General features: G+C 46.0%; 1 protein-coding gene and 2 long non-coding RNA genes across 12 annotated transcripts; 1 reads left to right on the top strand and 2 right to left on the bottom strand.

Moving 5' to 3' along the window:
* Positions 1–32,034: 32,034 nt before the first annotated feature.
* LOC120761004 (uncharacterized) lies at positions 32,035–34,856 on the bottom strand. Its single transcript, XR_005703532.1, has 3 exons — positions 34,736–34,856; positions 34,337–34,460; positions 32,035–32,605 (listed from the first exon to the last, which is right to left on the bottom strand). It is a non-coding gene; the product is annotated as an uncharacterized LOC120761004 (long non-coding RNA).
* On the top strand, positions 34,308–37,621 carry LOC120761003 (neurofilament medium polypeptide-like). 10 transcript variants are annotated; one of them, XM_058422926.1, is made up of 3 exons: positions 34,308–34,583; positions 34,906–35,013; positions 35,670–37,621. In XM_058422926.1, exon 3 carries the CDS (start codon positions 35,756–35,758, stop codon positions 36,950–36,952), a length of 1,197 nt encoding a protein of 398 aa, XP_058278909.1. In that variant the 5' UTR covers positions 34,308–34,583; positions 34,906–35,013; positions 35,670–35,755; the 3' UTR covers positions 36,953–37,621. The 10 variants fall into 10 exon arrangements, with proteins under 10 accessions (XP_058278909.1, XP_058278907.1, XP_058278913.1 ...); XM_058422930.1 differs by lacking the exons at positions 34,308–34,583; positions 34,906–35,013 and adding an exon at positions 35,024–35,180 and having other exon boundaries at positions 35,670–36,074; positions 36,231–37,621; XM_058422929.1 differs by lacking the exons at positions 34,308–34,583; positions 34,906–35,013 and adding an exon at positions 35,024–35,180 and having other exon boundaries at positions 35,670–36,197; positions 36,276–37,621.
* Positions 37,622–54,628: 17,007 nt separating this feature from the next.
* On the bottom strand, positions 54,629–56,247 carry LOC120761084 (uncharacterized). The gene is made up of 2 exons (XR_005703552.1): positions 56,082–56,247; positions 54,629–54,877 (listed from the first exon to the last, which is right to left on the bottom strand). It is a non-coding gene; the product is annotated as an uncharacterized LOC120761084 (long non-coding RNA).
* Between the last annotated feature and the right edge of the window lie 14,370 nt (positions 56,248–70,617).

Below are 70,617 nucleotides of genomic sequence, written 5' to 3'. Positions count from 1 at the left end.
CCCCTTGGGTGCAGCCCTGGCCAGGCTCTTGTCCTGCCCAAGGTGGATCCTGGAGGCCTTTGAATAAATCTCTGCTTTATTCTCCAGCTCTGCCCAGTCCCTGCTCCAGCTCAGCCCTCCCAAGGGATCAAGTTCGTATCTCACATCCAGGCTGCTCTCAGCCCCTTCCTGGAGAGTCACCATTGGTTTAATCCCTGCCAACAACACCCAGCTGCCTCCCTTTTGGGCTGGAAATGCCATTTATAGCTCAATTTTACATCAAACCAACCCTGAACCCAACTCAAACCCGTTCCCAAACCGTGCCTACAACTCGTGTTTTCCACTTGCATCCCTTCCCAAAGGAGGGGAGCCAGGAGCTGTCTCATTTTTGGAGGGAATTTAGCAGCTCCCAAGGCACTGGCAGCATGGATTTGGGCTGGAAAAGGACTGGCCAGACCTGCAGGAGCTCAGTTCAAAAAATTCACCAGGATATCTCGGTGTCTGCAGCCCTTCTATCTGCAATTAATTTGGGAATGGATAATTAAATGCCCTCAGCAGTGCGCAGAGTGAGAAGGGATCTGGACAAGGCCTCGGGATCAGCTGAGAGAAATCAAATTATTTTAATTCACAAATCTTCATGTTCCCGAGGTGCAGCCACAGCTCTGTCAGGATTTTTTTGCACCCTGTGGTGTTTTTCATGTCCACACTTCAGGCTGGAGCCCACGGGGCAGGTTCCCAGTGAAACCAGAGCAGGGAAATTATAAAGTTATTATTTGTAACTGGATTTCTAATGTGGGGCTGGTGAAAACCTGACAGGACACCCAGGGAAAACAGGATGACTCTGCAGATTCCTGGAGAGGAGCCTGCCTGGAATAAATCCTGAATATCCTTGCAGGAGAAGAAATCCCGTGCTGATTGAGGACTCAGGGTTTGCCCATAATATTGGGTTCAATTTGCAATCTGCAAACAATCTCAGCTCCTAACGAGGCATTTCAGATCTTTTACTTCTTGGAGGGTTTGACCTGACTCACACAAAGCTCTGAAATCCAATTTTTAATCAGCAGTTTCTCTCACAGGCCGCTGACGAGGCTGGGAATCTCATCAGCACAGGATTTCTTGTGAGATTTCCAACTCCTGATGGCAGAAAATCCCACAAGAAAGGAGCAGCTCTAGCCCAGCCAAACCCAGATGTTTCAGAGCCATGCGAAACCAAACAGTGAAACACAGGGATGGTTTTTTGTTTTTTTTTTGGGGGGGTTGGGGTGGATTCTTTTTAACATGACCAGATCTCTTTGTGGTCCCTCTGCTTCAGCCACCACAACCCGATGAGGAATTGCCATTTCTCAGCAGCCCGGGCTTGATTTCTCCTTCGCAGAACGAGATTCCTTTGTGCTGAACAGATCCCGGCTTGCCAAAATCGGGGCTGGGGGATGGCAGGGAGAAACCCCAAATGCAAACAGAGCTCAGCTCACCCTGCTATTAGTGGTTGAAAGGGGGGAGCAGCTGCAATATCGGAGTCTGATGTGGTCCCACTTGCTGCTGAAGAGGGTTAATTCTATTTTTTTTTTTTTTTTTTTTTTTTTTTTTAAAAAAAAGCGAAGTGTAAAAAGCAGCTTGGCGCTTTCTCTCCTGGCCGAGAAATCCCGAAGATCTTTAGTGCCCTCTGCAGCCTCTCTGGATCCGTTCTCGTCCCCAAGGCTCCTCTCATCCCGTGTTCCCGTTCTTCTCCCTGCCCCTGCAGCGCGCAGCCCTTGGAGCGAGCTTTCAGCGCTGCGTTAATCACCGGCCCTAATGGGCAACCCCAGCTCTTCCCCCGTTAATATATTTGCGTGTTCTTCACGGAAAGGAACGCTCCAAAGTGCAGCCTGTGCAGCTGGAGAGCCCCCAGCTCGCTCCACCGCCGAGCGTGGTTTGCATCTCCCCCCCAAAAAAACGCGACACAAGGCGCAGCTTTGGATTTTGCTGCCGGTGCCCTCGCACCTCATCTCTTCTGCCTGGAGCCAGCAGCCCCCGGTCGTGTGGAGAGCTCAGGGAAAAGTCCTGAAAACCCCAAGTGGCCCCGCAGCCTCAGGGGTTTGCCCTGAGGGGTGGCACGGAGCAGGGTCGCGGTGGTTTGGGTGGGAATCGGCTCCTTCCAGCCCCCAAATTGGGGTAAGGGGCACTCGGGGTGGTTCAGAAAGCAAAAATGAAACCAGGGAGCAGCTCCCATGGCCAAAGGGCTGAAAGCTTTTTGCAGATTGCAAGGCTGATAGAGCTCTTGGATCAGGGAAAATCGGGATACAGCCGTGGTGGGAGGTGGGATTATGGTGAGCCTGCCAAGGCTGAAACAGCATTTCAGCCATCTTCTCCTGAGCTTGTCATAGCTAAAACATCATTTCATCCACTTTCTCCTGACCTGCCGTAGTTAAAACATCATTCCAGCCATCTTCTCACAAGATTTCCAGAGCTAAAATATAATTTCACCAAGAATTTAACCCACATTCTCCTGACTTGCCATACCTAAAATACCATTTCAGCCACATTCTCATGAGCTTTCCACATCTAAAAAATCATTTCATCCACATTCTCCTGAGCTGCCATAGCTAAAACATCATTTCAGCCATCTTCTCCTGAGATTTCCAGATCTAAAACATCATTTCATCCAGTATTTCCTCCCTCTTCTCCTTAGCTTTCCAGAGCTAAAATATCATTTCAGCCACATTTTCCTGAGCTTTCCACAGCTAAAAAACATCATTTCATCCCTCTCCTCCTGAGATTTCCAGAGCTAAAATATCATTTCATCCATTTCTTCCTAAGCTGCCACAGCTAAAACATCATTTCAGCCACCTTCTCTTGAGCTTTCCAGAGCTAAAACACCGTTTCATCCCACATTTCATCCCGCTTCTCCTGAGTTTTCCAGAGTTAAAACATCATTTCAGTCACATTCTCCTGAGATTTCCACAGCTAAAATATAATCTCATCCCTCTTCTCCTGAGCTTTCCAGAGGTAATTCATGCCCATTCTCCTGACTTGCCACAGCTAAAATATAATTTCTTTCCCACCCCGAGGAACTCCTGGATTAAAGGGGAATTTTCCAATTGGTGACAGGAGAACAACTTCCTTTGACTTCTCCCAAAAATGTCCCGTGGAGGAGAAGTGCAGAGGCAGGAGCTGAGCCACCTCAGCAGAAACTCCACGAGCTGAGGGATTGCTAAACCCCTAAATAATAGCAAATATTTTATTTACAGCTGGTAAATGACCCCCAGGTGTCGGGGAGCAGCCCCTTCCTCGGCAGATGGATGAAAATGCCAGAAACAATCCCCGGGAACTCCCAGATATTTCAGCAAACCCTGGTGCTCCAAATGGCAAAACCTCTTTCGTTCCATTACGTTTCACCCTCTGTTCTCACTTTTACAGTTTCCTGGAAAACCAAATTATTTATTCATTGGAGGAGGCAGAGGCAAAAAAAAAAATATAAAAATTTTCAATTGAAAATATTATTTTCCCTGTGGTGTTTTCATTTCAAAGCCCAGTTTGATTTTGTGTGCGTGGATATGAAATAAAGCCTTGAAATGAAAACCCGTGTTTCATTTTGAAATGTCAGCCTGGGCAACATTTTCAATGCAGAGATGGGAGTTTATTCCTGCGTTTAAAAATATTCAAATAAGATTTCCCGGCTTCGTTTTAAGCACTTCAATTTTTCATCACCTCGTTTCCCTCATTGCTGACTCTTCCCTCCTCCTCTCCCCTCTGCTCAATTCTTTTCGATGCAGAAAAAGGCACAAAACTGGAAAAAAATGTGGTAAAGAAGAATTCCCATCCCTGTTTTATTTTTTTTTTTCCAGACAGCATCGTATTAAAATACTGTTTTTTCCATTTATAAAAGAGCGACAAGTGGGAAAAAGGGAATAATTTAACTTTTTTCAGGTTTTCTCACTTTTTCACTTTCTGCTCTCCAGAGTGATGAACTTTGCATTGAAAAAAAATACAAGGGGTGAGGGGAGCATTCCAAAAATCAGGATATTTCCAGTTGGGATCTGAGCATAACTAGTCCCTACTCCCAGGTTTACTCCAGGTTTACTCTAGGGTATTTCCAGTTGGGATCTGAACATTCCCAGTCCCTATTCCCAAGTTTACTCCAGGATATTTCCAGGATATTTCCAACTGGGATCCTGAACATAACCAATCCCTATTCCCAGGTTTACTCCAGGGTATTTCTAGTTGGAAACCTGAACATAACCAATCTCTCTTCCCAAATTTACTCCAGGTTTACTCCAGGATATTTCCAGTTTAGAGCTGGAATATGACAAGTCCCTATTCCCAACTTAACTCCAGGAGATTCCTGGGATATTTCCGGGATATTTCCAATTGGGATCCTGTACATAACCAGCCCCCTATTTCCAGGGTTACTCCAGGTTTACTCCAGGATATTTCCAGTTTAGAGATGGAATATGACAAGTCCCTATTCTCAACTTTACTCCAGGATATTTCTGGGATATTTCCAATTGGGATCCTGAACATAACCAGCCCCCTATCCCCAGGTTTACTCCAGGTTTGCTCCAGGATATTTCCCGTTTGGAGCTGGAATATAACTAGTCCTTACTCCCAGGTCTACTCCAGGGTATTTCCAGTTGGGAACCTGAACATAATCAATCCCTACTGCCAGGTTTACACCAGGTTTACTCCAGGATATTTCCAGTTGGGAGCCTCAACATAACCAGTCCCTACTCCCAGGTTTCCACCCGTCACACACAAATTGTGATGGAGGACACAAGTGTGGAGGGACTGGTGACAATAAACCAAGATTGAGCCGGAGCCTTGTCTTCACTTCCCGATGGAAAAGGAAAATCCCCTGGAGGACAAGGGAAATCCAGCTGGGAATCGTTTCAGGGGCCTTGGGGCCGTATCAGGTACCAAGGAAAGGGTGAGAGAGACCACAGACCCCTGGCAGGCACATCTGGGAGGGGGCAGAGCCGCTTTGTCACCGAGGAGTGAAGGGCAGGGTCCCTGCTTCTGTTATTTCACGTGCTCCCTGAAAGCCAGCGGTGAATCCAGCGTGGTTCGGGAGGAGAGGAATGCCGGACTCCAGATTGGTTTTCTCCCCCATAAACTCGGCCCTTCCACGCTCCTGTGCTTTCTTCAGCCCCTGCTCACAGGAATAAAGAGCCCTTTGCTCCTGGTGGGGATGATTTTCCAGCCAGTTCCAAGAAAATAAACAGATTTCCTATTTTGCATAATTGATCTGCTGGGTCAGGAGCTGGTTTGGCACCACGGGAGCAGCTGGCTCGGGCTTCGCTTTGGGGTTTGCACAGGAATTAAAGCCGGCTCCAAGCTGTGCCCCATCCCTGGAAGTGCCCAAGGCCAGGCTGGAGGGGGCTCGGAGCAGCCTGGGACAGTGGAAGGTGGGAACTGGATGGGATTAAGGCCCCTCCCATCCCAAACATTCCATGGTTCCATGGCTTTGTGAGCACAGAACTCCCTCGCTCCTCGAGATCCATCACTGCTTGAAGGGAGCAACATTCCCAAAGCCCATCCAAGCCATCCCTCTGTGCTGCAGAAAGTCAGGAAAGCCTCCAGAGCTCAGCAAAGCCTTTCCAGAGCAGAGGAGAAATGGGGAATCCTGGGACAGGCTCAGGGAATTTTCTGTGGAAAAACAGGGAAAGAAAATGAAAGGAGCAACTCCAGGCACTGAACTGGACGAAGTGGGGAGTGCTTCTGTTTTCACAATCCTTAGTCCACTGCGCAGGCTGGGCAGTGACTCCAGGATCCCTTTTTTTTTTGGGGAATTTCCCCATCCCAGGGCTCTGTCTGTCCCTCTGCCTGGGCCTTTTTGTTGCCGCTGACTGGGTTTAACCAACCTTGACACTCAAAGGCCACAAATTAATCTTCCAAGGACAAGATGGGCAAGATTACTAAATTATGGCCTCTTCATTATTTTTAGGTACCTGCTCAGGACAGATGAATTGCCTCCAAGTCAGGGCAGAAAATCCTCCGGGGAGCAAGCAAAGAATAGTGTGCAAATACCGACTGAAAACACAAATGTGCACCAAAGGAAAAAGGGAAAAACACACATCCCATCCCTTTTTTTTTTTTTTTTTTTTTTTTTTTTGCCCCCACTCACTCTGCTTCCTTTATGTGCAGTGCTCGAGGGCTGCTGGTGGAAGATGGAGACATTTATTAATTCTCCTTGCAGGAAGGTAAACAGTGATCTCCATCCTCGGGGGTTCGGAGTCTGCTCTCAGCTGTCCCCGAGGAATCTTCCTGCCCTGCCTAATGGGCTCTGACCAGAGCAGATCCATTTAGGGGGGACCCGTGTCGTTTTCTAAAGCCTCATTTAGGCTCACGCACAAAAAAAACAGGGCCCTGTCAGGATGAAGAGATTTCAACTCCTTCAAGCTCCTTTCGCTTTATTTCTCATGGCTGATTTAAAATGCAGGGCTGGATTTAAGAAAGGAGAGGAGAGGGAGAGGAAGGAAGGGAAGGAAATAGCACAGGAGCTGATTTGCCAGAGCTGCACGAAATGATGGATTTTAAAAGTCCATTTCAAAGAGAGCGGGGGAACTTTTTTAGAACAAGTGCCTGCCATAAAAGAGGGAGAAGGGAAAAAGACATTATCTGGTCTGGTAGTTTTCAGGAAGTTGTGGTCCCAATTCCCCAAAAATAAAATTCCTCTATGATCATCACTTTGCTTATTGCTTCTGTTAGAGCAGCACCCTGAAAACATCAGCAGAATTCGGGATCCTGTTGTAAAACCAGATTGCCCACACCTGGTGATTGACTAAATCTGCAACAGCGTGTGAACACAAAATATTCCCTCCAGAAGAGGCTCAGGAGCACAGAGCTTGTTTTTAATCTCGGTTTCAGCTGAAAAATGCAAACGTGATCATTATTTGTGAACCCAGGCGTGCCAGAAAGGTTTGGTTTGGTTTTATGGAAAAGTCCGGCTGTGAGAAGAGCGAAGTTTTGGTTTTGTTAAGGTCTGGCCTCTCTCATTCCCAGCTCCACATCAGAATAGAGATAATGGCAGAACAAAACTGGCCTGGAATCATTTGACAGAAGCAGGGAGAGCCCGTGACCCATCCTGGTGAACACGGAAGGGAATTCCCAGCTTGGAAACTTCCCTGGATAAAACTTTCCAGCCCAATCCGGTCCTGTTGGAAGCCACCACCAGCCAGAGCAGGCTGCAGTGGAAGCTCATAAAATAAGAAGAGATTAAAGAGCATCTCAAGAGCAGAATGAGCTCTCCTCCCTCCTTATTCATGGAGGAGTTTCCTGTTTAGTATCCATGGATTTATTCCCGAGTTCCCTGTCCAGGACACCTCCCAGCTGCCAGCCTGGGCAGGAAAATCAGCCCATCTTTCTAGTAAAAGGCTGATTTTCTGGTAATGCCATTAAAGAGGGTATTTTGGAACAATAAGTAATCTGTTCTCTGGGATTTTTGCACACTGGAATTCCTTTTCCCTTCCCTGATTTTTTTTTTTTTTTTTCCTTCTCATAAGGAAGAAAACGGAATTGCTGTAGATAATCTGAATCTTACCTGGCTAATTTATGGTGGATAAAATGATTGGTGTGGAGCCCATCTCAGGGAGTTTTGTCTTTTTCTGGGACAGAACTTTAAGAGGGAAAATTTAGTGCAGCTCTGAAGCCAGCAGAGCAAAGACGTGGTCCTATAAATTTAAGGACACTGAAATATTCCGTAATATTTCAAACCCTTTTGGAGCCTCCAGCAGAAAGGGAAGGGGCTGATTTGGGGGCCTCTCTGAAATGATGGAATGACCCCAGTTTGGGCTCATCGGAGATCAGGATTAGAAATTATTTCCTTAAGCAGAGGAAGGGAACCACTGCTGTAGGATCTGCCTGGGATGGGACATCAGGGTCCTGTTTGTCCCCACATCAGCCCCAAGTGATGTGGAAATGAGGTGTCCCAACTCCTCTCTCCCACCCCAAAGCGAGTGAGCAGAATCCCATAATTCCAGCCGCCTCTCCTGGGCAAAATAAAACTTTTCACCCAAATTTCAGGAGCCTGGAGGTTACTCCAGCTGGGAGTTTTTTCAAAGGAGCGGGTGCAATCTGAATTTGGGCAGCAAAGAGAGGTAAAAATGAGCTGCACAACCCGTGGCAGCGTCAGATGCACCTCCGAATGCGCCTGAGTTCTGAATTAATAATTCCGAATTACCAGGTAAAGAGTTCCTGTGAATAAAAAAGATAAAAAAAAAAGGAAAAAAGGTGTTGAACTGTCTCTAATTTAGCATCCAAGCAGCAGCTGCTGACAGCCAGGCAGGCCGGGCCCGTTGCAGAGGGTGTTTTTCATGGCTGCAATCTCCTGTCACAGCTTTTGCAGGAGTGGAATTAAAAATCTTCCCTGCTTTGTGGTGAGGACAGACAGATGCTTTCCTGCTTTAATTCCTGAGTGGCCAGAACATGCTGGTTGACATTTCAGCTTGATGTTTTAATTGGCTGATTTGAATAAAACTCAGACAGGTTGTGTTGCTCCGTTTGATTTCGTGTCTCCCGGCCCGGCAGCCAACAAAAAGAAGACAGCGGGACAAGGAGGGGCGCTGACTTTTCACCTCTCTGATCCTCTCCCTGTTTTGTTGAGCTCTTAATATATTTAAATTCATGCCTCGTTAAATTAGCCCTGTGTCCTGCGGGGGCTGAAATCGCACGAAGCAATCCCAAAAGAGGGTGCCCAACCTTGCTGCTAATTGTCCAGGAAGATGTTTGCTTTCAGGATTTTAATTTCATTTTTTGACGGATTTGATTTCATTTTTTGATGACTTTGATTTCATTTTTTTGATGGTTCTGATTTCATTTTTTGATGGATTTTATTTCACTTTTTGGTGGTTTTGATTTCGTTTTTGATTGTTTTGATGTAATTTTTTGATGAATCTCTTCCTTCCTCACGTGCAGCTCCAAAACCCGGGATGTGGCGCCCAGCGCTTCACAGGGGTTGTGCTACAACCTTGGACCACAGGAGGTGGTTCCTGGGTGTTTTCCAAGCTGGGAGGATCGGGCTGGACCCATCCTTGCCATTCCCAGCATCCCAAGGAGAAGGGGAAGGCTCCCCTGGGAGCTGTGTACCTTCCTGTGCCTGCAGCAGCAGCACTTCCCAAAGGCTCAGGGGCTGCTCAGAAATCCAAGGAGAACCCGAGGAGAAAGGGAAGCTCCCAGTGCTGTGACCTCCCTAAGCTGGAGATCTGTGGGAATCACAAGAATTTAGGGATTACCAGTGGGAACCAGCCAGGACTGGGGCAATCCTCTCCCCTGGGCAGAAATATGAAGGCTCAGAGGGCTGGATGGAGGGAGAGGGGAGCACAAGGAAAAGAAAGGCTCGGCACAAAGGCTGTGACCAAGCTGGGCCTTCTTATTTCGGATGTGTTCAGGACACGCCTAAAAACTCTCCAAAAACTGAGCCCCTCACTGCTTATTCTGGTGAATAAATTCTGACAAAACCACACCAGCACCAGCTATTTCCCACCCACCCTCACTTTTGTCCTAAAGAAAGCCGTGGCTGCGCTAATTAGCTTTGGGTTTTTACCTCCCTGTGCACAAACGGGCACCATAAAATGGGGCGCAGGTTCTGCCTCAGAGCAGATAAGCTGAAGATCAGAGTCTGCAAACCTTCCTGCAGGGTGTGGCTGTGGGGCTGAGCCCTGCAGAGGACAGCAGGGAGCTCAGGAGGCTGCTGGGTGCTCCAGGATTCCCAGAGTGGGAATGAGCCGGCTCATCCCAGCTCGGTGCTTGAGGTGCAAATCCCAGCCCGGAGCTGCCACAGCCCATTAGCAGAGCTGGGCATCCATCTCTGTCAGGGGCAGGTCAGGGCTCAGTGAGCCTGGAATCCGAATTCCTGCACCCTGGGATGCTCTGGGTGGGATGGAGGTCACAGCCAGGGCAGCCCTGAGAACCCCCAGCTTTGGGTCCTGCCTCCCAAAGAGAGATTTCAGCCTCACCTGGCACAGCCACGGAGCCTCCAGGGTTTTGTGGCTCTGCTGGAGCTCCCAAACTCTCCTGCTGCCCCTCTCCCAGAGCTTCACATTCCCATTTCCACCCCACATCGTGTTTAGTCTGCCTGAAAATCCCCAGGAATAATCCAGCAATAATAAACCCAGAAATACCTCTGCTACGCTCAGCAGATTTTTTTTTTTTTTTTTTGATCCATAGGTGGCTTTGCTGGGGAAAAAAAAAAAAACCAAAAAAACCAGTGGATCACGGTAAAACTCTGAGGAGAATCAATATCCATGGATCAAATCCTGATCTGCTGCCATTTGTCAGGTTCCCATCAGAATTATTCAGTGATTACTCAGCCTAAACTCAGAATCTGGGCTGTAACTCTGCAAAAAGGAGAAAAAACTCCTGTGATGCTCGGATATTTCCTGTGGAATAGAGGCAAATCCGTAAGAAATGAGTCCTTCCTTCCCATCAATCATCTGTCAAATGGAATTACTTGAGAGTTCTGAGACTGAGCTCCTGGAATACTGAAAGAAATGTTTGGAAATTCTAAATGGAAGAGCAGCTGAAATGAAAACGCACCCAGCAGCCAGGAGAAATTCTGGCTGAGGGAATTTGTCAGTCCTGGCTATTAATTCTTATTTTCATCCTGGGAATTTTCATCTTGGCCGGGGTTGGAGCTGATGTCCCTGCTGGAATGTGGCCCCCCTTGGAGGGAGAAGTGGCCCAGGGAGGGAATTGCTTCTCTCTGGGATCGTTTGGGAGGAATCTGACCTCAATCAGCTCTTAGAAAATTAATTGCTGCTCCTCACCTTCAGCTGAGTCCTTCCAGCTCTTCCCAGGATCCATCCCCGGGGGTGGAATTCTGCTGGTCCAAGGGCACGAGCCAGCTCTTGGTGCTGTCCCACCACCCTGGGCCCAAAACACAACTAAAATCACATTTTTCGTTTTATCTTTGGCTCAAAAGAGCAAGAAACAGAACCCACGATAATAAAAACTCCCTTTGATAAACTTCCCAATAAATTTTATTTTGGGGGGGTGGATCTTATCTAGAAACGCCTTCCTCGGCTCCCATTCAATTAAAAATTCACCCAGGCAGGTACAAATCCTGTTGATTTTGGGAAGAAAATCTCCATGTGTGCCCAGGGCCAGAACTGGAGCCCGTGTGCTGCTATTTAGCAAGAGAGAGAGACTTATTTTCTCCACGTAGCAGAAAGGAAATTGTGCTTTACTGTATTGTTTACCCTTCCCAGTACTTTAATTTTCCCTTTGTTTAATATTTCAGCAGAAGCCATTTATCTTCCTGGATGATCAAATAAACTGGGTGGTAAAAGAACGGATATTTAATTCATTGGGAGGGGGGAAACGGTGTTAAAGGTGGACCAAAGGGAAATGGAGCAATGTGCGATTTGCTACCTCACACTTGCCTTGGCGCCCGAGGGGGGTGACAAAAAAGGGGAATTTTTTCATCCCAAAGAAAGATTTGGGTTATTCTTTCCCAGCCCTGCAGTGCAGGGGGTGCAGCTCTGAAAGCTGAGGCTGGGCTGCTGAAAAAATGAGCCAAAAAACCGAGATTGGGGGTATCAGGATGGGAATTTCGGAGTGTCAGGTTGGGAATTTCAGGAGATATCAAGATTTGGAGATCAGGGCCATCAGGATGGGAATTTTGGGGGTTATCAAGATTTGGAGATCAGGGATATCAGGATGGGAATTTTGGGGTTATCAGGATTTGGAGATCAGAGGTATCAGTGTGGAAATTTCAGGAGATATCAGGATTTGGAGATCAGGGCTATCAAGATGGGAATTTCAGGAGCTATCAGGATTTGGAGATAATGGGGTATCAGAATGGGAATTTAGGGGTTATCAGGATTTGGAGATCAGGATGGGAATTTCAGGGGTTGCCAGGATTTGGACATCAGGGATATCAAGATGGGAATTTCAGGGGTTATCAGGATTTGGAGATCAGGGGAATCAGGATGGGAATTTCAGGTGTCATCAGGATTTGGAGATAATGGGGTATCAGGATGGGAATTTAGGGGTTACCAGGATTTGGGAAGCACGAGGAGCTCATTAGGAGAGAAGGGGCGAAGTTCAAGTGCTGGGAGCTTCCAGCATCAAGATAAAAGGTGCTGCCTGAAAAAGGGAGATTTTCCTTCAACCCTGCATGATCTTGATTCCAGTTTTTCTGTGGCTTCAGAGGGAATTTCTGGCTGAACCTGGCCCCCACTGTGGCTCTGTGGCTGACGAGCTTCTCTATCTGTTTAAAGCAGGAGCAGCTCTGACAGGACTTGAAAAACTGCCTGGAAATGGGAAATTTTAGAGGATTTTTCCCATTTAAGCTCTATTTTTTTGGCAGGCAGAAAGGCAGGATTCACTTTTCTCCCCACCAAACAGCTCATGGGGTGAAAATACATTTTTCTACTTTTTTTTTTCCCTACTCAGCCTTTTTCTGAGAGTTCCTTAAACAGAAGGTGCTGATGTTCCCTGCGGCAGCACAAATTTTTGTCAGGGTGTTCATCATCCTCCCTTTCATCATTTCCCCTTGGTTTTTTCAGAGGAAAAAAATGGAAATTTAATACTTAAGTGGCACCTCTTTGATTACAAACCCACATGAAAACCAAAACTTTATCCCTTTCAAATCTGCTCCTCCTCCCAGTTTCGATGGAGAGGCTTTGCCTGGCAGACACCGAATTTGTGCGGCACCATCACCAGGAAAACAGATAAATTCTAAAGATTAAAGCCCTGATTCTGTCCCCGTCTCTTCCCGCAGCAAATTGCTAAAATAAAACTCATCAAGGAATCTGCTGTGGGTATCAAAGCTCCCTTTAAAACACTTTTTCTTATGCTCTGATCTGAATTTTTTTTTTTTTTGAGTTTGAGGAAAGATTAAGCAAATTAAGAACAGGAAAGTGTAACAACATGAGGCCTTTGAGGACCAGCCTTAATTTTTCCAGCATATCTCACCTAACCACAGGAATATTTTTTCCTGTGAAGAGGCATTTAAATATTTATTTGAAAATGGTGAAGTGCCTTCCTATAAAGACACAAATCATTGTTTGGGTTGGCAGGCCCGAGAGCGAATAAAATACCTAAATGTGGCTCAGATATTGCCATTTATTATTTTTTTATGAGAAAAAAATGTACCCTGAAAGAAGCCCTCGAAATACTTGATTATTTTTGGGAGCACGCTGTGGGTAAGAAACCACTGTTGCTGTATCAAATTTTGGAGAATAAGAGATAAACTTGACCAGAATTCATGGATCTGTGTCAGTTTAATGCTGGATATAAAAGGTTTTAATTCCTTTTTACATTTTAGAGACTCACATCCTGGTGTTTCTTATGTTACAATCTCAGTGGTTGAAGATTTGAGGGTTTCATTCAACCACTGTTTTACTTTCAGTTTAGAAAATCTGATTTTTTTCTGTGAAATCTCTGGAGTTTAATAAGGAAGTTGAGCTCCCATCATCATCTTGATGAAGGTTTTATGGTCAGGATCTGCTCTGAAATAAATGACGCCCACCCAGGCTCATTATGCCACGAGCCTTTAATTAAGAGTTTTTTTCATTGAATAGTAGAGATGTCTTTGGGGGGAAAAAAAAAAAAAAAAAAGGAAAAATTGTTACGAGCACATTAGAGGCCACAGTTTGATAATTTTAATGCCTGGTGTGGAAATAAAATGTGATCTCCACAGTGGCCGCAAGGACTGAGGCAAGGAAAAGAAGGGGAAAGAAGGGAAAAGAAGGGAAAAGAAGGGGAAAGAAGGGGAAAGAAGGGGAAAGAAAGAAAAAGAAAGAAAAAGAATGAAAAAGAATGAAAAAGAAGGAAAAAGAAGGAGAAAGAAGGAGAAAGAAGGAAAAAGAAGGAAAAAGAAGGAAATAGGTTCCTGGCCATGATTAATGAGGGAGAATTTGTTGACTTGAGCTGGTTCTGCTCCAAGGGGAGGGGACAAACTGAGGAATTTCTAACCCAAAGCTTTAAAGCAGGACATTCAAACAGACATTGGCTTCAAATATACAACACACACACACACAAATAATTTTAAAAAAATAAAAATGAAAAAGAAGTTAATTTGTTTTCATCTGCTGGTTCCTGTCGGAGAGGTGAAGTTTGTTTTTCCCTCTTGCACCAGCTCAGGGAGGAGATACGCCCCATATGCCACCAGCTCTGCTGCCAGATGTTTGCCAGAGGTTTCTCCCTCCCCATTCCCATTCCCATCCCCATTCCCATTCCCATTCCCATTCCCATCCCCATCCCCATTCCCATTCCCATTCCATTCCCATTCCCATCCCCATTCCCATTCCCATTCCCATTCCCATTCCCATTCCCATCCCCATCCCCATCCCCATTCCCATTCCTATCCCCATCCCCATTCCCATCCCCATTCCCATTCCCATTCCCATTCCCATTCCCATTCCCATTCCCATTCCCATCCCCATTCCCATCCCCATCCCCATCCCCATCCCCATCCCCATCCCCATCCCCATCCCCATCCCCATCCCCATCCCCATCCCCATCCCCATTCCCATTCCCATCCCCATTCCCATTCCCATTCCGTTTATTTGAAAGGCCTTTCCAGCCTGGTGCTGCATTAACAGGCCTTAAAAATTAAAGATTCCTGCTGCAGCAGGGAGAGACCCGTGGCATCCTCACAGAGGCAAGGTTTGGGAACCAGGGGTGACTTTGGCTTCTGGAACAGCTCCGGATTTCCCTGGATTTTTGGAGGAATCCACATTTAACAGAGGAGCAGAGGCCCACACGAAAGAGATAGAAATTATCTCTGTTTTTGGAGGTGTGTGTTGGTCAGGCCAGAGGGGACACGGCAGTGATGCCTCAGGATTTTGGGTTTTATGTTTCTCATCTGTTTGTAACCCTGCAGTTCTTTGGTGTGTAACTCCAAACTCCACACGCAGTGGGAGCTGCTGCTTCCCCGTTTTGGTCACACACAGCAATTCCTCTCCAGCCCTGGGGATCAAGGACACCTCACTGCCTCAGGCCCTGAGATGGAAGCAAAAGTGAGCTGGGGGAGCAAACTGGGGGTAAATGACTTCATTGCCTGAAGCTGTAATTGGGAGATTTACCCCCAATCTGCAAATGGACCAAAGTTATCAAAGTGTGAAACCCGTGACCATTGTCCATTTTGGGTGGGATTCATCTGCCCTAAATGTACCGGCAGGCCCTTCAATAAATAGAACGGCTTTTTATTCCCTTGATTCTGTCTGGCTTCCATTTCTAGGTAGCCCCGAAAAGGAACCAGCAGAAATGGAACAATTGAGGTGTTGGTGCTTCCCCTGGACAAAAAATTCAACCCCTGGGCTGCCCCAGGAAAGGGATTTGTGGCTCTGAGCCCAGCAAATCCTGAGGGATGATGTGTCCCCTGTGAGTCCTGGAGTGCTTCGGGTGGCAGGGTGTGGAGGGATCCAAAGCTGAGCTGCCATTTCTTTTAATGCAGCTAAAAAACAATCTGTGAGTCCCCACATGAAGCTGCTTTGAGGATGAGGAGTTCCTCTAACACAACAATCCGTTCTGAGGGTGAAAAACAGATGCACCCGTAATAACAAGGGATTTGTCCCATGAGAATCGGTAAAGAAAATATGCAAACAATCCGAGAATTTATAGATTTGATGGACGAGTGGAATGCTTTTTACTGACCAATAGGATAATTGGCAAGAAAGCTGTTAACCAATTAAAGCTGGGCACGAGGTTCGCAAAAACTGTATAAAAGAGAGCATAATAAAGAGATATAGTAATATAACATAACATAATAACATAACATAACAACATAACATAACATAATATAACATAATATAATATAACGTAACATAATATAATAATATTCTATTCTATTCTATTCTATTCTATTCTATTCTATTCTATTCTATTCTATTCTATTCCATTCCATTCCATTCCATTCCATTCTATTCTATTCTTATAAATATAAATATAATACATATTTATTTCTTTAATAAATATTATTTTTCATTATCTCAGCCATGATAAAGAGGGCCTTCTGAAGATTTTACCACGTCACTCCGTGTGCCATGGCCGCCTCCACGACGACAGGAAGGGCGCTCAGAGCCCACCCAGTGCCACGGGCAGGGACACATCCCAGCATTCCAGCTCCAGCACGAGCTCTGGGATGTCCCGAGGGGCTGTGGTCACCCAGGGGCCCCAGGGGACCCAGCTCTGCTCAGGACAATGGTGCAAAGCCCGGCCTGGCCCTGGGCAGGCCTGGCTCTGTCACTCCCTATTAGTCCCTCTGTACAATTGCTCCACTGCCCCTTGATTGCTTTGTGTTTTCTCATAATTCCCAGTCTTAATTCCACCAATAGCCAGAAAACTTCCTATCATGCCAGTCGCAGAGACAATTATATAAGAACCCTTTTTTTTCCCCTCCTTTTTTTTAATTTTTTTTTTTTTTTTTTTTTTTTTGTTCTCCCCCCTCTTTTTATTCCAGTTTAGAGAAAACAAAGAGCCCCATTCATCCAATTTGCAGCTGAGTCTCTCAGGTTATGTAAATTGTTAAATCATCCATGCTCTTTCTTTTTAGCCATATTGCAAGCAGGGAATTTCCATACCCAGTTGAAACCCCACAATTGATCTATCCCGACAAACACGGCCATCAGGAGTTTCATCTCTTTTTTTTTTTTTTTTTTTTTTTCCCTTTGGCTTCCTTTCTCCTGGTTAACCAACATGTTATACTCCCATGGAGAATAATAAAAAGAAATCGGGAGTCTTTTATGGAAATTTAAGTGGAATAAAACCTTGTGATATAATTAGGAGATGCCTGTGGACTTCACTCGAGCTTTATTGGTTTCCATCAAGGCAGGATTTAGTGCAGAAGCCCAGCCAAGCCTCCATTTGCACTCTCTTGATTTTTATTTCTTTTTTTTTTTCATTCTTACTGTTTTCACATGACGGTTTCAGTGAACCAGAAGCTCCTTGGGAGCGCAGCTTCCTCAGCCCAGCTATGGATTTAGGGTTGTTGTAGGATTTCTCTGCAGTGGGAAATGACAGCCGCCTTAGAGCTACTCCGAGGCGCCCGTTTATAGGAGAATTTTGGTTTGCTTCGTGCTCATCTCGCTTTCCCTGCCCCTTCCTGGGGCTCAGTCTGAAAAAGGAAAAGGACATTATAAAACCTGGCTGAGGCTTGGCCTCTTGGGGACACTTAGGTGAGGTTTTGGCCAGAGGGTGTCACAATTCGCACAGGATGGAGGAATTCTGCTGCCTTTGCAGGAAATGGAGTCCCCTGCGTGGCTGTCGCTGCTGAAGGGACATCCCTTCCATCCCAAGGGCTTGGACAAGGAGCTCTGCTCAGAGATCTCCCTCCAGGAAAGGGTGTCCACCTCTTTTGGGTAGCAAAAGGATATTTGATGCCCTCAGAGCCTGGTGTTTCTTAGGTTACAATCACAGAGGTTGAGGTTTGGGGGTTTCGTTCAATCACTTTTATACTTTCAATGTAGAAAATCTGATTTTCTGTGTGATATCCCCGTAATAAATTAGTAAACAACTCCAGCCCAAAGTGATCCTTGGTAGATCAAGGTCTGCGGATTCCTTTCAAAATGATCTTTGCCAGGATTTGTTTATTTGTGTATTATGCAAAATAAACATCACTTACAGCCCTCAGTTCTGCTGGTGTTACCAAGGAATTTCTTCCGGTTAAGAAAACTTTGCCCACCCAGACACCTGCAGTGGCCTTAAGGTGAAGGAGGGGAGTTTTAGATGGCATTTTGGGGAAAATCCCATCTAAAACCCTTTGAGGGTGGGGAAACCCTGGCACAGAATTCCTGGAGAAGCTGTGGCTTCTCCTGGATCCCTGGAAATATCCAGGGCCAGGTTGGAGCAGCCTGGGATAGTGGAAGGTGTCCCTTTCTTAATAATAATAATAATAATAATAATAATAATAAAAATCTTTAAGGTCTTTCCTTAATATTTAAGGATCATCTTTAAGGATCATCTTTAAGGTCTTTCCAACCCAACCCATCCCATGATTCCCCACAGCCCTGAAAAATCCCGTAACAGAGTAACAAACCGAGACGCGGAGCTGGGTGGAAACGCGGCGAGTTCGCGAACACCCGGACTAAAACCCGGCCTAGCAAAGCTCCGCTCAGAGCCCACAGGAGCTTCACCTTCGCAGGCCAGGGGGATGGAGGCTGGACGTGTCCGAGCCAGGCTCTGACACTGGGTGGGCTCCCAGGGTCTGGGATCCATTAGAGCCCAACATTCTCCCGAACCCAGGGATTAATTCTCCTGCAGGAACCCGAGCAAAGCAGGAGCAGCACAAAGTTAATCAAGCACTGATCCTCACAATCCACTTAATCACAGCCAGCTGCTACTTAAAGCCTCAGAAGAGCAACATCCCCAGGGCAGCCCTTCTGGAGGAGGGGAAAACCCCTCCAGAGCACCCTGGATGGGAGAAGGGCATTAAAAAGTTAATAAAATAAAAGTTAATTCCCTCAATCAAGGAGGGAGGGAATAGTTCTGGGAAGTTCTAAAGCTTCCAATATTAATTTCTTCCCGCCTCCCCAGCTGCTGATCCCTGGAAGGCATTTGATTTGTACTAAAATATTTGCTCGTAGCCCAGGTTTCCTCCTGCAGTGTACACAGGCTGTGCGGTGCCTGAGACTTGGCTGTGGGATTTTTCCCCCTTTCATTCCAAGTGTCTCTAAAAATCTTAAAAACCCCAACCACGCCACTCCAGTTTGAGGTGGCTGGGGTGATCTTGTCCTCATTTTATATTTCTTTCTTTCCTTTTTTTTTTTAAATTTTTTTTTTTAAATTTTATTTTTTGGAGGGCTGTATGGTCTCTTGGCCATGTCATCCCCTCAGCAGAAATATCGGGCCTCTCTTAACAAATGTGTCATTCCCCATTTGAGCTTTATTGGGCCGGAACGTTTGGAGGGGTTCTGACAGGATTTGTGGTGTTTCAGCTTCCACAGAGGAAATCCCTAAGTACATCACGGAGGCCTCTTTGCACAACACTTCATGGGATGGAGGAAAACGCTTTTCTTCCTGAATTCTGGCTGGGAAAGCCGAGATCCTGACGGATTAAGTGACTTGGTAAAATCACCTGGGGGGGCTGTGGCAGAGCTCAAGTTTAAGTCAGGTTTAAATCCAAGGTGAATCTGCATTCCCAGCACTGGAGTCACTGCGTGGATGAGGGGCTGTGGGGTTCAGGATCTGTGAGGATCTGCTGGGAGAACATTTAATTAACAACAAAGCCGTGTCGAGGCATCAACTTGGTCCCCCAGGAATTTAGGAATGCTCTGAAACCAGCGTTCAGAAACGATCAGATCGTGGCTGGCGTGGTTGGGATGGAGTGGAAATCTGAAGGCTCTGAGAGTGGAAAAGCTGATTGAAATGGGCGTCCCTTTGTGCCCACCAGCATCCCTGAGAGCTCCCCAGCAGGACTGGGCTGGATTCCCATGGGGGTGAGGATCCTGGTCCAGCCTGGAGCAGATTCCCCACTTAATTCTGATATTATGAAGCAAAACTCCTCTCAGCCCATCGCTTCAACTCCAGGCTGCCACAAGCAGCTGTTTTTTAAAGGAAAGAAAGTTGTCATCAGCAGCAGCTCCCTCTCCTGCTGCATTCCTGCTTTTCCATGAATCTGCAAACATTTTTAAAATGCGCAGCACCGCTCAGCAGTTTCCCATTGCTGCTCTTCCCTTTGCCACGGCAAACACATTCCACAATCCTTCCCCTAATATTTGGTTTTCTGCAAAGTTTTCCACCAGAGAAATGTTCCTGCCTACTAAAAAAGCAGCATTTTGGACATACCACAGCCTTGCACTTTTTCTTCCCTTAGAACAGAAAATATCAACCTTTTAAATAAATATTGATGTTTTTTATACTCGCACACCCACACCTGCATCCTGATGCATTCTCAGGGCGCCACGATATGGAAAAACACCCTGGAATCATCAGAATTCTGCTAAAAAATTCATGGTTCTTTTGAAGGCACCTCGTGAAAAATCATTTTGAAGGAATCCATTTTAAAGGAATTTGCCACATTTCGGGAGTTTTGCGTGGCAAAAAAATTCCCTCTCTCCTGCTGACAAAGCACCCGAACTAGAGCAGGCTTTTGGGGTGGGGGGGGGGAAGCGTTCTACCAAATTTTACAAATTCCTCTAAGGTTTGGGGGCGGAATTTTCCACGTGGCTGCAGGAAAAATCTGATTAAAGCAAAGATTTTTTTTTTTTTCTTTTTTTTTTTTAAATTTTCATTTCCAGCTTCATGTTTCCAGGTTTTCTGATAACTGCTCCCTAATTAATGAGCAAGGCGGTGCCAGGCCTGCCTCTCCAGCTGTGCTCTGCGGGGCAGATGTGGCTGAGCATCCCCCCCCCAAACCCCTTCCCGCAGGGACTCGTTTGCAGGGAAATGTCCTGGGTGAGTGACAGCCCGGTGAAAAGCCCGGCTGGGCTGCTGGGGACAGCTCCTGTCATCAGTCACCAGCCACCGGCGTGGCCCCGCTCATTCAAAACCAAATGGGAGAGAACGCTTTCAAGGAGCTGGATTTATTTTTCATCCATCACCAGCGAGTTGATTTAGGCGGAGGGACATTAAGGAGATGGAGCGATGCTCAGGAGAGGCTGGCAGCATTAACGGATGCGGCCCCACTCAGAACTCCCCTTGAAGGCCGTTTAAAAAGTGATTTATTATCACCAGGCACCTGAAAACGTCTGCAAGGCTCGGCCTTGCCGCAGCCAGACCCAGGGAAGGCATTAAACACGTGCTCAGACGAACTCATCGAGGCGGCGCTGCCCAACCCTCCGAGCTGGGGACTCGCTGAGGGCTCGCCCAGAGTATTTTAAACTCAGCTGTGTTTTTCTGCGGCCAAAACCGCTGCAGGCTTGACGTTATCCATCTCCTGGGTGAGTATCCATGAAATTAGGAAACCGCTTCAGCCCAAAGTGATCCTCCATAAGATCAAGGTTTGCAGGATCCTGTCAAAATAATCTTGGAGAGTATTTCCTGCGTTAAACAGGAGCTCCTGGACCCCTGGAATGTCCAAGGTCATGTTGGGCACAGCTTGGAGCAGCCTGGGATAGTGGAAGGGGTGGGACAGGATGAGCTTTGAGGTCCCTTCCGCCCCAAACCATCCCACAAGTCTGGGGTAATTACGTATAAAACCAGTAATTGTTAAACTGAGCTTATCCCAGCGTGCAAACTTGGGGAATTTTGGAGGCCTTTGCGGACAGTTGTGTTCAGATGGGATCTGAGGAAATGACCCTCAGGGATGGGATTTGGTGGGAAGTGACAGACAGGGAAGGGACTGGGGAGAAATTAAAGTCAGGGATGGGATCTGGGGGGAAATGACTCTCAGGGATGGGACTGGTGGGAAGTGACAGACAGGGATGGGATTTAGTGGGAAATGTCACTCAGGGATGGGATCTGGGGGGAAGTGACAGTTAGGGGTGGGATCTGGGGGGAAACGAGAGTCAGGGATGGGATTTAGGGAGAAATTACACTCAGGGATGGAATTTAGTGGGAAATGACACTCAGAGATGGGATCTGGGGGGGAAATGTCACTCAGGGACAGGGTCTGGGGTGAAGTGACACTCAGGGATGGGATTTGATAGGAAATGACAGTCAGGGGTGGGATTTGTGGAAAATGGGACTCAGGGAACTCATCTGACCACTGGGAATTCTCCTGGCCAAGTTTCCCCTCTGCCTGGGCATGGGGGAGAAGCAGCACAAGGAATTTGCCCGTTACATGGTGAACACGAACTCTGCCGAGCCCCTGTTCCTGAGCGTGCCTGGTGCTCAGCGAAGGAGCAGGAGACACGGATTTGGGCCCCTGGAATTCCCACCCCACAGCCCTGAGCACTCGGCCAGGGCCAGAGGGCAACCCCATCCCTGGCAGAGAGAGAGAGCTCCCCGAGATCACATGGAAAAGTTTAACACTACCCCTGCAAGCTTTAGGTGCACGAAGGCTGGGGGGAAAAAAAAAAAAACACAACAAAAAAAAAAAAAAAAACCCAAACCAAACCTGCAGAACATCCTTAAAATGTAAAACATCTTGGTCTTTTAATAATCCCGTGCGGTATGTTTTCACTTTAGCAATAATTGTATTTTTCTTTTTGCGTATTTTATTTAACAACATTTCAGGGCCCGGCTAATCTGTTCCATCTGGAGAGGGAGTGAACAATGTGCTGAGCGCAGGAAACAACTGCCTTTATCAGGCAGGGCTGGTTTGCAGCAGCAATCCAACACCCGGGGGAATTCCCGGCAGGAATTGTGATCCCCCTACCGTGGGCACCTCTGCGCTGCCATCAGCAGGTGGCAGGAAAAGGGGCAGGAGGAATTTGTTGCTGAATTAGGTCGGTGGATTTTAGCGTTGAGTTTTGTCAGTGGATTTTAGTGTTGAATTTTGTCAGTGAGTTTTAGCATCGAATTTTGCCAGCGGATTTTATTGCTGAACGATGCCGGTGTATTTAACAGTAATTGAGGGGAGATAAATCAAAGTCCTACAAGGGGAAAATAACTGAGCCGGTGTGAAGCTGGTGGAGGTGAATTTATGGGGTTTATTACAGCTCTCAAAGCAAACAAAGCATCCTGGCTGGATTTAGAGGTGTGACAGCTGGCACCGAGCAGTTGTGCTGCAGCATCTTCCTCCGCCCCTCCAGGCTGGGATGCCGAACACGTCAGGGGAGAATCCCCTGAACTCTGGCACGTTGGGATCACCCGGAGCAAAACTCCATGGCAACATCCCTCTGCCATGGAAAAGGAAAGGTGTCCAAGCATCCAGTGCCACGGGAGCCAGGGAAAAGGGGCAGCACAGGATGGATTTGTGGCAGGACAAGCTGAGCTGTCCTGGAGGCAGAGCCCACCCCAAAGGTGCTGGGGCTGCTCCTCACAGAGCCCCCAAACCACCCCACGATCACCTCAAAACTGCTCCCTACTCCCGAGGGGCACAGCCCAGGGGTGGCTGCCAGAAGGTTCCTCCACATTCCCCAGGAAAGGTGGGAACACCTGCTGGATTCCCTGCTGGAACCCCTGCTGGAACCCCTGCTGGAATCCCTGCTGAATTCCCTGCTGGATTCCCTGCTGGAATCCTTGCTGAATTCCCTGCTGGATTCCCTGCTGGAATGCAGCCCTTCCGCAGGGGATCATCCCCCGCTGCTCCCTGAGCGGTGACACCGGGCTCAGCACAAAAACCTGCGGAGAAACTCGGGAGAGAGGGAAAAGCAGGGAATCTGTGGCTGCCCCTGAGCTGAGGTTTGCTCCTGCCCCATGGGGGAACTCTCGGGCTGACAGTGACGCAGAAATGAAGCTGGACTGGTGAACACCTTCGGTGAGCCTGGGGGGTGGAAAAGGAGCAGGGAATTCCAACATCTCCAGGAGAAAAGGGGTAACTCTTACAGTAGCTACTCGATTTTGAGCCATCCAGCTGCTGGAATCCATGGAGCAGGGAGGATTATTCCTGCAAGTCCCGGGAGGAGAAGATGTGGGAGATGCTGGGGAGGCAATTGTTGGGGATTATCTAATCTATGATGTCATTTGGCAGTGTATCCCTGGGATATCTCATCACATAAACGCTGCTCTTCCGATTCCCCACCACATCCAGAGCACGGTGTTCGATTTCCTGTTCTTTATCATTCCTGCATTACCGCAGAAATCCCACACTCCCCATCAGGAACAGCTTGAATTAAAAAATCCAGGGGAAGGAAAGGAAAACAACCGCACTCGGAGGCCGCATCTCCAGGCACGGAGGAGTTCCTGCTCCCTGCTGACACCCACGGAGCCGCACGCATTTATTGCAAGTGAGGACACGCTGCAGCGCTTGTTTCTGCACCAAAATCCTCTCTGATATTCCTGGGGGCACCATCCGGAGCGGTGGCCAGAGGACGTGCAAGAAACTCGGATGGGGGCACAGGAAAGAGGGGGAATATTCCATGGGGGGCTGTGATTCCCCAGAGGATGGGCTGTTGTTGTTTTGTCAGGCAGATCAGGAGGGATGCCAATTCCTAATTTATACATAGCTTTAAGACAAAAAAAACCAGAAAACAAACAAACAAACAAACCAACCAAACCAACAAACAAAAAAACCCAAAAAACAAAAAACCCACACAAAACAAAACAAAACACACACCAAAAAAATAAAAGTGGGAATGGGTAAAACAAAACACACACCAAAAAAAAAAAAGTGGGAATGGGTAAAATCAGGAGGAAAAACTTGGCTTTCTTGGAGCATCTCAGCAAGCGGACGAGGAATCTATCACTGGGTGACAAAACCCACTCTCCCCTCCCAAGCCAGCCCCCCAGGAGTAGAAATTGATTTCATATCACATTTCACACTTCATTTCTCCTGCCTCCCCCGCGGCCCAGGCACACAAAGGCAGCAGCTCCATTGAGCGCCGCGCTCCTCGTGGCTTTGTGCGGGGCAGCAGCCCAGTGTGGGAACCCCGAGGATTGAGATTGCTCAGCGAAGCTTGCCCGGGGGCTGCAGCCCCAGTAAATCACGCCTGACAGACCATTGTTGCCAGGGGGGCTTTTGTTGGGCTCGGTTTTTCGGCAGCGGTGTTGGTTTTTCCCTGCCATGGCTTTGTAGTCCCGAGGCTGGGCCGGGAGAGCGGCTGGAGGGGGTCCTGGCGCTGGGCCACTGCACCACAAAGTGCTTTCAATGGACACATTCCCGGTTTTGTTTTGGGTTTTTGGGTTTGTTTTTTTTTTTTTTGCAATCTCCCCTGATTATCCAGTGGCTCTAAATATACTAATGAGCTTGGCATCTCCCTTGGGTTCATGGGTTTCCAGCTCACCTGGGATTTTGCCCTGTTGGAGCATCCCAAAGCTCCTCCATCCCTGTTCCTTCCCCTCCGTTCGTGGCCACATCGTTTAGGGCTAAGTTTGCACCTCATCCTTCGCCCTTTGGAAAACCTGGGCTTGGCTTTTCCTGCTGGCTGATCCATCACCTCAGGAAGGCGAGGAGTGACCCTGGAGGAGCCACACTCTAGGAAACCACTGGATATCTGGGAAGAGAGAGACTGGAATGACGCTTGGTGTGTGCGAGGTCTTCCTGAAGTTCTGCAGTGACTACAGAGAACAACCAATATTCCCAAAATACAGTGCAGCAGGAGCAGCTTGTGGTGTCTTCAGGGACCTGGGACGCGTTTGTAGCCTGCAGATCTCACAGGTGGCTCCCACCCGTTATTCACACTGACATTATCCACACACACAAATTGTGGAATTTCAAATATCAGGCAGTGTTAAACAGCAGAACCATCAGTTACACGAGCTGCTGATAAAATCGTAATTAATGCCACTTTGGCTCCTTTCTAGGAGCTGTCACTGGTGATGTGACATGGGTGACACCACCTCCTTGAGCTTGGAGAGTTCCAGGTCTGGGCTTTCCTGTCCTCTGCACAGCCTCCATCTGCATCCCAGGCAGGAGGAATCCTCCTCGCCTGCCCCCTTGGCCCGGATCTCTGTGTTTCAGCCGTGTGTCCTTCCTCCAGGACGGATGCCAAAGTCCCAGGTGTGCAAGAGGGGAGAGGAGCACCAGGACACGGAGGAGCCTGGGCTTGGATTTCTCAGCAAGCACTTGACATCCCCACGGTGCTGTTTATTTCCCCGCAGTCCCACCTGTGCACTGGAGGATTTCCAGCCAAGCCCAGCCGGGAGTGAGGCCAAGGGATGAGGAGATCCATGGAGGGTTTTACGCCTTTCAAGAGCTGCCCTGAAAGTGCAGCTTGGGATAAACCTTTTCCTTTTCCTTTTCCTTTTCCTTTTCCTTTTCCTTTTCCTTTTCCTTTTCCTTTTCCTTTTCCTTTTTCTTTCCCTTTCCCTTTCCCTTTCCCTTTCCCTTTCCCTTTTCCCTTTCCCTTTTCCCTTTCCCCCTCTTCTTCTCCCAGAGACTTTCACGAACAGTTTGGAGTTGATGTGGAGTACAAGGGATGTTTCAGTTCAGGGAAGCTGAAAAAGCCCAGGAGATGAACGTCCTTCCAAGGAAGGCCAAATTTGACTTTAGGATGTAGAAAAAGGGAAAATTCCTGGAGTAATTCAGGAACAGAGAGAAGTGACATGTTGGAATAAGTCACAGATAAAAAGAAAAGAAGCCCAAAACATTTCCAGTTTCTCCTTTCTTAAGAAAAAACGGGGTTTTCAATTGGCTGAAAGAGTTTTTGGCTATCTGTGTGTTAAATTTGCTTTTTTTTCCCCTTTGCTTTTCCTCCTTTCATTTACAAAACTAAAAACCACAAAAAAATACATGGCAAGCGAGAGAAAAACCGCTCACAATCTGTTCCTTCTGTAACGAGAGATGCAGCTCGGTGACATTGATAATTTCTTGGGAGGGGAAAAAAAAAAAAAAGACAAAATAAAATAAATAAAGTACTCTGAGCAGCTTTGGCAGGAGCCGGCGGAGCCCACGCTCGGATTCGTGCTGTGGGAACGAGAGCCTTGGCCAGGCTGGGTCTGTCTGCAGCCATCAGTGTCCTCCCTGTCAAAACAAATGTGTTTATCTCCTTTGAAACACTCTGCTGAAGAAATTTTCTCCAGAAGGCTGAAATCCTGCAAGTTTCATCACTGACTCTTGTGCTGGAAGGGAAAGATGGGAGAAGAGACATTAAAAATAAACCCCCAGCCCAGGCTTTTGTTGAGCTGGGCCTTGGGAGGCAGGAGCAAACCAAAGCATTTGGTAGCAATTAATATGCCCTGTCCATTTGCAGTTTTAATTCCTGTGCAGATGCAGAGTGTTGTTATTCTAATAACTTCCTGTGGTGCTCCCTTTTTCTGGAAACCTCAACGCCAATTAAAATGTGATGCATCACCCAGGGCTCCCGAAACAAAGGGGAACGTCCAGCTCCCTGCTACAGCCATGAAAAATCCCAGTCACTCAAAAGAAGACCCGGGAGAAAAGGAGGAAAAATCAAACAAAACAACAACAACAACAAAAAGCATTCAAGTCTTCCCACTTCTGGGCGAAAGGACGGAAGAAAATGTTCTTTCCCGGGAATCTTGTCGCAGGAAGAGACTGAGGGATTTGGGCAGTATCAGGAGGGAGCAGCCAGACCCTGCAAAAAGGTGGATTAATAAATGGATCCACGACAAAGTCAGGATATTCCCCCTCGGGGGCTGGCTGGGAGGGGCAGATGCAGCTCAGCTCTGGCCAGGAGCTGCAGCGGGGCCGGGGCAGGAGCCGGGGAATTCCTGCCTGGCTTTGTGCGCGGTCGGAATCGGGCTGCCCTCCCCGGCCCTGCCGCCGTCCCTGCAGGAACGCCAAGGTGGGCGCTCCCCGGAGCCTCGGCAGCTGATTCAGAACCCGCCCGGCTTTTTCTTCCTGCCCTGAAGGATGGAGCTGCCTCTGGAATGCAAATGAGCCCCTAAGAGCGGGCTGAGCGCTCCTGTTGGGACAAAGGGCAGGACTGGACTATCAAGGATGGGTTTGGCACGGCTCCGGTTTCCAGGCAGCATCCCAACACGTCCCCCAGCAGCAGCAGGCAGGATTTAGTCAATGGGCCCTGCCCTGCCCAGGGAATGGCTTTTCCTGGGAATTGTTGCGACTTTTGTTTGCCATAGGTGCTCCAGAAATGACTGGGAGTGTCACCCAGCGGTTGACAACGTGGTGTTCATCCAAAGGCTGAGCCTGACGATCTCAGAGGTCTTTCCCAGCCTAAATTATCCTGGGATTCTCTGATTTCTGCTGTCCTGGGACCAATGAGGCAGCTGAGGGACGCTCGGTACCTTGAGAGACGCTTGATGTTCTCCAGGTGCTCCCCGGCTGCTGCATCCGTGTTGGAATTACAGAGTGTGGAGTTCCCAGAGCTCAGCTTTAAGGTATATCAGCTGGAAAAATATTTTGCTGATTTTCCAGGAGGATTCTCAGCAGTTCCAGGGATCAGGGTGGGGAGAGCTCTCTCGGGCACTTGCAAAGGCTCTGTGTTCCCAGCTGCCCATTTCCATCGTATTTATTGGCATGGGGAGACGCTGGGACCGTGGGAGGAGTGGATTTAGGGCCCATTGAATTTCTGGAGTACAAAATCAGTTAATTAATGAAATAAATTAAACACAAACTGCTCAGCCCTGAAGAAACCGCATCCTCGCTCACACCCAAGCTTGGTACGTTAATCCCGAGGCTTTAAATCGGAGCTGAGACAAAACGAGCGTCGTGTCCCCTTCGTGCTCCGCTGGGAACAAGCTCTGCCCCTCAGAGACAGCCCAGAAATAAAGACAGGCTGGAGCTTTGCCTTTTCCAGCACCAAAATCAAACCCACAACCCAATTTTCAACGGAGCAGCCAGATGTGTGCTCTGGAGGTGGGTCAGGAGGGCAGGGACTGCAGAGAAGGAAGGAAGGTTGCTTGTTTATTTATTTCTCCCCTCTCCAAGGCTGTTTTCTGCAGGCAGGAGCCCTTGCCAAGTCTATTTACAAAGTTCAGCCCCGGGATCGTGAGAATTGCAGCTCGAGGCAGCTCTGGCTCGGGGGCTCAGCGCTCACCCCACCACAGATGGTCCTTCCTCCTCCTCCTCCTCCTGGGCCTTTTCTCCTGCCCTGGGGGAGGCAGAGATGAGGGAGAACACGATCTGGAGAAAATATGGGCAGGGAAAAGTAAGGACTTGGTGTCTTCATTGCTACCTGCTTTTGTTGTCACAATATATTTCTTATTTATTTCATGTGTGACTGTCACCGAGACACACAGAGCAGTCACACGCAGACAAGAGATTTTCACAGAGGTTCTTCCGATTCCAGCTCCCAGCTAAAAGAGCAGAGAGAAGAGAGCCCTTTGTTTATTTCTTACTTTTTATCCATTTGTGGGTCTAGCAGAAGATTGGCTTTTTGGGGTTTCCACCCCTCAGCCTCAGTGGCCAGACCAATTGTCAGTTACAATTGTTTTCAGGTTAGAAATATGCAAACAAAGGACAGAGAATGAAAAACAAAGGATTTGTTTATGTTACATCTGTGGGAAAGGTAGAAAAGTGCTCTTAACATTGTACAATAACTAAAAAGGTCTGACTCCATTCAAGAAAATCAAAAGGCTCAGAAAAACCAGGGTAACATGTGACTGCTCATGTCATTTCCAGAGCTGAAGAGCAAATCCTTTCTGAGGGCCACGAGCACCAATCTAGATGAAGATCTGGCCTGGAAAACCCCCCAGGATACTCATTCCCACATTTCACTGGCATCCTCCTGGCACCAAATTTTAGTTCACAGAGCAGAGCTGGAAGCAGCGTAGAATGATGCAGCTCTGAGGAGCTCACAAGAAACACAGAACTTAATCCCATCCCCGAACCTGTCCAATTCCTGCTCCTAACCTGGTTAATCAGGAGTGTGAGGAGCCTCAGCTACATCCCAGGAAAGCCTTGGAAGTTAAAGGTTTTCTGTTGCTGTAGTCCACGGGACCAAGCTCGAGGAAGAGCAGGATGAACGTTTTCCTTCTCCTTTGCGATGTAAATTTATATTTTTATTGGGAAAGTTAACCTAGGAGCAGCAGTGGCGTCACATCATCATCCCAATGTGTTTGGATATTCCTTTCACACCTGGTCTGAGTTTTTTCCCATGAGGGAGGTCCTGGGCTGCTTATCAAGGGTACAGGCTTTGATTTATCTGATAAAGGAAATCTTACATGCATCCAAAGTTTTCACGGTCTCAGGGATGATTTAAGTGCCTAAATATGCCCATGACTAATTGGCAGAAGAATTATTTCATGTTCATTCTTGTGTTTATTTTCAATATTTAATACCATTGCATGAATATATTTATAATATTTTTACATTCTGGTTCTTGATGGTAAAAAAAAAAATTAAAATGAATGGGTGTGGTCACCTTCAAGAACTCTGCAGCAGACTGAAAAAGGAATTTAAATCCGTGTTTGTCCATCCACAACATGTTCTCTACAGAAACATCAGGTCAGGTTCTCCCATGTCTGAGTGAGATTTATTGTGCCATTACCAGTCCTGGATGGATCGTGTAACTTCAGGACACGGAAGGGTAACCACTGGAAATTGGGAAAAATTCTGGCAGTTTGTGCAATGTTTTTTCTCTCTTGCTATCCTCCAGTGTTATTCCTTTTATTCTTTCCTTCATGCTTTCCTAAGGAAGTGCTTTATGAACCCAAAATTTTAAAGGAAATCTCTGTTCTTGCCCCAGTTTCTGTGATCTGAACACGATCAGGCTGTGATCACAAACGCTGATCTGTCCTTTGCACAGGGCAGGGAGAGGACAGACACTTCCTCTGGGTGGGGCTTCTAACTAATAACTTCTTTTAGAAAGATGTTCTTTGGGGAATCTCTTCAGATTGGGGAATCACCCCAAATCCATCAGGTGAGATTTAGGGAATTTCTCCAGATTGGGGGATCACCCCAAATCCATCAGGTGAGATTTAGGGAATCCCTCCAGATTGGGGGAATCACCCAAATCCATCAGGTGAGATTTAGGGAATCCCTCCAGATTAGGGGAATCACCCAAATCCAGCAGGTGAGATTTAGGGAATCCCTCCAGACTGGGGGAATCACTCAAGTCCATCAGGTGAGATTTAGGGAATCCCTCCAGATTGGGGGATCACCCCAAATCCATCAGGTGAGATTTAGGGAATCTCTCCAGACTAGAGGATCTCCCAAATCCAGCAGGTGAGACTTGTGAATAAATTGATTTGATTTCAGCAGCTGATTGCAAGTGGTGTTCTCAAGAATATTCACCAAAGATACACAAAACCAAATAAAGTTAATGTAAAATCTTGCCTCATTCCCCAAATAAGCAGGATTTCTTGCCTTGGATAAAGAGGAAAATGCTCCCTGCCCAAGGGATCAACCAAAACTGGAGGGATTTGGAACAAATCCCCTCCGGAATCTCCCTCGCCAGGACAGGTTCTGGGGAGTGAGGTCATTGATCCTGATGGATACAGCAGGAAAACACCGGGAAAAGGCCTCACACAGGACGCAGTGTCCGTGGGGACAGCTGGGGATTGTCCCCCCGGATGAGCCGGGCCCAGCCCCGAGGCCTCGCCGAGCGCTCGGAGGAGAATCAGAGATTCCCTCTGGACAGGGATGGCTGCTGGGGCTTCTCCCTCGGAGCAGGAGCCTCCCACGTGCTGCCCAGCCCGGGGGAGGCTCGGTGACCCCGAACGCTCCCCACATCTGGCTGCAGCTGGCCGTTGTTTGCTTTGGGCTTCCCCCAGCGCGACCACCCCGGCGAGCGCGGCACCGACCCCGCGGCCCCTGCACCGGGCTGGGGGCGATGCCTGGAGTTTGATCTCTGCCGTGTTCCAGGCTCTGAGCTCACACCCGGCGTCACTCAGCTCTCTGCACACAGCAGCCACACAAAACAAATCCTTTTCCTGCTGCACACCAAGGACAACTCCCAGCCCCAAAAGCACCAACAAGGGTGGCTGGAGGGAGGAACAAGAAGGATGGGACCTCACAGCCCGGAGCTGCCATTGGACAATTCAACCCCAAAATGTGCAAATGCACCAGAACTGATCCAAGTGGGAGACCTCGTCACCCTTTGTCCATTTGGGGACCGTTTTGGGGCCCCCTTGGGTGCAGCCCTGGCCAGGCTCTTGTCCTGCCCAAGGTGGATCCTGGAGGCCTTTGAACAAATCTCTGCTTTATTCTCCAGCTCTGCCCAGTCTCTGTTCCAGCTCAGCTTTCCCAAGGGATCAGAGGCTCCATGGGGATGGGAAAAGGCTCCAGCCTGGGGAGGTTTTGTCCAAACCCAGGAGAACCAGCCCAGGAATTCTCCTGTCAAAACTCATCTCCCTGACCCACGCAGGAGTTACTCAAAGACTCTTCCAGAATATCCCAGGTCTTCAGAAATCAGGGGTTTTCTGCATATAAATGGTCTGGAATGAAACTTCTGGGTTGCTTTTGGAGGGTGCTGTCAGGAAGAGGCTCTGCCTGCCTCATTTCAGGAATTCTGCCTCTGGGTTTGGATGAGAACAGGGAGAGTGGAAAGTAATAAACACTGATATGTCAAAATTAGACAGCAAAACACCAGGCAGCTCTAGAGAGTGGCCTCTATTCCTCTGATGCTGTTGTTTTCCTCTCCTCTCAGTATTCACTTTAATAAATTCCCATCATTTGGTGCCATTTATATTATTCAGAGACTCAAAAGGATGTTGGATTTTTTTATTATTATTTTTTTTTTTACAAATTTACTGCAGTGAGCAAACAGGGAGCTGCACAAATAGCCTGGAAGAAGAAAACTGACTTTCGCAACATCAACAAGGACATCACCCAAGGCCTTCTCCACCTTCCCTCTCTGCCCAAATTTGTGAGAATTAATAATTTTTTATTGTGCTCTTGATTTAAGTGAAGGGAAAAAAACCTCACTTTCACAGCTCACAGCATAAACTCTCTTAAAGTATGAACCAGCAGCAGATTTACAGATCTGCACAAGGCCAAAAATCTGATTTTATCTCCTCTAAACCTCTATTAGTTGGTGCTAAGGAACTCCTCTGCTCCAGCAAACTTGGGAATCCTTGGATCAGCGGAGCTGTGATTGTGCCACGACTGGTCCTTGATCATTCCCAGGGAAATTCTGGGAATTTAAGCGCGAAAAAATGAATTCATGGAGCTTCCCGCTGTGCTTTTTCCATTTAATTCCGGGCAGAGGGGAAATTTCACGGCAATTTCAAGAGTTTAGGCTTTTTCTATTCGTGTTCACTGAGCTCCCTCTTGTGGGTGAAGCCTCCTTCATCTCTCTCTCCGAGTTCTCCCGAGCCTTTCCCAGCTCCTCTTCCGGCGATTTTCCTAAAAAGGAACCCACTGATATTAAAAAAAAAAAAAAAAAAAAAATCCATTAATTGATTTTAACTTTCACCTACAGGCCATTGTTAACAGATTATTACATTATTACATTACATTGAAATATTATATATTTCAATCCTTCATTCTTCAGGTCACTTTTGGAACTAAAATTTACCTGCTGAGATTTTAATTCATCCTTTTTTGGCATGGGACAAAAAAACAAAAAAAAACCAAAACCAAAACAAAACAAAAAAACAAAAAAAATACAACAAACCCACCACCAACAACAAAAAAACCCCACCCAAACAAACAAAATAACCCCCAACAAAACAAACCCACCACGTTAATGAAGGGAAAGGGAAATAATCATGAATTTGGATTATCCAGGGATAGTACTCAACTCCCTGTCAGCGGTTCTTGGTGTTAAAGTTGTAAAGGCACATAACAATTGAAATTAAAAATGGATTTAAACCCCTCGGGGGTGGAGCAGGTCAAAAAGAATAAAGACAGCTCGGATCCAGGGGCAGGGAGGAAATGGAGCGCACGGAAATCACGGCATTGAGCAGGAAAATTCCAGAGGCTCCGGGGAGGAGAAATTGGCAGTTCCCTGTGAAATCTGCCAGCAAAAAACCCCTCGGAGGCTGCAGGAATTCCGAGTGCTGGCTCGACACACGGTGGCAGCAAGGGACTGGCTCTGGATGGGCTGGGATGAGCTCTGGGAGGTTGGGATGAGCTCTGGAAGGTCGGGATGAGCTCTGGAAAGGCTGGGATGAGCTCTGGAAAGGCTGGGATGAGCTCTGGAAGGTCGGGATGAGCTCTGGAAGGGCTGGGATAAGCTCTGGGAGGTCAGGATGAGCTCTGGAAGGTCGGGATGAGCTCTGGATTGGCTGGGATGAGCTCTGGAAGGGCTGGCATGAGCTCTGGAAGGTCGGGATGAGCTCTGGGAGGGCTGGGATGAGCTCTGGAAAAGCTGGGATGAACTCTGGAAGGTCAGGATGAGCTCTGGATGGGCTGGGATGAGCTCTGAGAGGTTGGGATGAGCTCTGGGAGGTCGGGATGAGCTCTGGATGGGCTGGGATGAGCTCTGGAAAAGCTGGGATGAACTCTGGAAGGTTGGGATGAGCTCTGGGAGGTTGGGATGGGCTCTGGAAAGGCTGGGATGAGCTCTGGGAGGTCGGGATGAGCTCCAGGAAGGTTGGGATGAGCTCTGGAAAAGCTGGGATGAGCTCTGGGAGGGCTGGGATGAGCTCTGGGAGGGCTGGGATGAGCTCTGGGAGGGCTGGGATGAGCTCTGGATGGGCTGGGATGAGCTCTGGATGGGCTGGGATGAGCTCTGGATGGGCTGGGATGAGCTCTGGGAGGGCTGGGATGAGCTCTGGGAGGGCTGGGATGAGCTCTGGAAAAGCTGGGAAGAGCTCTGGATGGGCTGGGATGAGCTCTGGGAGGTCGGGATGAGCTCTGGAAAGGCTGGGATGAGCTCTGGGAGGTCGGGATGAGCTCTGGGAGGTGTGGAAGTTGTCCCTGCCCACGGCAGGGGTGGCACTGGATGAGCTTTGAAGATCCCTTCCAGCCCCTGCCTATTCCATCATCGCCTCCCTGGAGCTTTTCCCTCCTTTCCCCCTCAAATCACATCAGCCTTGATTAATTGCAGCAATTCCATTAATTAAACTCCTCGTGGGTGCAGCATCAGCAGCAGGATCCCTGCAAGGCTGGAGGACGGCTGTGGAAGCCAGTACAAACTCAACCCACATAATTTATTTTTATATCTTTTTTAAGGAAAAAGCAGGGGGAAGGCGCGAGGCCGGCGTTCCAATCCCCCAATTTTATCCGCATTTCCCCTCGGCTCCTCGGCGTGGTGCTGTGGGATGCTCCTCTGGAGAAAAGGAAAAAAAAAAAGAAAAAGGTTTGGCACCTCCAGACACGCTGTGGTGACATCAAACTCCCTCTGCCCACCTCCAGCAGGGTCAGCCAGAGGCTGCTCCTCTTCCATGCACAGGTATTTATCTATTAATACTTAATTCCTTTCACACTTCTCCTCGAGCCAATCTGCTCCAAATCCTGGGCAGGAAATTCCCTTTGCTTCCCAATCCCAGCCCGAGCACGGCAGCTTTAACCGGTATTTTTATACGAATATATACATGTATTTACATTTATAAGTCATCTCCCTTTATAGTTGCTAATTAGCAGTGAAAAAAAGACTTTCTGCAGCATATAATGCACTTCGTTCCCCTTTAACCACAGAGGAAAAATCCCCATTTCTTTTCAGCACTGCTGCCTTTTTTCTCACTTGTTTGTTTTTTCCTCCCCAAAATCACCAGCTGCATCTCGTTACCTGGCAATAATTAAAAGGCAATTCCAGCTGGCTGATAAAGCCAAACCTTCTCACTCACAAATGCTGCAGCGGGGGCTGAAATTTCTGTGCCCAGGTGAATCCTGTTTCTGTCGGATTGCTCGAACCCACACTCATTTGAGACCACAGCTGCTGAGTTTTGGTGGAGATTTTGGGGAAAACCCCACTCGGTCACCCAGCAGCAGCAATCACCTTCCACACAGGATAAATCCCCAAAAACCTTATTATCTCTTTATTCTATAGGTAATTTAATATTTAGATAATAAATTATATTATATACTTAATGTACTATTTAGATAATTATAAAATTATTTACAGTATCTATTATATAAATAAATTTTATATATTATATAAATATTTTCTATAAGATATATATCTATTATATATAACAGATATTTAAATATGAAGTATATATATAATATAATATATTATATGTATTTATATTATGTATAATACAAAAATATGTATTATATATTATATATGCAATATGCTATGTGATATATATTATTATGTAATTATATTGTATAATATAGTTATATAATAGTACATGATATTATATAATATATATTGTATAATAGGATATTATATAATAGAATCTTATATAATGACTATATATTCAATATATAATATTATCTAGCATATCATAGGAATTATACATGATGGTAAAATTTATAATTATTATATAATTAATTATTAGATGTTATAATCTCTTCATTAAATCTGTGATTTCAGCAGTTGGAGCTGTCCCAGGCCGTTTGAAGTGACGCAGGCTGTGGGTGCTTGGCCGCAAGGACGAGGAGGAGGCAGAACCTCTGAGGATGGAGGCTGGAGGTCGCGGCAGTCAGAGCCCACTCCTCTCTCCGTGTGGGATCGAGGCTCCCAAATCCCCTCAGCCACCAAAGCCCCAGCGACAGCATGTCCTGAGGCCGCAGCGCTGTGCCCTGGCAGCTGTCACAGGGGACAACTCAGCTAAAGGTCACTCCAGAAATAAGACTTTCCGAGCTCTCTCCAGGACACCTTTGGAAGTCACTGCTTTGGCATCTGTCGCCTCGGTCCCGGAGGAGTTGGGTTTCCCTGGGCTCCTGCGGCTCCTCCAAGGTGCTGCCAGCCTGGAGGGGCTCCTTGGGGCACTGACAGGTGACAGTGCCAGGAGCAGTGTCCCGCTGGAGCAGGCAGGTGACAGTGCCAGGAGCAGTGCCCCGATGGAGCAGGGAGGTGACAGTGCCAGGAGCAGTGCCCTGCTGGAGCAGGCAGGTGACAGTGCCAGGAGCAGTGCCCCGATGGAGCAGGCAGGTGACAGTGCCAGTGCCAGGAGCAGTGTCCCGCTGGAGCAGGCAGGTGACAGTGCCAGGAGCAGTGCCCCGCTGGAGCAGGCAGGTGACAGTGCCAGTGCCAGGAGCAGTGCCCCGCTGGAGCAGGCAGGTGACAGTGCCAGGAGCAGTGTCCCACTGGAGCAGGCAGGTGACAGTGCCAGGAGCAGTGCCCTGCTGGAGCAGGCAGGTGACAGTGCCAGTGCCAGGAGCAGTGTCCCACTGGAGCAGGCAGGTGACAGTGCCAGGAGCAGTGCCCCGATGGAGCAGGCAGGTGACAGTGCCAGGAGCAGTGCCCTGCTGGAGCAGGCAGGTGACAGTGCCAGGAGCAGTGCCCCGCTGGAGCAGGCAGGTGACAGTGCCAGGAGCAGTGCCCCGCTGGAGCAGGCAGGTGACAGTGCCAGGAGCAGTGCCCCGCTGGAGCAGGCAGGTGACAGTGCCAGGAGCAGTGCCCCGCTGGAGCAGGCAGGTGACAGTGGCAGCACAGAGCAAGGCCAGCACACTTCAACGCCTCCTCAGGGATTAACGAGCGCCTGCCCCTTTCACTTCGCTCACCTACAGCCACAAAACCCTGCAAACCCTTCCTTATCCCTGGCATGCTGCCACCCTGGGAGGTGCTGTGGTTCAGGGGATGAGGAGGACAAACCTTTGTCCCACAGAGTTCCCTCATGGAAACCTGGGCATGAGGAAGTGATCTGTGATTGAAGCTGAAAAACCGATCTGTGGTTGAAACTGATCTGTGATTGAAACTGATCTGTGATTGATACTGAAAAACTGATCTGTGATTGAAACTGATCTGTGATTGATACTGAAACTGATCTGTGATTGAAACTGATCTGTGATTGAAACTGAAACTGATCTGTGATTGAAACTGAAACTGATCTGTGATTGAAACTGAAACTTATCTGTGATTGAAACTGAAACTTATCTGTGATTGAAACTGATCTGTGATTGATACTGAAACTGATCTGTGATTGAAACTGATCTGTGATTGAAACTGAAACTTATCTGTGATTGAAACTGATCTGTGATTGATACTGAAACTGATCTGTGATTGAAACTGATCTGTGATTGAAACTGAAACTTATCTGTGATTTAAACCGATCTCTGACTGATACTGAAATTGATCTGTGATTGGTACTGATATGTGATTGAAACTGAAACTGGTCTGTGATTGATACAGAAACTGATCTGTGATTGATACTGATCTATGATTGATCTGTGATTGATAATGAAACTGATCTCTGATTGAAACCCTCTGTGATTGAAACTGAAATTCATCTGTGATTGAAATCAGTCAGCGATTGATACTGAAACTGATCTCTGATTTGAAACCGAAACTGATCTGTGATTGAAACTGAAACTTATCTCTGATTGCTACTGATCTGTGATTGAAACTGATCTGTGATTGCTGCCCTCATCACGATGCCTCAGGATTCAGCTTTTATGTTTTTCAGATCCGTACTGCTTTAGTGTGTAACCCTAAAACTCCACTCTAGAACTGTCAGCTGCTGTTCTCCTGTTTTGTTCTGACAAAAAATCCCTCTCCAGGCCTGAGGATCAAGGACAACTCACCGCCTCAGGCCCAGAGAGATGGAAACAAAAGGGGGATGGGGGAGCAAACTTGGGGTAAATGAATTCATTACCTGAAGCTGTGATTGGAGAATTAACCCCTGATATGTAAATGGACCAAACTTATAATTGTGTGAAAAACTGGTGACCATCGTCCAGCTTGGGTGTCGCCTCTTGGAGACCTCTGACTGCCCAAGGTGCTCCTATTGAAGGCCTATAATAAATAATAAGTAATTATTAAAAATAATTAAATATTGACTGGAATTCAAAAGCGCTAAATAATAAAACAGATAACAAATAATGAAATACTCAACAAATGATTAAATTAATATTAAACAAATTATAAACAATTTAAAATCACTAAATAATGAAATAAATAATGATTAATAATGAGTAATAAAATAATAAAATCCCTGCTTTTATTCTCTCAGTCGTGCCCATCCTCTGTTTGAGGCGGCCGCTCCAAGGCTCGATCAGCTCCCAGAGAGCCCGGCCCAGAGGCAGGCAGGTTTACACCCTGCCCCTGCCCCACCTGCGCCTTCCCGCAGCTCAGGCGAGCCCTCGGGAGGTGCCACCCCCAGGACAGGGACCGTGACCTGAGATGTGTCCCCTGGTGTCACCTGCCATGAACCGCGCCAGTCCTGGGTGGCTTTGCTGGGAACAAAGGCAAAGCCAGCTCTGGTACAAACATCCACGGCAGCAGCTCCTGCTCCTCAAAGGTTTCCAGGGATCGGGGAAGTCACGTGGAGGTGCGGATTTGTCACCCCAAGACAGAAATAATGATCCCAATAATGACCTAACTGAACGGGTCTTTTTCGGAGCGGTGTTTTTTCAAGTCTCGGGGCCTTGTTTACGGGAGTATTTCAGGCACAGCATCTGCTACTCGCGCTGAGCGCGGCCCTGCGCACGGATTGCCATTTTAGGGCAGCAAAAAGATCTATCTGAAATTAAAAAGCCATATTTAGCTCGAACTGAACCAAGCAGCCGGCTGATATTTTGTGTATTTATGGAAGAAAACTGGGAAATTGGGGTAAAGATTATTTCAGATGCAAACAAACAAGTAAACAACAATCCCAGAGCTGAACTAGGACATTTCTTTCCTGCGTCGTAACATTATGTTTATGTCATTCGGGTTTAATGAGAATTCTATTAAATCCCTTTAATGGCTGCTTATTATGGGCTGGATCACATGAGGGCCTCTCCCCAAAGTCTCCTCCCTGCCCTGCACATCCACAGGAAGAAAACCTGGAGTGAGGTATCAGTCAGGATCTGGCAATTTCACAAAAGAAGGAATTTCAGCAGCTCACCCATGGAGCAATTTTTTGGTATCTGGTGGCAGCTGGGAACTTTTCCAGCCCCCTGAAAAAGGAGTTTGTGAGAAAGAATCAACTCCATGCTGGTTTCACTTCCACAAGGTGCCCAGGGAACAACTCTGAGCACGTTCTGCACAAACAGCATTTATCCAACAACTTCCCAAAGCCTCTGGAGGGCTTTTCTGTCCCCCAAATCCACTAAATCAGGGCCTTTCCAATCAGAAATCCTGTCACTTAAATCCCTAAAACCCTGGACTGGGACTCACCTCTGCACGGGGCAGCACTGGCTGTGCTCCTGGGGGTGGAATAAATAGGCATTAACCCCATGCAGGTGATAATTAATGAGATAATGAGCATTTAGTGCTCTGCAAACGAGGCAGAGGTGACTCAGGTGTTGCTGGTGATCCCAAAAAATTCCCTCCAGCCCAAATCGTTCATCTTCCTTTGAAGTTCAGGTGTCCAGCATTCCTGAGCTGGGCACTCTGAGCTGCCTTGGGAGACAAAAACCTTCAGTTCCTGCAGGGACCAAAAGGAGCCAAATGCTCTCAGGCTCTTGTGCCACAGGCTCCTGGTGTTTTCATCCCTAACAAAAGCTCCTCTCCCCCTGCTTTGCAATCAGCTCTGAGCCTGTGCTCCTTCTGCAGAACCAGAACCGCGCCACAAAGCCCGGGGACGTTTGGGCATCAATTTCCCCGTATTGATTTTGGAATAAAAGAATTGTTCATTCCATCCTTTGGGCTGATTGCTGCGCTCCCTGTGTTGATTTGCAGCCCGGAGAGAATGGGATGCACATGACTCAGCCCCATTCCTCAGCAAGAATCCCCCTTAGATAATTCATCCTGCTGAGAATTACAGCTGCTGGGGCTCAATTAGGATTAATTTATGCCCTCCCTTCGAGTGGATTGGACTTAATATTTGCAAGTGTTTTAATCCTTCGGACATAAAACAACTGGGAAGCGTCTGGAGTGTGGATCTGGGGTGAATTAGGGGGGAAAAAATCTGTTTTTACTGTGGGGATGTTGTTCATGACAGGCAAAGATTACTGTCAAACAACAGATTAACGTTTCATATCCCATGGAGGGAGATGGAAAAATTCCTGGAAAAAAGTCAGCAGCAGCCCTTTTAAAAGGGAAAATCAGGATCGTTGCAGCGAGTCTGTAGACAGACTTGGGTATTTTTATTGTATCTGGTTTTATATATTTAGATGATATTAGATCTATTTTTATTGTATTAAAGATTCCCCTTTAGGGAGGTCAATCAGTCCTGCCTTAATTAAATCCTGGAGTAGGCTTGGAGTCCCACCAGTGCCTGGTGTTAATTAAAACCCCTGGGGGGGACAAAAAGGATCAGCAGGACCTCAGGTAGCTGAAATCCAGCTTTAATTCCAAATCTCCACTTCAGCCTTGCTGCCTCTGGGGCAGAATTGGGAGCCAGGAACTGGGGGAATTCTCAGGGATTGCTGCAGAGGTGGGCTGAGAGTAAAAAAAATGACAAAAACCAGGGTTTGTACTTTGGAAAATCACTTTGTTTGTGCATCTTCCAGCTGGGCTTTATGTGGCAAACACTTCTCCGTGTGAATATCTGGAAAAATATCAGAATATCAACAGTTCTCCTCCTCCTGCCTCTGCAGTTTAAAATGATGCTAAAATTGCTGAAATTTTGGGGAAGAGAGCTGCTATAAAAGGTAATTCAAGCAGGTATTTTAAAAAGTCGGTCCTGTACAAATATGCTGGAGGCAGAGCCCGTGTTTTCTCACATTCATTGAAGAATGGGACAAACCCAAAGAATATTTTTATATTTATGTCTTTTATATGTATATAATTTATATTACAACTCTATTGAGTTCATAAATGCCATCAATGGACTGAGAGGGGGTCAATAATAAACCCAAACCCATCTCCCCTCTGTATTTAGGCTGGCAGAGCTCAAGTAAAATAATTCGCAATATCACAGGAGGCGTTGGGATCACTCAGGGAATTCCGAGGCCGATCCCAAACTCTTTTTGGCGATCAGGTGAATTTTATGGGCACTGACCCAGCGATTTGGGGGCTCTGAGAGGGGGGAATGTCACCCTGGAGAGAGGGGGGCACCCATGGGAGATGTCACAGCGGTTCTGCCACCTGCCCTGGGAGGTTTGTGTCGTTTTGGTTTAATGAGGGTGATATGTTCACAGTGGGGGGGAAAAAATTGGGAAGTTTGGCAGAGCTGAGTCCCAAAAATTCCCCAAGATGTTGTGGGTGCATCACACTTCTCCCTCTCCTCGTCCTTGCCCACATCTCCCTCAGTAGCCCTGCTGCTTCAAATAATGATGTTTTTTTTTGAGGTTAGCCAATGGATTTTGGCTCAAATCAATGAAAATTGGAGTTTTTCAGCTGTCGATGTCGTTACCAACCTGCTGAGCCTGGCATCCCAAGGAAAATGCTGTTTCTTTTTTCCACAAAAATTGTGATTTCCTAAGGACTGATTTCTCCTCTTGCCTTTTACACAAAGGGTGGGCAATTCACTCGACATCCTAATTTTACTCCACTTGTTTTCCTTCCATCCATCCATCCATCCATCCATCCATCCATCCATCCATCCATCCATCCATCCACCCCTGACTTAGGGCCAGATCTAAAAATAGGGCCAGAGTTTGTGGCCCCCAAGAGGGGACAGGGACCCTGGCAAGAGTTTTCCATGGAGTAAAACAGGCCCTGAGCATCAGCCCCGTGAGTTATTCCCAACAACCCCCCTGATTTATTCTTTATTTGCCCTGAACAAATAGAGCCTCTCCATGGGCAAACATTTGTTTTAGAGCTGCTGCTGCAGCAAAGTCCTTGCTGCAAAGGGCTGAGGGATCGTTTTCCTGGAGGTTTCTGCGTTTTCTGAGGGTTTGAAAGAGCTGCAGCCAAAAAAAAAAAAAACCAACAAAAAAAAAACCCACCAAAAAAAAATCCCCAACAACTTCATTTTATTCACTTGGTGAGGGGAGGGACGGAATCACTGCGTGTGAATAAAACTTCAAAATGAGCTGTTGGAACCCTGGGCGCTGGGAATTCCAGATTTCTGTGCTGACCCCCAGGCAAACGCTGCATTTGTGGAGAAGGCTTCCAAACCGGAGTGACAGCGCCGGGGTTGTGGGTGTGGAGTTAAACAGGAGTGTGTGACAGCACAGGGTGCAAAACTCAGAGCTGCAGGGTTCAGAACGCAGTGACACAGAGATAAAGCACCATGGAGGGGTCAGGGCGGGGGCCAGTCCTTCTTTTTCACCTTCTCCTTCCTGGGCCCGGGTGGGATTTTGGAACTGGGGAGAAAAATCCGCACTGCGGGCCGGGGGTGGTTGGATATTGGGGTAACAGTAAAAATAATCCAGGTGTCATCTCTTAGTTGGACAATTTACCCTTAAAAGGCCTCGTAGAGAGACAGAGACAGAGCCATTTTTCACTTTTTTAGCAGAACTCACAACTTTTGAGACTGTAACAGAGATAAGAATTAATAAACATCTGAGTCCGAACATCTCTCGAGCTTTTAATCCCGACTCTAACAGGAGAAAAGAAGAGAAAGAAGCAACAGCGAGCCATAAACGAAATTTCGGGCTCTCCACCACCCCACATCCCACGAGGACCCCAAACGCCCTCAGGGTTGAGCACATCCAGCTTTTCCCTGCCATAAAAAAAAAAAAAAAACCAAACCAACCCAGGATTGAGGTGGTGAAAAGCTGAGCAGCTGCTGCCCACTCTGCACATAAACAAACCCCCCAAACCCTGCTGCCGTGTTTAATGCCGCATCCCCGCGCTGCCCACATGTTTATACTCATTATGCAGATGTTTATCAGAGCTGCTCGCAATGTTTGGACAGCAAAACCCGACCAGGAAAAAGCAAGTTTTGTCCCCCGCTGCAAAGTTTGGCTGGATTGCTTCAGTTTCTTCTCCTCAGCAAGAGTAAAATATTTAACTTGAAGGCAGTAAACATTTTGCTTTAATTTTCCCATCGCAGTAGAATATTCATATTTAGTATTTTGCTTCTTGATGAGTGAAGAAAAAAATGTTTCTGATTGGGCGTGTGGGGGAATCTTTTTCCAGAGGGTTTTGTGGTTTTTTTTTACATCTTCTCTCCAGAATTAGGAATATTTCCAATATTCTGGAATATTTCAGATTTTCTGGGCACCTTTACCTGTTGGAACACACAGAGGGGAACAACGCTCAAAGCTTTATTAAAGTTATTTTTCCTCCCCTAAAAATCAGCATCCGCAGCTCTCAGGGTTTTTTAGAATCCTCCCGCCCCGGGTTTTATGTTTTAAATATCAATTCCCACCATCTACTGATTTATAAGAAAGTCAAAAGAACAAGGAACCAAAGTCATCAACCCATGAATCATTGTGGGTTTTGAACAAAAATAATGCAAAATAATGCCCAGGAGGCTCAGAAATGAAACAAGAAGAGCCCAAATGCATACTTTTCAAAAACTTGAGTTATTTACAAGGGAGTTTCATGATTTTTTTGTTGTTTGTTTGTTTTTTTATTTGGCTTTGCCAGAGTGTTTCCATGGATCAGGGGTGATGTTCTTCCTTCTGTGTCTCTCTCACTGAATGCTGGAATATTCTCTTTTTTCTGTACATGCTGCATGTTCTGATGTGTGAGTGGAGTCCAGGAACAGCCACATTCAGCTCTCTGCCACAAGAAAAGCCCCAGAATTTTACAGAAAATATAAAAAAAACCTAGGAAAAACCCCTGGAATTTTACCCTGGAAAATGTGGATTTGTATTTTACAAGGTTGAAGTCTTTCACAGGCTCTAGCTTTTTGAGTTGCTGCTATTTTTTTGTGGGTTTAAATGCAAAATAATTGAGTTTTGTAATTTTCTTCTGTTCATTCTTCTCATTTTCTCCTTAATTTCATTTAAAATGAAATACTTTCAAAATTATTTCTTTTTTTTTTTTTTTTTTTTAATTTATGGGGTGTGTTTGCTGCCTGTATTTAAGGTTTAGACTTGGTGCTTCTCCCTGATTTAGGAGCAGGAGAAGAAATAATTCCTGAGCAACAGCAGGGGAAACATCTTGTGTTGTTCCAGCAGAAATTCTCAATTCAATTCCTCCCCAAAAGAGAAAAATAACATCTATAAATGAAGTTATTCATGCTGATACAGTATTTTAGAGGCCGTAGAGTTTTCTGCATTACTGGAGGGATGGTAATGCTAAAAAAAAATTGGGATTTTACCCCTTAGAACTGAAAAAGAAGGGAGTTTCCATAGGTTTATCCCTGCTCCCCAGCTGACAGCAGAATTTTAGTTTTGAAGGCATCTGCCAGCTGGGATGGGAGGAGAAGGATTTGGGAACCTGAGAGCCTCAGATACAAATTATTTTATTTTCATTGCTAAAAGTGGAGAGGTCCAATATATAACCAGGCAGCCAGGGATAAATTAGGGCTGTATATATATATATATATAAAAAATACATAAAAATATATGTATATAAAAAGAAATATATATAAATATCTGCTATTTTCAATGCAGGACTGTGAAGATGGAAATTATGGCTTTGTATCCATTCAGGGCTCACTCCCAACTCTCCTACAGGTTTTTTTTTAACTTGACCTCTTTGTCTTTCTCCACTTTCCCCTTTGGCCATATAAAACCTGCCCCAGTCCTCTTGTTTTAAATTATTTGAATTGCTTTTTGCTAAAGCTCCGTTTTGGGGACAGCTTTGGGTTATCTAGACATAAAATAAAGAGACTGAAGCGCTAAAACCTTGTGCAATAGTTGGAAGAAATGTTAAATTTTGGATATTTTTCATGCTATTGGAATAAGGGAAAAAAAATCCCCATTAAAAAATATTTTTTTTTTCAGCTTTCTTTAAGCTTTTTTGACCTGGAGAAGAATTATCCTCTGGTTTGGGAGAGGAATTGCACTGTCAGGAGGGTCCAAGGCTGGTTGGAGCCTGGCCAGCACTGGGAGTGATGATGGAGCTGATTTCACTGGAATTGTGCCCCTCTCAGGGCTCTGTGCTTCCCTCGGGATTCTGCCAATCCCAACGGGCTCCGACTCACAGGGAATGCTCGGGCAGGGCTCTGCTCCCCACCACAGCAAACACAGCTTGGGAAAAGGGAATCCTGCAGAGGTTTATCCCAAATGAATGCTCTGTGCCTTGGGATCAGACTGGGCTTTTCCTTTTGTTCCATTTTGGGAGGTTCCAGGAGTTGCCTGAAGTACCTTTTTTTTCCTGGGAAATTGTTGCTTGATAACCCATGGAAGACTAAAAAACTGATTTACCTTCCTTATCCAATTTTTTCCCATTTCCAAATATCCTTATATATGAATGTAGGTGCAGATCTGCCCGGAATTCCTGGCAAGGTTTTCCTTCTTCCAGGAGTTGAGTCTGGAGTTACCAACTTCATGCGTTCAGACCTTAGAATTTGATGTGTTCAAAGTTCAAATTTTGACTTGCGACTTCCAGTTGCAAGTTAAACCATGCCAGTTTCAGGAATCTCCTGGAAGTCACTCACTTTTGGAACTGCAGCGTTTCAGAGCAGAACTTTTGTAAAATAACTTGGGTTTTTTAACAGCCCTCCGACGTCTGAGCGGGGCCGGCAAGGAAGGGGCTCCTCGTCAGGAATTGCGTGGGTAGGACAAGGGGAAATGGCTTTGAAGTGACAAAGAGCAGGTGAGGAGGGGATATTGGGAAGAAATTCTTCCCTGTGAGGACGGTGAGGTCGTGACAGGTAGAGGAATTATAAAAGAAAGGCCCCATCAAATCAGGCTCTGCTGAATTGCCAAAGTTATATCCTGACGCTTCCGGGTAATTTGCAAGTTCCCGTGCGAAAACAACCTCCGTATGAAAACTCTTTAGTACAAAAACTTATTCCTGGGTTAAACAGAAATGCGGTAACAAAGGGTTTGTGCCATGAGAATCAGTAAAGAAAATAGGCAAACAATCCAAGAATTCAGAGAATTGATGGACGAGTTGAATGCCTTTGGCTAACCAACAGAGCCATTGCCAAGAAAGCCGTCGGCCAATTAAAGGTGCGCACGAGGCCGGTGGAAACTGCACAAAACGAGTTTTGTGAGAATAAAAAATTGGTCTTTTTCCCTCATGAAAATAATGGAGTCTTTGATCAGGTTATTACAACAGTGAGGGGCTGGGATGGAATTCCCAGAGCAGCTGTGGGTGCCCCTGGATCCCTGGTAGTGTCCAAGGCCAGGCTGGACGGGGCTTGGAGCAGCCTGGGACAGTGGAAGGTGTCCCTGCCCTTGAAGTCAGATGAAATTTAAGGTCTCATCCAATTCAAACCATCCCCTGATCCCATAATCCATTTATAGATTCATATGACACCAAAAAAACCTCTTGCTCCTCCCTCAGGGGCACTCAGGGCCCCTCATCCCGTTATTCCCGAGGTGGGAATCAGTGACCTGTTTGCTTTTCACCCCCAAACACAACCGGCTGAAGAAAACAAGTGCCAGGCGGCAGCTGAGGCATTTGGAGGAATCCAAGCGCTCCCATTCCGTGGAAAGGTCAGGGTGCAGCGATCTGTGCCCGTGTGTCACCTCCCTGGCAGGGACAGCAGGGAACTCCTGACGGTGTCCAGGCCTTTGTTGTCACAAGAAATGGGATTCTGGGCCTGGCACAGACCAGGGGAAATGCAGAGCGGAGTTGTGCCTGTGGGGAGGGTTTGTGTTGGAGCTCTTGGCGCGGGGAATTCCAGATTTCTGTGCTGACCCCCAAACAAACGCTGAATTTGTGGAGAAGGCTTCCAAACCGGAGTGACAGCGCCGGGGTTGTGGGTGTGGAGTTAAACAGGAGTGTGTGACAGCACAGGGTGCAAAACTCAGCGCTGCAGGGTTCAGAACGCAGCGACACAGAGATAAAGCACCATGGAGGGGTCAGGGCGGGGGCCAGTCCTTCTTTTTCACCTTCTCCCTCCTGGGCCCGGGTGGGATTTTGGAACTGGGGAGAAAAATCCGCACTGCGGGCCGGGGGTGGTTGGATATTGGGGTAACAGTAAAAATAATTCAGGTGTCATCTCTTAATTGGACAATTTACCCTTAAAAGGTCTTGTAGAGAGACAGAGACTGAGCCATTTTTCACTTTGTTAGCAGAACTCACAACTTTTGAGACTGTAACAGAGATAAGAATTAATAAACGTCTGAGTCCGAACATGAACTGCATCTCTCGAGCTTTTAATCCTGACTGTAACCGAAAAGAAGATAAAAACCCCCACGATTTTGGTTCTTCCAGGTTGATTTAGACTTTACAGATCACTATAAACCAATCAATATTTATTGTAGGATAGAGGTGCCAAGGCCGGTGTCAAGTGCTTGGAAGAATTTTCAGGAATTTCATTAATATAATTTTGAATTGCAGCGTTTAAGAGCAGAACTTTTACAAAATAACTTGGATTTTTTAACAGCCCTCCAGTGTCGGATGGGGGCCTGCAAAGAAGTGGAAAAGGGGCTCCTCATCAGGAATCACACTGATAGGATGAGGGGAAATGTTTTTAAACTGACGAAGAGTGGGTTTAGATGGGATATTGGGAAGAAATTCTTCCATGTGAGGATGCAGAGGTTGGATCCTTCCGGTAGAAAAGATCATGGATAACTCACCTCCTTTCTGTCAGAGGCTTCCAGTTCCTGAGGTAATTTAGTCCCTGCCAAAGGTATCAAACCCCAAAACAACACAGCCAAAAGGTGCTCAGGCTCTCCAAAAGGGGCTCTGCCTGCAGCTGTGATGTTTGAAAGTGAACTGGAGCTTGATAAACCAAAATCATGCAAACAGCAAGGGGAGGCAGAATTCTGGAAAGGACCTGGAACATCTTCCACATCCGGAAAGGACCCAGAACATCTTCCACATGTCCCTGTACAGATCATGGAATGGTTTGGGTTGGAAAACTCAATCTTAAAACTCAAAACTCATCTCCTCCCTCCATCCATGGGCAGGGAACCTTCCAGAGACCCAGTCTAGCCTTGGACACTTCCAGGGATGGGACAAGGATCTGTTGCTCCTCCCATATTTGTGGTGCTCTCTGCTGTTATTCCCCCCAAAATGGATCTGCCCAAATACTCTCACGTTCACCCCACTTTTCACCACCTGATTTGGAAGGTTTTGGCATTGAGTGAATCTCTACAGCCCAGGCCAGGACAATAAGAACCCGATGTCCCTGGAACACTGCTGGTTCTCACTGTGATTTTCTGGCCTGGCCGGTGAGAACTGGATCCGTTCTGACAAATGATATAAAATAAAAAAATGCTGAGGAGTGAGTAACGCTTCGTATAATTTGCAGGATTAAGGGGACTGACCATCAATTTGGATTTGTCCCAGCTGCAGAAAAATTACTGCAGAGATTTTCATCCTCTCCTGCGTGGGGACCTCAGCTCGGCACGGAGAGAGACGCAGCAGCTGCTTCTGCAGCTCAGAGATTTTCCTTTTTCCTCCGTTATCTCCTGAATTATCACATGCACAGAGAGAAATGCTCTCTAACTCTGGAGCAAATTAATAATTAGGAATATTTTCAGTGGTTTTTTGTGCGTAAGAACCTTGCAGAATCAAAAATCTGAACATGAACAAGGGTGGCTTTTGGTTTTTTGTTTTGTTTTGTTTTGTTTTGTTTTGTTCCCCAGCAGTGTGGAACTCTCAATTTAATGCACTTCAAACCTCGGCATATTTGAGAGCAGAGAATTTAATGCGTTGCTGGAGGGATGTCTTGCAGATCAATGCAAATTTCCACCCTGCAGGGTGGCCTTAAGGTGTTTGTTTTCTGAGTACAACTATGACAAATGAATGGTTAATGCAAGGGAAAATACATCCTGAAGTAATTGTGCAGTGAGGTTTCTGGCACCACTGGCACAGCTGAGGCAGAAAAATTGAATAAGGAGAAGTTAAGGATTCAGAGCAGTGCTGGGGATAACAGGGAATATTTTTCTGGATCAAAAAATGTTGTTAGAAACCAGATTTTGGAGTTTATTTACTAGTGGAAGCTCAGGTGTTTGTAGAGCTCTTGTGCTGAGGAGTGGAGCCTGTTCTCAGCTCTACGGACTTTGATAGAAGCACCAGAAAATAAAATTCGGTGTAAAGATATTTGGTAAAATTTGGTGAAGTTCATCTCTAGACCTTCACTATTGGAAATTTGCAGTCTTCACAAATCCCGTGCAAACTGTGGCCATGAAAAGATTCCCACTGCCTTTGGCGTGGTCAGTTTTGCTGCTGGATGTTTTGTCCCTTCAGGGGTGGAGAATCCCTCCCTGGGGGATCCCTGGAGTGACCAGTGGTGCTCAAAACCCTTTAAAGAATTTTTTTTAGCCTGCCTGGAATAATGAAACTGTGGATATTTTGGCCAGGCTGTTCCACCCTGACCATGAGAGCCTCTCATAAATATTGGACCCTTAGCAAGCGGAGGCACAGGTTGCAGAACACTTCGGGAAACAAGAAAATTCTGTTTGATAAATTAAAATCAAGCGTTCTCCATTAAAAATAACAAAGGATTTATAGCATGAAAGGTCTCATTTCACTCCAGCTCTTCTGTGGCTTCATTTCAGTCATCAGACATAAAATAAATTCTCTTGGAGTGTATGGATTCACGGGTGATTGATCCCAGCTCCACTCTGGGAGCACAAAGATTTAATTGTGTGGAGAATCTGGGCAAAACTCTGCTCTGGGTAAATACAGCTTAATTCTAGAAGGTCCAAGCTTCACCGGTGCTTAATACCTGCAGTGGGATATGGGATTTTTCTCCAGCTTTTATAAATCTGGATTGAATGAACATCCATCAGTGTGGTTTATTTCTGTGTACCTGGGTGCCAAGCACTAAAAGTGCATCTGGGGCACCCTGGGCTGTGAAGGTGTCCCTGCCTGGGAACGAGATGAGCTTTATGGTCCCTCCCCACCCCCAAAATTCCATGACTCCAGGTTGAGAGGATGTTGGGGAGGAAAGGTTTGGGGATTCCAGGTCGAGGGTTTTCTTGCTGCTCGAGAATTATTTGCAGCAAAACCACGAGTAGCTGAAAGCTGCAGCAGTGAGGTGAATGGAATGTATGAACCTCAAAAATGTTGAGTTTTCTGCTACTTATGGACCTTCATCCAAGAGTTCAACCAGCTCTCAGTTTCCCAAAGCTTCTCTTTCCCTTCCAGAAGCTCAGGGGGACGGTCTCAGGCACGGAACGTTCTCCAGGACAGGAACAAGGTGACAAATGGAGCGGGAAAGTGGGACACGAGCAGCTGGAGCTGGGAACGGCGGCGGGGACGGAGCAGAGAGCTCGAGGCTGGGTTTGATCCCTGCAGATTCATCTGGTGTGCGCCAGCCTGGAGCCTCTGCGCTGGGCGGGGACACGGAGCCAAGGTCACCCTGGCATGGGGTGGCAGCTATTTTTACCCAGCACAGGTGGCCTGGGGCCCCGCGGGGAGCTCGGGGGCAGGGGGAAATCTCCCCTGGCAGGGCTGGGCACGGCACCGAAATTCGGGAGGAAAATAAAAACCCTCTAAGGCTACGGTTGAAGCGATGGAGAGTCAGGTGTTACTTTATTCCGGCCAGGATGTGCCACGGGAAATATTCCACACACACACTCACGCCTCTTACCGGGCTTTCTGCACATTTATACATTAAATAAAATTTTTTAAAAATTTAAAAAAAAATTCAAAGCCGTTCCCGTTCATTGATCCTAAATTATGCAATTTTTCTAATTTCTAATTTTCTTATTGGCCATGGATTCCCCTGGCTCCAATGTTAATTTGGTCCTCACTCCTGGGCTTTTCCAACCGTGCCAGGGGAACATCTGGGGTTGATTTTCACCGATGGTCTTGCTCTTTTGTGCATCTTCTGTGCCACTCCCAGTCTGTTGAGATGTTCAGCTCAACCCACCCTGAGTGGTGCAAAGTCTCCTGGAAAAAAAACCAAACAACCCTACAATTCCTTTCTCTGGGGAAAAGGCAAAGCAAGCCTTTATTGGTAATTTATTTATTTATTTATTATTACTTATTTTATTTTTTATTTCTTTATTATTTTATCTACTATATATTTTATTTATTTAATTTATATTATTATTTATTACTTATTTAATTTTTATTTATATGTTATGTTATGTTATGTTATGTTATGTTATGTTATGTTATGTTAGTTAATGTGTTTTAATTATTTATTTATTAGAGAAATAAAATAAAAAAGGTTTAAAAGTTATCTTCTGTCCAACAGGCTGAGCTGGGCATCCTGAACACCCAGGGTGGGAGCGAGAGCTCAGCTCTTGGGTCACCTGCTTTGGACACAAACGCTGATGCATTCTACGGGAATTAATGAAGCCAAAATGATTAATTTGCCTTCATCTTTAAAGATATTCTGCACTATAGGGACAGTCTGGTAGCTCTGGGACTTCGTCTTTCCATTCTGAAACCACTTCTTAGAAGCCACCCCAGATATTCCCAAATTAAATTGGAATGTGCGTTAATTTCTGAAACTCATTAGAACCCAACCCAAACATTCCCAGATTAAATTAGAATGTGCATTAATTTCCATGCCAACATTTTGTTCATTTATCTCCGTGTCCTTTGAGCTTTCTGCAAACACTGGAAGGTTTTTTTTTTGTTTGTTTGGGTTAGTTTTTTGGGGGGTTTTTGTGGGTTTTGGTTTTGTTGTTGGGGCTTTGTTGTTGTTGTTGTTGTTTTGGGGTTTTTCTGTTTCTTTTTTGTTGTTTTTGTTATTTTGGGGTTTTGGGTTTTTTGTTGTTGTTGGTTTGGTTGGGTTAGGTTTGCTTTTGTTTGGTTTTGGGTTCTTTTTTTAGTTTTTGTTGTTGTTGTTGGTTTGGTTTTTGGGGTTTTTTTTTGGTTTTGTTTTGGTTTTTTTTGCTTTTGTTTCTGGTTTTTTTTTTAATGGATTTTTTTTTTTTTTCTGTTTTCTCCTTTTCCTCCCTTCCAGGCCATTCCAGCCGCAGCCTCCCCCCAAAGCCAGCGCAGCTTTTCGCGTGTGGCGATGGATTTTGGCCGCAGGTGATGCGATGCCGCAGCTCCGGACGCGTTTGTTTCCCTTTAACCCTTTCCCGGGTCTCTGCCAGGGCACAGCGAGGTGTCGGATGCGGGATTTGCTCTCCGGGGCGGTGGAAGAGAACGCGCTGTTCAGCTCCTGGGGTATTTAAAGCGCACTCCACGCAGAGAACACGGTGATTAGCAGGGGATAGAGTTACAGGTGAAGGAAATTCTGCAGCAGATAAAGGAAAGCTTTTATCCATTTAATGGGGGAACGCGGCCGGCTTTCATTAAACCTCTTCGAAATGACAACACTTAACTCCCCGCAGTCACTTTAATACTCTAAGTGCATTAAGGCTGCATAAAAACCTCAAGATAATTTGACTTTTTCGGGCCCTGTTCTTAATTTTTTTTTTATTTTTTAGTCAATCATTTTGGCTTCCAGCCCGCTCTTGGCCTCTCCAGAGGGTGAGGAGAACGAGATGTCAGCTTAGAATCAATATGTGCTGCTGGAGTTATTGTCAAGGGGTGTTGAGGAGAAAAGGAGGGAAAAGATGCTGGTTTAAGAAGGGAAAAGTGGAAATAAAATAAAATAAAATAATAGCAGGCAGCACAAAAATAATTGGGAAAAGGTAAATAGATGCATGGAACTGGCAAAGCAACCGGGAAATTAGAACCTCCTTTTTATTTGGATGAGTCCTGTTGGTGACTCCACGATTGTCTCGGGACAAACGATCCTCCAGGAATGTCTGGGAGGTGGGAACCTGGGCCTGGCACGGAAAATTCGGGATTGGGACTAATCCCAGCCTGGTTTGGTTTGTTAACAACAGGCCTGGGAGTGTGAAATCAGCAGGATTCCTTGTCCTGGGAGGGAAAATGTGTTTGGGAATTTGAGGGATGAAGGGCTCCCCTAATGAGTGCTAATTGCTTGTTTGCTGTTGCTGCTCTCCTGGGAAAACTGCTCCAAAAATGGGGATTTAGGGGAAAAAAGCCCCATATTTTAGTACTGGGGTTTCAATTTTCCTGAAGACATCGGGAAATTCTGCATTCTGTATCTATGAAAAGGATGCCTCAATGTGCTGGGCTTAGATTTTAATCCTTTGGTCCCTTCCAGCTCAGAATCCAATTCTATGAATTGAAGAGCTCCTCAAATTTTCCTGGTGTTGTTGAACTTTGCCCCCCCAAATTCGCACCCCGGAGGAAATCTCGTGTGGAGCTGTCAGCTCCAGAAAGGATTTTATGACCTGCTCAGACTAAAGCAGCGTCTTTATCTTAACCCCGACGTGCAAAAATCGCGCCGAAAATGCCAAATTCGATTTGAGGTTCGTGTTTATGGCACCGAATTTCTCAGCCTGGCGTCAAGAGAGTGCTGCTTAAACTGATTTTCTTCACTAGGTCAGAAGAGGTCAGGCTGGGACTGGGGAGTGCTGGGCTCTGAGCCCGGCCTAGGGCTGTGTCTAACAGGAGAAATTAACTGTCAAATATTCATCCCGAAAGCAGGAAGGTTTGGTGTAAATACAAAGTGATCACCAGTTTCTGCAAAATCCAGCTAAAACAGGAACGTTTTGGGGAGCTCTCTTTCTGTCCTCACCCTGTTCTTGATGCTTTCTGTGCCATGCCAGTGAAAGCAGCGAGATCCGGTTCAAATTCCCCAGAAATCTTCAGTTCCCTGCTTGTCCAAAGCCCTTTGGTTTCCATTCAGAATTTCCCACCAGAAATGCCACTGAGGGACTTCTTTAGGACTGAAAAACCCCAAGTCCTGCAGGAATATTTGAAGTGCAATCCTGCAGATTCTGCATTCCCTGAAAACACCTCTGGCTTGTGCTGTTCCGAGGATTCCATCCCACCATGTCCAGGCATTTCAGGGTTGTTTATGGCAGGGAAAAATTCAGGCTAAACTGATAAAGGGGTGTCAATACTCGCAGAGATCAAAGTTTTCACTGCGGCAGCAGATTTGATGAACTTTTGGGCCTTTTACACGTAAGCTAAAGGTCTAAAATTCAAGGAAATAGTGAATTTGGGGTGCTGGAGCACAGGCTGTGACTGTCGGACTGACAGCTCCGAGCTGGGGACACAGCTCCTGCTGGCTCATGCACAGGGCTCAAACCAAATTAACTTCACCAGAGCTTAAGTTACATCCAGTTAATGTGACATTAATCAGGATTTCTGCTTCCAGCCCATCCTGCCTCGATGAGGGGGAGCTGCTGGAATGTTTTCCTGTGTGCAGATGATTCCTTAAGTTTTATCTTTGCTGTGTTCCAGGCTCTGAGCTCACGCTCGGGGTCACTCAGCTCTCTGCACACAGCAGCCACACAAAACAAATCCTGCTCCTGCTGCACACCAAGGACAACTCCCAGCCCCAAAAGCACCAACAAGGGTGGCTGGAGGGAGGAACAAGAAGGATGGGACCTCACAGCCCGGAGCTGCCATTGGACAATTCAACCCCAAAATGTGCAAATGCACCAGAACTGATCCAAGTGGGAGACCTCGTCACCCTTTGTCCATTTGGGGACCGTTTTGGGGCCCCCTTGGGTGCAGCCCTGGCCAGGCTCTTGTCCTGCCCAAGGTGGATCCTGAAGGCCTTTGAATAAATCTCTGCTTTATTCTCCAGCTCTGCCCAGCCTCTGTTCCAGCTCAGCCCTCCCAAGGCATCACAGACACCAAATCTTCACTCTCTGGAGTGCTGGCAGGAGCTAAAGGTTGGTTTCTAATTTAACTGTCCTGGGAGCAAACGCTTGGGAAGACATTCCCAGCGAGTGTGACGGCTTTGGTTTCCATTCCTGAGGAAAGCAGAGCTCTGGGAGCAGCAGCAGCTTTTGCCTTGCAGCCAACTGTGGGGAAAAAAAAAAAATACAGACAACCAACTCTCAAGAAAACTGTTTGTGGTACTCCCTAAAATATTTATGGTGCCACAATTAATTAGTTAATTAATTCATTAGAGAAGTTGAGTGTGGGGACTTCCTCCAAATGTCACTGCAGTCCTGGAAGGATTGACTTCCAAGAGTGATATGGATTCAGTGGTGCTGCAGACAAGTCCTCGGTGATGTATGTGGGGAATTTTATTTTGTAAGAAAAGTTTTGCCAGATCAAAGGAATAAAGGAGTTTTCCTGCATTAACAGAGCTCTTCAAACACCTTTCTATGCACATTAACTTAAGCCTAAGTTCTTAAACTTAGGTTTAAAGCTGTCTCTTATAAGAATGACAGGCAAAACCTCCTGAACTGAGCCGGTGTTTCCATACCCTTTAAAAATCATAGAAACTGCAATTGAAATTAAAAGTCATATAAACTGAATTGAAATACAAACTGAGTGAATCACAAACATCCCGTTTAGTCACAGCACAGCTCCTGTCAGCAGCTGGACTTTGATCCTCGTGACTCCCTTCCAACCTGGGCTGTTCTACAATTGTATTTACTGTTAATTATTCAGCCTTCAATAATTATCGGTGCCCAGACATCGGCAGAGGAAGAGAAACCCCAGGAGAAGAGTGGGGAGATGCAGCTCCTTGGAATTCCTGTGGCTTGGCACCATCTGGGATGGTGAAGGGTGCTGCTGCCCATGGGTGGTGGGATCAGGAGGCTTTTGAGATCCTTCCCAACCACAACTCTGCGTTTCCTTCGTTTTTAATCTGTTTAAGATATATCAATGTTACCCTGGTTTTCCTGAGCCTTTTGATTTTCTTGAATGGAGTCAGATCTTTTTAGTTATTGTACAATATTAAGAGCAGTTTTCTACCTTTCCCACAGATGTAACATAAACAAATGGTTTGTTTTTCATTCTCTGTCCTTTGTTTGCATATTTCTAACCTGAAAACAATTGTAACTGACAATTCATCTGGCCACTGAGGCTGAGGGGTGGAAACCCCAAAAAGCCAATCTCCTGCTAGACCCACAAATGTATAAAAAGTAAGAAATAAACAAAGGGGTCTCTTCTCTCCGCTCTCTCAGCTGGGAGCTGGATCAGAAGAACCTCTGTGAAAATCTCTTGTCTGCGTGTGCCTGCTCTGTGTGTCTCGGTGACATATCAGTACATTACCTGACAGAATGAACTGGCCATTCTGAAAGAGCCCAACAAGAGGCAGAGTTGTTTGTGTTCATCTGCTCTGGCAGGGCCGCTCCGGCTCCGGCGCTGGGAGATTCCCCTGCTGCCCTTCCCGGGTGGGATGTGGGTCACGGCGGCGTCCCCGTGCCGGGCTCGGCGGTGTCGGGCACGCAGTGACCCCGCTGTCACCGCCTAAGGAGGCTTTGGGCTCCGCGGGTCCCGCTAATCCGTGACGCTGACGTCAAGGCGCTGGCACCAGGCAGAGTTTTAGCGCGGCCTCTCCTCAAGGCTGTGGAAATAACCCGGGAATCGGGGCCAAACCCGCCCCCGGAATGCAAGGAAAAGCTGCCTGGTTAAATAGAAAATAAATCCAATCGATAAATAGAGAGAGAGATAGATAGATAGATAGATAGATAGATAGATAGATAGATAGATAGATAGATAAAAAAAATAATAACATAAGAATAAGCAAACAAATAAATAAATCAGTAAAAGAAAATAAGGATAAAAATAAAAAATAATAAATATAATAAATAATAAATATAATAAAAATTAAAATAAATAAATAAATAAAATAAGAATAAATCAATGAATGGATGAACAAAAGAAAATAAGGATAAGAATAATTCTTAAATAAGAATAAATAAATAAATAAATAAATAAATAAGACTAAATCAATGAATGGATAAACAAAAGAAAATAAGGATAAGAATAATAAATAAATAAGAATAAATAAATAAATAAATAAATAAATAAATAAATAAAAAGAATAAATCAATGAATGGATAAACAGGAGAAAATAAGGGTAAGACTAACAGATAAATAAGAATAAATAAATAATTAAATAACAAGGAGAAGAAGACTAAACAAATAATTAAATAAAATAAGAATGAATGAATAAATAAATACATAAATAAATAGGAAAAGGAGAAAAATTAATAAAAGAAAACAAGGGTGAGAATAATAAATGAAAGAATAAATAAAGTAAGGATAATAAATAAATAAAACCCCAAAACTAAACCTAAAACTAACTAACTATTTAAATAAAACAAAGCAAAAAATTAAAATTAAAATTAGAAAAAATTTAAAGTGTATAAAAATAAATAAAAACTTTAAAAGGTTTGACAGACAGCCTTGTTTTCTGGTTCTTAATATTCTAATCCCTCCTGGGTATGTTTAATTAGGATGTGAGTGTGGAATTGCAGGAAGGCTGGGGTTGGATGATGTCGTTAAAGGCCATTGAATCCAAGCCCCCTGAGAGGGCACCTTCAGTGAGATCAGGCTGCCTGGAGCCCTGTCCCACCTGACCTTGGATTTTCCAGGGGTGGATCCATGACCTCCCTGGGTGATGAATTCCAGCATTTTGCTGCTCTCAGTGTAAAAGTTTCTTTGTTTGTATCCAACCTATATCAATTTTTTCAGTTCAAACCCATCGCTGATTGTCCCTATAGTTGAGAAATATCAAAATATCTCAGGGAATCAGGGAATGCTTTGAGCTGGGATTTCAAGGATCACCAGCGCCATGGGCAGGGACACCTCCTGCGGTCTCTGGGTGCTCCAACCTGGCCTTGGACATTCCAGGGCTCCAGGGGCAGCCGCAGCTGCTCTGGGAATTCCATCCCAGCCAGGAATTCCTTCCCAGCCTCCCATCCATCCCTGCCCTCTGGCAGTGGGAATCCATTCCCGGCTTCCTGTCCCTCCCTCCCAGCCTCTCCGATCTCTCCCTCCCTCAGGATCATTCCGAAGGGAACTCTGGAAAACTCTCATTTTCCAGGGTCTGCTTTGTTCCTTGACCCCCAGGATTGGATGCTGCTGACCCTGAGTTCAGGACACGGGGAAAGAGGGAATCGGGAGGATTCTTCCTGCACACCAGGACGGGGTTTGGGCTGGAACTGCGTTTTCTAGAACTGCAGCTTTCCCATGAATGGCAGAAATCTGGAAAATCGCGGGAGGCTGGGATGTGAGGAGATATCTGGGATATCTGGAATAACACAGCTTGGCAGAGCAGGCTGCTGTACAACATAATTTCTTTTTTAAAAATACCTGTGTGCCAAGGGGACTGAACAAAGCCTCCATTAATTGAATATTTTTTGTGTCTCCTTTTTTGCCTCGATTGAAGTTCTCTCTCCTTTTTGATAGAAGCCAGAGATTCCACCTTATATCTGAATAGGGATCCGTGGCCAGCAGCTATGTGGAAAAATCAATATATTCCCAGTTTGGCTCCCAGGTGTTTTAATTGCTAAAGTGGGCTGGGCAGGAGCAAGAGCAGCGCCAGGATGGACCCTGGTTAAAGAGGGAGCGGGAAAAAATGGCTGGAAATGGCTTCAAATGAAGGAACAAAAAAAAGAAAAGAAAGAAAGAAAGAAGAAGAGAGAAAAGAAGAGAAGAGAAGAGAAGATAAGAGAAGAGAAGAGACAAAGAAGAAAGAGAAAGAAGAAGAGAGAAAAGAAAGACAAAGAGCAAGAAATAAGAAAGAAAAGAAAAGACATAGAACAGACAAGACTAAAGAAAGAAAAGGGGGGGGGGGAAAGGGTCCCTTGGGTTTCTATATTGCAGAATTCATGTTTCAGTTAAATAAGGATGTGGAAAATGCCAATTAAAATAAGCTGGAATTGCTGCAAACCTTTAGCAAACCCTGTAAATAAAGTCAGACACTTTCTGTGGCAGGAAAGGGGAAAATATCCCAGGCCATGCCCAGCTCCTCGTGTGCCATGGAGGGAAACCAGGTGGAATTTGTTTCATGAAGAAGCGACACAAAGTGAGGGATCAAAGGGTGGAACAGAGCGGGGAAAAACGCAGAAATAACCACGAGAAAAATCTTCAGAGCTCTGCTCCGAAATTCCCTCTCTGCTGTAAAATCAGAGATCGTCCTCGTCTGCAGGGAATCCGATTCCATTTGGGGACATTTCCCTGAGTTTCCCTGAGCCAAAGGCAGTGCATCATTGGATTTAAAACCTCCTGAAAGGGCCTGGAACTCTCCTGGGCACCTTGGAAAACATTCCAGCTACTCCAGTTAATTAGCAGATGACAAATTAAATATTTGCTGAGTGAAATTGGAGCTGGATTTGTGACCTGCCCAGAATTCTATCCTTGGAGATAATTTGGGTTCTGATGCATCAGCAGCGCTGGATGTTTACAGTTCGCATTGCCCGAGGGTGGGGAAAAAACAGGAATATTTTATTTTTCCTGATGAAAATATTTAATCCAGTGGCATCCAGAGGATCCCATCAGCCAGAGCTGAGGCTGAAATTCCATTTTGGGAATTCTCTTTCTCGTTCCCATCTTTTAATTGGCAGCTCCCCACCTAAGCCTGGGTAACATCTGCACTTCAGAACCTTCAGAGCCTGCTGGTTACAGGTTTTCTCCTAGAAAAAGAAAATTTCAGATCTAATTTATGCCAATTATTTATCAGAGATCCATTTTCTTTTCTCCGTGGCAGGGCAGGAAGGTGATCCTTGCTGAGCAAAGCTGGATGGATGCCCTGCAGCAATAAATACCCTCAAGGAGTACAAGTCAAGGCCATAGCTTTGAAAGAGATCTGAAAGAGATTTTTCTTTATTTTTTTTTTAGATTTTTTAGGGTTTTTTTTAGATATTTTTACCATTTTTAAGGTTAAGATTATTTTAAGATTATTTTGGAGATATATATATATGTATTAGTTTTAGTTTTTCTAAGGTATTTTTACCAATTTTTACCGATTTTTTGTATTTTAATTTCCCAGGCCTGGCTTTTAGATAAAGCTGAAAATCCACTCATGGTGTAGCTCTTTGAATTTGAAAAACTTCCTTGCATTAACAAGAAATTAACGAATTAATTAATTTAAAGTAACATCCAGTCTTAACTGCACAATTTTTTTCTTCACCTCTGGCCTGGCTGCTGCCCTTTATTTTGCTCTGAGAAGCTCTGAGTGCAACAAACCAAGGTTTTTGGGTGGTTTTCAGGGCTCTGTCCCTGCTGTGGGCAGAGCTTTCCTCGCAAAGCTTTTCCTTCGTGCCGCAGGAAATGGGAGCAGAGAATTCCCAGCCCCCAGGACTGATGGAGCTGCGGGGATTGATGTCACCTGGCCCTTCAGAATTCGTCCTTTTATTTCATTTCCAGGCTGTTGGGCAGGTGAAGGTGCCTGAACTCACTGAGGTTCTCATAGAAATCAAATGGCAAAGAGCTGAAAATAAAGAGAGAGGAAAATAAAAACTAAAAGTGCTGGAAGGGAGAATAAAGCAGAGGATTGTCCTGCAGGGGTGCAGTGCCTGACTGATGGGGTGGACAACCCCAAAAACCTCCTTCTTGCCTCCGCAAACGCTTTGCAGGAGTCTCTTGGAATTAATAAAGCGGGCTTTAAGTGAATAAATTTAGCTTTTAATATCAGCCTTTAGGAGGGAGGGGTCTGGCCTTTAAAATCGCTTTTATTGACTCAGATCCTGCCGTGTTGCTGGCACGAGGAGAACTGAGCGAACAGATTTTCTCCATTAACTATCAGGTATTTAGCCAGCCTTGAACTTTGTTCCGATTTTTCCTCCTTTTGTTTCGTTGGTTGGTTGTTTTTGGGGGCAGTTTTATTTTATTTTATTTTCTCTTTTTTCAAGGAGCCTGCAAGCCGTAAGACACGAGAGCAATGTCCCTTAGCAGAGGTCACAGCGCTGACATCAGGGGTTGTCATCTGCTCTCAGATTTACTGCCCCACCACGGCCTGGCCAGACCCAAAATATCCCGAAACTCTGGGAAAAACTCTGCAACCAGCACGAGATCTGCAGGACCGGAGGCAAAGAGCAGCTCTTAATGCTGAGTAGGGCTGAAGTTTGGTTTCACTTTTTCTTTTTCCCAAGGAAGGGAAGGAATTAAAAAAAAATAAAAATAAAAAATAATAATAAAAAAATCCTGCAGTGTTTTCAACTCTCGTGTGATCCCACAGCCAAAACCCACTTGGGTGGGTTGAGGACAGGAGGAAAAACTTTTTTCCTGAGCTGTGCCAGGAGTCCTGGGTCACGGACGAAGGGTAAATTCCAGAGGTTTCACCCAGAGGAGCTTTCCAGGAGTGATCCCAGAGGGATTTCTGTGCGCTGTCCATCAAGCTGCCCTTTCGGTTTATAATCCTCACGGCCTGTGGGGCTGACGAAGCAGAGAGCCAGGAGGTTCTCCCTCTAAACGATTTGTACTCCTGGTTAGAATATTCCGTTTTTCCTGTGTAATCCTCATGCCTCGTCCTGCTGTTACTGTATTAAAAACAACAACAACAACAAAAACAAAAAAACCCCAAAAACAACAACAACAAAAAAAAAAAAACCAAAAAAAACCCCACCAAAAAAACCCCAAACAAACAAAAAAACCCACCCCCCCAAAAAAAAACAACCCCACAACAACAACAACAAAAAAACCACCAACACCTCATTTTTTCCAAATTATGGCAACTTTGCAAAGCCATGGGTAACAATGAAAGGCTGCCTGATCAATCCCTCTTTATTTTAACGGTTACTGCCTTTGTTAAATGTCTTTAAAATGGAGAGGGAGGCCGCAGAAATCACCTAGGGATGGGATAAAATGCTTCCACACCTCCCATTCAGCTGATAACGGGGTAATTTAAAGGTGGTCACTTCCCCTTTCAGAGAGAATCCCGGTGCTTAATGGCCTTTGGAATCTGCCAGGGAATCCAGAGTTTCACTGGAAGCTGAGATCAAACCGAAATGAGAGCCTGGGCACAATTTAAATGCCATTTCTTGATGATATCCTGGAAATGATTTCCAAGGGCAGCGAGGATGCTCAGACTGAGAATCTCCTGCCCCGGGAGCAGAACCAGCATTAGCTAAACCCTAATTCAGGCTTAGTTAAACCCAAGTTTATTATTCAGCGCAGCGGATGAGTGATTGAAGTTCACGGAAGATCAAATTAAAGAGCTGAACACGATTTTCTGAATATTCCAAGCAAAGGCTGCCTGAGCCAGCCCCGCTTTGAAAAACTCTCGTGTTTTTCTCTCCCTGGTTCTGTTTCCTCAAAGTCGCAGCTGTATTTTACACCATTTTATAGCATTATTTGCACATCAATTGTGTCCACACGAGCTGCTCAAGACGAATTAAAATTCTTGTGCCGTCAGGGTCTATCTGGAGTAAAAATGTTTTTACAGAGGTTGCATTTCCTGCTCGCTGCGTAAATGACAAAATCTTCTGTTTCTGTGGCTTAAAAAATAATAATAAAAAAAAAAAGTTGAAATTCAGTTTTATCCTATCCGTTATTGTGATACTTTGGGGGAAAATTACTGTGTTGTTTCTTGAGGAATAACTCCTTAAAATTCACTTAATTCCCCTCCTTCATCCCCAGGTTATGGAATTAATTCTCATTAATTACTTTTAATGACTCTTGTCCTCGTGTAGGATTTTCTAACAGATGTGAGAGTTTGTTCCATTTCTCAGGGCCATTTGTAGCTCGTCTTCTGGGGTTAAAATTGGGGGTCAAACTCCTCCCTGTGTGTGCATCAGAACTTGAAATATTAAATGGGATTTGAGTTCCATAATTGCCTCAGTGGTCCTTTTATCCCAGCTAAATTCCATCACATTTCCTGGAAATATTTGATGCTGATTCGTCACTCAAAATCTCAATTATCAGCACTTCAGGGGGAGTTGAACTTTTCCTTTTGTTTCTGCCCTGAAACATCAAAGATCATGAAAATTGTCAGATTTTTTTCTTTTTTTCATCCAAATGGAAAGTCCAGGGAATTTTGTGGGGACCTCAGAGAGAGTGTGATGTGCTCTGATGTCACAGAGAGTGCTCAGGGTGATGGGATCCTGGATGCAAAAAAACCCCCAAACCAACAGAAAGGGCAGTGCTGGATTTGCAATGCAGGAAAAATCCAGCCCCAAAAAGAGGGAGAAAAAAATCCAGCCCCAAAAAGAGGGGGAGAAAAAAAATGGGTCCCCAAAAAGGAGGGGAAAAAAATAAAAAAAAAAAGGGTCCCAAAAAGGGGGGAAAATCAGACCTAAAAGAGGAAGAAAATCTTGCCCTCAAAAAAGAAAATAATTGGGTCCAAAAACGAGGGGAGAAAAATTTGCCCTAAAAGGGGGGAGCAAAATCAGCCACAAAGTGGGGAGGAAAAATCAACCCCAAAAAATAAGGGGAGAAAAAATTGACTCCAAAAAGGGGGAAGGGGAAAAATTGACCCCAAAAAAGGGGGGAGAAAAAAATCCAGCCCCCAAAAGGGGAGAAAAAATAAGCCCCAAAAAGGGGGGAAGAAAAATCGGCCCCAAATAATGGTACGGGGGAGAAAAAAAAAAATCAGCTTAAAAAGGGGGAAGAAAAATCAGCATCCCCAAAAGAAAAGGGGAAAAAAAATTAGCCCCCCAAAAAGGGGAGGGGGAAAAATATCAGCCTAAAATGGGAGAAAAAAATCATCCCCCAAAAAAGGGGGGTGAAGAAAAATTGGCCCAAAAAGGGGGAAGAAAACTCAGCCCCAAAAAGGAGGAAACTCAGCCCCAAAAAGGGGGAGACAATCACCCCCACTGCCAAGCTTTGCCTTAAAATCCAGGTGCAAACCCCTCTGTCCCATCCAGCTCAGCGCCCAGCGCATCCTGAGCCCCTGGAGAGCGTTAATCCCATGAAATAACATTTTTGTGGAAGGGGAGGAGGAAAAATCCCGTTGGTACCTGGGCTGGGAATTGCTCCTGCTGCCTTCCCAGCCCTCCCTGGCGCGGCTGCCCCAAGGTGAACCCAGCTCCACTGCACCATGTGGAATTTTTTTATTTTTTTATTATTCCCTGTTGCATTTCTAGGAATTGCCCTGGAAGCCTGCTCTGGTTTCAGGGCTCGCTTCTCCCCGGAGTAAAGCAGAAAGCGACTTCCCCACGGGTTTTTGTTTGTTGTCAAACAACCCGAATGGGGAAAATATTTGCTCTGTAGCACGGCAACGAATGCACGGCTGGGTGACCCCAGGGAACTGAAAGTGAGCCTGAAACGAGGAGATTTCCCATGGCCAGGGCTGATGCTGGACGTGGCGTGATGTCTTGGTTTGGAAAGACAGGGAGAGCTGGAGCTTCCCTTGGAATGGAGAATGCGAACCCCCTCCCTCCAAATTATTATGATTTTGAAATTAGGGGGCTTTCAGGCAAAGATGTGGGAATAGGAATGACAGTTCTTTACCAGGAATGTTAAAAATACAAATGTAGTAGGACAAAAAAAAATATGCAGACAGAAAAAATATGCAAACAAAAAAAGAAACCACTGCCAGAGCGAGAGCCCAGCCTGCCCCCCTGTTGGTCAGGGTGCTGGTCACAGCCCAGCCCAGCCTCCTGCAGTGACAGATGTGGTTCTGCTGATCACTGATCCTGCAGCAGGGTGCAGTTCTCTCTGGAGCTCCCGTGGTGCTGAGGTGGCTCCGGGGTTCCTCTGGCAATCCCGTGCACACGGGCTGTGCTGCTGTTCCCAGTGCCAGGTGTGATCCAGCTGGGAATGCCGGGCTCCTCCCCTGGCTGCAGCATCTCCCGATGGATGCTGGAATTGTCTCAGCCCTGCAGTGAGCCTGGATGGGCCAGGAACAGCAGAGATCCCTGCAGGGAGGATGGGCCTGAAAGGGGTAAAGAAAACACCTCCACAGCCAGTTTCAACAGATAATAATAAAATACAAACTGCTGGTTCCATCCTGCATTGCAGCCCAAGACAGGTGATGGCCCCGAGCTGAGATGCTGCAGAATGAACTCAGAAATTCAGGGGTGCAGCTCTGTTTTCCCCGGATGTCAGGGTTCTGCCGGGAATTATTTAGATTTTTAAGTGCCTCACGCATTTCTGCGCTGGGACGCTGGAATGGGTTGGGACGGAAGGACTTTAAAGCTCAACCAGTTCCACCTCCACACCTTCCACTATCCCAGGGTGCTCCCAATCCATCTTGGGATAGTCTGTGCCAGGGCCTCCCCACCCTCCCAGTAAATAACATTTTTTGACCCAGAGTACCTAATTTCTGCAGGAGAAGATGCTGCCATATATTATAGATATCTTGGGATAAAACCTGGACAGAGCAGCTCCAAAACTGGAATTTACCTTAATTTTTCCTATTCCTTTTGAGGATGCAAATCCTGGACTGGCGACTTTCTGCCGTGCTCTGGCCACTGCCAGTGCTGGCCCAGCCAGGTGTGATTATTCCCAAGCAATTCCAGGATCAGTCCTCCAAACCTGATTTAAGGCTGGTTTTCCGGAGCATTTTTGTGTTTGAAAAGTCCCAGAGCAGCAGAAGTTATTAAATCATAATTAAATGCTTAACTAATAATCTGTGAGAACTAATCAGTGGCAAAGTCTGCCACGACCGTCGGTGCTTTTTGCTGTATTTTAACAACAAATCTGCATTTCCTGATTCCTTGAATTGCTCCTCGCTGGAAAAATCAAGGCTTGTTAACAAACAGGAACAGGCAAAGCTGGTGCAAAGGATCTGATTTCTCAGAACTGGGGAATGTGCTGGGAAATTCCAATTTTTATTTTCATTTATATATATATATATTGTGGCTAGGATTTCACCTAAAGGAAGATGGGAAGTTCCAGGATATCTGGAAGTCCCAGATGTCAGTAACCAGATGTTCTTCATCTGCCAGCCCAAGGACATCAGCCTTTGGCAGGGATTTAAACTTCCTACGGATTTCCAGCTCCTTTCAGGGCCTTTTCCCACTGCTTTCAGTTGCAGCTCCTGCTGCTTCACCTCTTGGAAAAGAGAAATTTGAAGCCAGCTCCAGTTTGCCCAGAATATTTTCGGCTGGGGGAGCTGGGATTGCAGGGCCAGGATCTCCAGGGCAATCCCAGAATTTAATTCCCTTTGGAAAAGGAAAGAAGCAGAACCTTCCCATCTCTATCTCTCCCTATTTCTCTTTATTTCTCTTCAATGTCTCTCTATTTCTCTCTGTTTTTCTCTATTTCTCTCTATTTCCCTGTATTTCTATTTCTCTCTATTTTCTATGTGCAGACTTTTTTTCCTGCTTTTCAGCTTTATCCCAGTTCTGCCTGGAAGTTTATTGAAGGGAAATAGCAATAGGTTTCTTACGTATCTAAAGTGAATTAAAGCCCCAGGAAATCATCCTGAGCAGCCCAAAACTGGAATTTTGTGGGCGGGGAAAGATTTTATCCCTTCCATGGAGTCTGAAAACACAGCTTTGCCCCTGAGCCAGCTCAGCCAGGCACAGGAGATTATTTATTTAAAAGAATTAGGAAGAGATGAGGAAATTGGGAAGGTGAGGAGAGCCTCAGTGCCTGACCTAAATTCCCAATTTCCTCGCTCAGAGCCTGTGCTCGGAGCGGGGGATGAGAGGAACATTTTGTGATGTGATTCAGGGCTCCCCTGTCAGACCTGGCTGTGCTCTCCTCATTTTTTATTGGATCTGGTACAGCAGAGGCTGTTCAGAACCATTTCTTCCCACAAAAGATACCATGGAATCATTCTTCTCCTCAAGTGAGACTCCCCAGTTTATATCTATATATATATATCTATATATATATATAGATATTTTTTTTTTTTTCAAATTAAAAGCTGGAGTGGCCTTTTACCTGTTTCAATTTAATCAAAATCCCAAGCTGCTCATATGGAGAGTTTTATTGACAATCCCAGGCCATGTGTGGTTGTTTCCATCATTCCAGAGGCAGATTTTTCCCTTTTCCTCTCGGAAAGGACAGGAAGGATGCTGATCAATCCCAAACCAGCAATCAGATCTGTGCACGAGCAGAGTGGAATCTTTTTAGGAGAATCCTGTGAATCACCTGACGAGACAAGCTGGCATTTATGGATTTTCTCTCTTGAAACTGATTTTCTGGAATAAAAATGGGGTGGGTAGAGCCCCTCGTGGAAGAAGGAAACCAGGGATAACCTTTTTCCACAGCTGGGGCTGAGTTTGGACGGGATGAGAGTAAAGTTCTGGTGACAAATCACCGGGTGGGGATTTCTCAGGTTTCACTTGAATTTAGATATTCCGTGGGGTTTATCGCCCTTTTACCCTGAATGCAAACCTGAAACTTTCCATCCTCCAACCATTTTTCTGGAAGTTGATTGTTTCTTCTCCTCTGGGCTCCCTTTCCCATAAAGGGCTGGAGCAGGATCACTTCTGGAAGCCCCTTTCCAGCTTTTCCGCGATTCTCTGGCTGTGTTTGCGTGCAATCCTTTGCCAGGTTTTTTACCTGAACGCCTGAGTGGCTTTGCTCAGGGTTTTTCTCGTAACTTCCCCGGCTCTGGGCTGGAATAATTCATCTGGAGGTCACACAAATCGGGAGCGCAGGTTGTGAGCCCAGTTCCTCTCATCAGCGGCGTAATTTGCTTTTCCTGAGCGAGGTGCAGCAGCGGTGGCCCTTGTCTGGCACCGGGGGTGGCTTTGCCATCTGCTCCGTGCTGGGAATCCGGAGTGGAGCTCAAGGCTGGGATTCCTGCGTTTCCTGGGGTTGATTGGCAGGAAGCTCCATCGCTCCCAGCCCCTCTGGCTGTCCCAGCCCCTCTGGGACTCCAGGGGAATAAAGCAAATTTCCATCAGGGTGTGCTGAATTCCCGTCCGTGGATTGATTGCTGCAATGATTAATGGGAATTAAGCGGAATTTTGTCGTTTTCCTTTAAACTGTAATGCAAAAAGACAAGGAAAGTCTCCATCCCTCCAGCTGCTTGATTGTTTTAAGTAACTTTAATTATAGAGCCTGACCCCTCCTTTGTCCATTGCCAGTTGCTTAAAAATAGTGAAATCCAGAGGCAGGGAAGAGGAATTCACCTGTCTGAGCTGTCCAAGTGTTTTGTCTCAGCAAAAAGAGCCCTTCCACAATAAAACAGCACCTGAATCCCACTTCCCATTTTTTTTTCCATCCTTTTCTGGTTGAAACGTGGGCTGCTGAACTTCAGGGTGAGATCTGGGAGGTGTTTGGAGCTGCAGTTTCAGGCTGATTGTGTCTAATTACGACATTTTCTGTGGGATTATCGATTCAGGAATATTGCTATCAGCACTGATTGCTCCTTGAATTCCTATGGAAACTCCAAAGAGTTTGGGAGCTGGGAGCATCAGAGCCCTCCACAAAATTCAATTCCCTCAATCCCACTTTCCTATTTTTTCCCTTTTCTTGTGTGTGTACACTGTTAAATTTCACCTGGGCTGTGTTTGGAGCTGCAGTTTCAGACTGATTGTGTCTAATTACGACTTTTCTGTGGGATTATGGATTCAGGAATATTGATAGCAGCACTAATTGCTCCTTGAATTCCTATGGAAACTCCAAAGAGTTTGGGAGCTGGGAGCATCAGAGCCCTTTACAAAATTCAATTCCCTCAATCCCACTTTCCTATATTTTCCCTTTTCTTGTGTGTTGTACACTGTTAAATTTCACCTGGGCTACATTTGGAGCCGCAGTTTCAGACTGATTGTGTCTAATTACGACTTTTCTGTGGGATTATGGATTCAGGAATATTGATAGCAGCGCCAGTTGCTCCTTGAATTCCTATGGAAACTCCAAAGAGTTTGGGAGCTGGGAGCATCCAAACCCTTTACAAAATTCAATTCCCTCAATCCCCCTTTCCTATTTTTTCCCTTTTCTTGTGTGTTTTACACTGTTGAACTCCACCTGGGCTGTGTTTGGAGCCGCAGTTTCAGGCTGATTGTGTCTAATTACGACATTTTCTGTGGGATTATCGATTCAGGAATATTGCTATCAGCACTGATTGCTCCTTGAATTCCTATGGAAACTTCAAAGAGTTTGGGAGCTGGGAGCATCAGAGCCCTCCACAAAATTCAATTCCCTCAATCCCACTTTCCTATTTTTTCCCTTTTCTTGTGTGTTGTACACTGTTAAATTTCACCTGGGCTGTGTTTGGAGCTGCAGTTTCAGACTGATTGTGTCTAATTACGATGATTTCTGTGGGATTATGGATTCAGGAATATTGATAGCAGCACTAATTGCTCCTTGAATTCCTATGGAAACTCCAAAGGCTTTGGGAGATGCGAGCAGCAGAGCCCTCCACAAAATTCAATTCCCTCAATCCCACTTTCCTATTTTTCCCTTTTCTTTTGTGTTTTAAACTGTTAAATTTCACCTGGGCTACATTTGGAGCCGCAGTTTCAGACTGATTGTGTCTAATTACGACTTTTCTGTGGGATTATGGATTCAGGAATATTGATAGCAGCACTAATTGCTCCCCTGCTCAGGCTGTGGTGATTCAGCCCCCCGTGTGACGCTGTTCCTTTAAAATCAGCTCGGAATTTCCTGGATTTGGGACCATCCAGACCCCTCCGTCCCCCACCTGAGGCTTCTCCTCACGCCCCAGGAGCTGAATCACCCCTTGCTGGGAGGAATTAAAACACCAGGAAATTCCTCCCCGGGTGAGTTTCTGAACCTTTTCCCAGCCTAGGTAAGAGCTGATGACAAAAGCAGATTTCAGAGGTGATTGTGCCCAGCGAGGCTTTTCCTGCCTTTCCCTGGGATATTTGGGAATGTTTGGGGACAGGACAATCCCATCCAGACCGGACAATTTACTTCCCAAAAGCTCTTTGGCTGATGCAGTCGAGTGTCTAGAGAACAAACTCCTCTCTTTAAGGTGCTTTAGATCCCTAAAATCAGGATTTTACTACCAAGATACCTTCCAATATTTCCTTTGGATAAGTGGAGGCAGAGCCAGGCACGTGCTGGGAAACGCTTGGACACATTTTCAACCCGAGAATTATTTCTCCAGCCTGTGCAGGGGAAAATGAGGGCTCAGCTCTGGCGGGAGGGTTTGCAAAGCTCAGGAGGTGCGGGAATCACCTGTGGATCTTGGAATGAATCGCTCAGGTAGGGAGGATGAGGGAGATTTTTTAAAGATTTTCCAAATCTGAGGCTGGGGCAGAGGCAAGAACAGTCCTGTCCTCAAAAATTCTGCCAGCTGAGAGTCCCCATTCCCAGCTGAAAATTCCCATTCCTGTAAAATTCTGCCAGTTGGAAAATCCCTATTCCTGTAAAATTCTGTCAGCTGAAACCCCCATTCCCAAAATCTGCACACTGGGGCAGCTCCTCTGTCCACAGGAAGGGAAGAAATGGAGAAAGAGAAAGAGGGAATATTAAAAAAATCATAAAACCCCCTCATTCTGCCCTTGGGTGCTGTTGGAGGGAAGCAGCTTGGTGGGAACTGAGGGAATTCCGCACCAGTTTGAGACTCACACTCCACATTTTCCAGTGAAGGGGGGGAAAAAAATAAATTCAGGAAGCAGAAGATGTTTTTATTTAAAAGAAAAAAAAAAAATCCAATTAATAAAAACTAATCCAACTGAAAAAAAAAATAAAAAATCCCCAAAATAAAAGCTTTAAAAGACTTTAAGCACAGGAGAAGAAGGTGAATTCCTCCCTCCGCTCCTGCCCCAACTGAGCAGGAAAATCCTTTGTGGAAGCAGGACAGGGATTTGTTCCACCACAGTCCTCCCAAAAGGCTGAGGTCACCTGCAGGCAAGAGCCGAAAATGAGGGGGAATACTCTGGAAATTAAAGAATAAAAAATAATTAAATAGTAAATAATTAAAATAATGGAAAAAAAAAAAGAAAAATAATTTTTAATAATGAATAAAGAGAACTGGCTGAGCAGCAGC

This window comes from Hirundo rustica, chromosome 18 (genome assembly GCF_015227805.2).
Source record: "Hirundo rustica isolate bHirRus1 chromosome 18, bHirRus1.pri.v3, whole genome shotgun sequence".
Taxonomy (NCBI): Eukaryota; Metazoa; Chordata; class Aves; order Passeriformes; family Hirundinidae; genus Hirundo; species Hirundo rustica.
This window is presented reverse-complemented; position numbering and strand designations above follow the sequence as displayed.

Excerpts from the sequence above, each read along its gene's own strand:
- LOC120761003 (XM_058422924.1), top strand. The coding sequence starts at position 35,756 with ATGGAGGCTGGAGGTCGCGGCAGTCAGAGCCCACTCCTCTCTCCGTGT.